Genomic DNA, 72,089 nt, shown 5'->3' on the forward strand with positions numbered 1-72,089 from the left:
CGGACCTAGGATTTTTAGCTTCTCAAAAAAAGACATTTTTAATAGGCTAATTTCTAAATTTGAATATTTTTATAATTCCTACAATTAATACTATGTCATCTAACCCTATAGTTTTATTTTCACTTTCTACTAGTTTCTCACCACACACCATTCTTGAAGAAAACTTATCCAGCCAACACAATTGTAAGAAAGTTTGGTTTATAATTTTTTTTGTATATGCTAATGTGTTGTTATATATATAAATTTATGTTACAGGTGTGGTATTATTTTGTTTTTTTTTTTTTCCTTTTATTGTGTTGTGGTTCTTCACTCTTTAATATATATAAATATATACATAAGACTTCTCAATGGTTACTATTCATAGATGTGTACTAACAATTATGATGATGTGGCAACATAGTGACTTGGTATAGCAAGTCACCAACAAGTAAATTTTTTTTTCTACATTAATTTCGAATTTAGTTTTTTTTTTTGTCATAAGTAATGTTGTTTCCAACCAATGAGAGACACTAGCTATATTTAGAAATTGACATGCATTTGAAAAATGAAAAGTTTACAATATTATATTTTCATAATAAATACACGTTTTTCATCAAGTAACCCTTCAAAAAATTTGAAAAAATCAAAATTTATTTTTAGAAATATTAATTAACTACTATAAATATGAATCGTTGATCTTAATCCAATGGTTAATATTAAAGTAATCATCCATGGGTAGTAACTATTAAGAGTGCACCCACATGTTAACGGAAATTCTTGGTTTTAATAGTTTTTTATTTTTTTAATGTTAACTTTAACGGAATATTCTTATATTTAACGGTAGTTTGTAAACATCACTTAAACTTAAATAAAATAAAATAAATAGTTAAAAAAATTTAAAATAGGATATTTTTTTAGATATATTACAATGATAATTAATTAAAAATAATAAGTAATTAAACATATTAAAATATGATATTTTTGAGATATTTTACAATAATAATTATTTAAAAACAATAAATAATTAAACAAATTTGTTGACGCAGTTCTTCGCCAACAGGTAATTAAGAGAAGAAGAGAAAGGGATTAGTGTTGAAAGTAGAACCGTCACAGATATGAAATCTTAGAGAATGAACTATGTGACTCAAGACACATTTTTTAAGTGGTTCAAAGGTTAAAATCCTTCTACTCCACTAGTCAATATTATTGATGTATTCTGGGTATTTGGTTTACAAAGTATATGGCTCTTCAGAGACTATTTTTTCCAACCCCTATCAACTCCCAGGGTCCCCATATTTATAGGAGAAGGCACCTGGAAGTTGGTAGGGAGGTCATCACGTGACATTACCATTGGTCATATCAACTCTGTAACATTTATGATTAATTCCTAAACCTGACACATAAGTGTGGTCTAATCAGTATGTAAGGAGATAATGGGCCGCACGGCCCAACCCAACTGTGGGTGTCTGAATGCACACGTTCCTGATGCGTGCCCGGAAAGTCAGGGAGATATCGGACACGTGATGTCAGATATAGGCACGTTTATCTTGCGTGTGTTGACTTTACAAAGGATCAGAGATCCACGAGCATAAGCTCGCACAACGAGCTGCTTCACTAACCCAACCTTCGGCCTGAAGGACTCCTTCCCCCAGTCTTAGGCAGCATTGGCGAATTCTTGAGGATACCTCGAGCTAAGTGGGTACGACCTGAAAAACCAGATCTCTGACCTTGGGAGGCTTACGGACTAACCTTGATTAGTCCGAGGCTCGACCTGCTAACCAGCCCGTGGGAAAACCAGGGCGTACATCTGCCCCCCAAGCTCCTGCTCGTGGTATATGACGTCATATATAGAAGACCACAGTAGGGGCTTTTAGACTTCCCTACAACCCTTCACATTCCATTTTTTGTGCAGGCGTCTAATATGTGGAACGCCGTGGGTGGTGACGGTACGTTTTACGAGAACCGCATTTAATGGCCTAGCCTATTGCCCAGCCGTCGTTTCATATTTCGAGTGGAAGGCCTCGGATCCCTCACTAGGGTCATCCAAGAGCCTTCTTCACGTGATCCTTCCCTTATATAAAAAGGGGGTGGCCATCCTACGCACGGACCACCCCTTCATTCAGAAATTTCCCCAAATCTCTTTCCTTCTTCCTTCTCTGACTCTCAGAAGAACGAAACCCTCGACTCTACTGCCACCATTTTCCTTGTTCTCGAAGCTCAGGCGCACGAGTTTCTCCAAAGCTTTGGAAGCTACTACATTGACGAGGCTCCTACCAACGCAACACTCACGCTTTCCATCCAGCCATATACTGTAAGTTTTCTGACTCTGTTCATTTTGAAAAACAAATGCCACTGTAGCTTAGGTAAAAAAAATTACTGTAGCCGCATGCAAGGGTTTTCTGGGTTGCGTGGGTAGGAGGGTGACAGCCCCTTTTAGGCTAGGGCACACTTGTTGTAGGAAATTGCCTTAGAGTATGGGTTTCAAGATGCTTCTTCAAGAACAATTTCTGGTTAGGATTTTTAGGAACTTTGGGTGCAAAACCGGGTAGCTTAGGGGATACGCTTCAAAAGCGGTTTTGCATCGTTCTGCCTGTTGGAACTTCCCCCCCAAGGAAAATTTTTACTCTGAGCCCCCTGACACACAAATTCCGAGTAACCTGGGATCTGTTGGGAGCATATGCGCGTGTTCATTGAACCGCGTGGTTCCACTCTCCACGGGCTGGCCTCAGCTCGTGTAAATAATAATTGCTTCGTCGTTCTGCTTGGGTCGCCTTTTCTAAAGTATTTTCTTTTGTTCGATAGGCGACCAGATGGCTCCAAAAAGGGTCTTGCCTCAGAAGAACGTGGGAAGCTCGATCTCCCAGCAAGAGAAAGGAAAGGCGGTGATGCCCAGCTCGCCGATCCCCCACTTTGGCCCGGCCGTGGAGAGACAAGTCGAGGTGGTCCGCGACGCATTCTTTGAGGCGGAGAGGATCGTCTCAAAGGTGACCGACCAGGCAAAGATCAATAAACTTTTCCTCACCCACAAGATCCCACTGGGGAAGGCCTCAGTCATAGCCCGACCTGCCGCGGAGGGCGAGCGGAGCTGTACGCCGCTAGACGAATCGTTCGCGGCCTGGAGCGGTGAGCACTTCAAGGCAGGGGCCTTCCTCCCCCTGGACCAGTACTTCGCCGACTTTCTGAATTACGTGGGGCTGGCCCCATTTCAGCTCCCCCCCAACTCCTACCGTCTGCTGGCGGGGTTGAGGTACTTGTTCAAGAAGCAGGAGTGGGAGGTCCCTACTCCTGCTGATATTTTATATTTCTTTTGCCTCAAAGCCAGCCCGGATCAGCGGGGGCGAGGTGACGGGTTTTACTATTTAACCTGTTTTCCTAATACGGCGGCGGTCATCGAGCTGCCAAGTCATCCAAATGACTTCAAGGACCAGTTTTTCATGTCAACTGGGTTCCGGAACTGTGAGCACCACTATTTTAATCGTCCTCGTAAGTGAACCCTAACCCTAGCTCGCCTTTTGAGTTTTGTTTAATTTTAGCTCCCCCGTACTCCATTCTGACTCTAGCCCAATCTTGCAGCCATCTACGCGAGGACCGAGAAGTCTGCGACCCTCGGGGGTCAATATGAAACACTGGCGGGCTTGCCCCCCAGTGAAAAGGACTACCGCATGCTCGTGACGGACGAGACGATGGTGTTCTGCAAACTGATTTTTCCAAATCAGACTCTGAACCTGAAGAGACCCTGGGGGCCGCCCCCAGCTCGCGCAAACAGACCTATCACCGTGGAGGAGGTCGCGGAAGAGGAGGACGATGAGGACGAAACAGCTGAAGTTCCGCTCGTGAGGAATAGAAAGAGGACCTTGGAGGTCGCTCAGGGGATGGACGAGGAGAGGATCCGAACCGGAGCAGCCGCGGGTCCTTCTGGTCAAGGTAACCCTTATTTGTTTAAGAATGTAGATAGGGCCACTGCAGACCCCCGGCTGGTTAGGTTCAACCCTAGGCAGATCGTCCATCGTCACGGGAGGGATCCGGACCTGAATACACTCCTGCTCCACTGTGTTGACCGGCTTGTGCTGGATCACCAAGAGAGCCAACCTAGGGGTACCATAGTAGTAGATAACACCCTAGCTTTTAGGTCGATCCTTTTTTAGGAGTATGGGACCAACTTATGCACATGGCCATCACTTCATAGGTGTGTCTATGCCCCGGGGTTTAGACAGTATGTAGAGGAGTCAAGCCCCGAGTCAGAACCGGACCTAGAATCCGCGCCAGTTCGTGAGATAATTGTCCTAGGCTCTTCCAGCTCGGGGGGTAGGGCTCCCTTAATATCCGTATACTTTTTTGCTTTTAACCTCTGCATGTTTGCTAACTTGTAATAACCATGTTTTTGTCTTTGGCAGAAGAGATGTCTCAGCCCGGGGGTAATTTGCGGGGTGTAGTCTTCGGCGGGAATCCCCCAGCAGGGCCAAGGTTGAAAAGGCTCTGAGAGTCCAAGAGCGCGGCCGGGGCCTCCACCAAATCCCCGGCTAAGGAGAAGGAAAAGACCCTGCCATCTCAGGTCGAGGGGGCGATCCTCCCCGTTGCCCGAGCAGGACACATGCCCCCGCCGCCCCAGCGGTCTCCACCAACCACCCAGAACGTGGTACTGGAGGTCGGGACTCCGGACGTACGCATCCCGGTCGATCCCCAGGATCTGGGAAAGATCCCAGAAGCATTCCGGGGGACGGTGTATGAGTCGGCGAGCTATGCCGTCGGCCGCTTCTACAAGCTCAAAGAGAAGGATCTCCGGGCTATCGAAGCAACGAGCCCGGTCCGAGTCATAGAGTCTTCGTTGGACATGACCCTAACGGTAATCTGCCCCACTCTTTTAAAGCTGTAACACTTACACAATGCCTTGTTTTCCCACTTAGCCAACTTATCCTTCCTTTCTTGCAGGGCATTGCTGCCGCTCATCGAGGTATCGCTAGGACCAAGGCTCAGCTCGAGGGGATGGAGGCTGAGCGCCAGGCTGCCCTTCAGGAAGCTCAGGCGGCAAAAGATGCGCTGGCGGCTTCGAAGGCCGAGCTAGAGAGCAGTCGCTCCGAGAACCAAAAACTTAAAACCTCCCTTGCCACTTCGCGAGCAGATCTCGAGGCAGCGAAGACCGAGGCCCAGACTGCCCTGGAGGCCGCCTTGGAAGCCGAGCGGGCCATCTCGGAGCAGTCTATGCAGGACCTGTTCTATCACTGCTGGGCCCATAACCCAGATGCTGACTTCTCTTTTATGCCGCCGGACCTCTGGGCTTTTTTGCTGCCGAAGCTCTAAGCCCACCTAAACAAAGAGGCACCGCCCTCGGAGACTAGGGAGGCCTCTGGCGCGGTGGAGCAAGACGAGACTGCGACCTCAAAAGGACCAGCTGACGGGGCCTAGGGCACTTCTCTGTGAGCATTTTTAATTATTTTTATTTTCTTTGTAACCTTTTCATGAGGTGTTTTCACCTCGAGACGATTTACTTGGCAATATTAACTTATATATATATTTTTTTTTATATATAAGCTTAGTTCATGCTAACCGTTATTTATATCCCGAGCCCTTTAAGAAAAAGCCACGACCAATAAACTTAAGTTAACTTCCAAGTTTTATGACCTGGTTAAAACCAGGAACTTATTTTGAAAACTTAGTTCGTGTTAACTTTTATCCATATCCCGAGCTCTTTAAGAAGAACCACGATCAATAAATTTAAGTTAACTTCTAAGTTTTATGACTCGGTTAAAACCAGGAACTTATTTTGAAAACTTAGTTCGTGTTAACTTTTATCCATATCCCGAGCTCTTTAAGAAGAACCACGATCAATAAATTTAAGTTAACTTCCAAGTTTTATGACCTGGTTAAAACCAGGAACTTATTTTGAAAACTTAGTTCGTGTTAACTTTTATCCATATCCCGAGCTCTTTAAGAAGAACCACGATCAATAAATTTAAGTTAACTTCTAAGTTTTATGACCCGGTTAAAACCAGGAACTTATTTTGAAAACTTAGTTCGTGTTAACTTTTATCCATATCCCGAGCTCTTTAAGAAGAACCACGATCAATAAATTTAAGTTAACTTCTAAGTTTTATGACCCGGTTAAAACCAGGAACTTATTTTGAAAACTAAGCTCGTGTTAACTTTTATCCATATCCGAAGCTCTTTAAGAAGAACCACGATCAATAAATTTAAGTTAACTTCTAAGTTTTATGACCCGGTTAAAACCAAGAACTTATTTTGAAAACTTAGTTCGTGCTAACCCTTACCCATAGATAAGAGTCAATACCTAAGTCGTTAAGGAGACCTAGTTATGTCCAGGTACCATATGCCCCCCAAGTAACTGGGAAAGGGTCTTTCGTGGTTACTTTTACAATCACACTTGCAAATAAAAAGAAACATTCGATTCTTATTTATACATAGAAAATGGCCCTCCAGGCCTTACAAGTGGATCATTGATAGTATTCCTTTTAAGTGGATGGCATTCCAAGTCCGCGGGATCGCCCCTCCATCAAGTCGAGCTAACTTATAAGTTCCCTCCTTGATGACTTCGACGACCTGGTATGGTCCTTCCCAGTTTGGTCCCAAAACCCCATCTTTGGGATCTTTTCCGGCCAGGAAAACTCTCCTTAGGACCAAATCGCCAACGCTAAAGACGCGTTTTTTGACCTTAGTGTTGAAGTAGCGAGTGATCTTTTGCTGATAATGGGCGGGTTGGAGTTGCGAATCCTCCCGCTTTTCATCAATCAGGTCTAGGGAATGGCACAGGAGTTCGTGGTTCCGGTCTTGGTCGTAGGATTGGACTCTATGCGACAGAACCTTAACCTCCACGGGGAGGACTGCTTCACTACCGAAGGCTAGGGAGAAAGGAGTGTGACCCGTGGGAGTTCGATGCAAGGTCCGGTATGCCCACAGGACCTGGGGGAGCTGGTCTGGCCAGACCCCTTTTGCCTCGTCTAGCCTCTTCTTGAGGCTTGTCTTTATAGTTTTGTTCACAGCCTCGACCTGGCCGTTCGCCTGGGGATAGGCCACGGACGAGAAACTTTTCACAATTCCGTGCCTTTCACAAAATTCGGTGAACAGATCGCTGTCAAATTGGGTGCCGTTGTCGGAGACGATCTTCTTAGGAAGGCCAAATCGACAAATGATGCTTTTCACCACAAAGTCGAGTACTTTCTTTGACGTTATTGTCGCCAATGGCTCTGCTTCGGCCCACTTGGTGAAGTAGTCAATGGCTACCACAGCGTAACGGACCCCGCCCTTCCCGGTGGGCAGGGCGCCCACTAGATCTATTCCCTAAACGGAAAATGGCCAAGGAGCCGAGATCATTTTTAGCTCGACCGGAGGAGCTCGGGCAACCACAGCGAATCGCTGACACTTGTCGCACCTTTTCACATACGAGACTGATTCTTTGGACAGAGTCGGCCAATAATAACCTTGCTTGAGAACCTTTAAGGCCAGGCTTTGCCCCCCAGTGTGGTCTCCGCAGAATCCTTCGTGAACTTCCTGCAGGATGGCCTTCGCTTCGCTTGGAAGAACGCACCGAAGGAGAGGTAGGGAGTGCCCACGTCGGTACAACACTCCTTCGACTAGCGTATATCTAGGAGCTTGATAAAGGACTCGTCGTGCATCGTTACACTCTTCGGGTAACCTGCCCTCGACGAGATACTCAAGAATGGGAGTCATCCAGGTCGGCCTAATATCAATCATCTCGATCTCTACCCGATCTCCCTCTATACTTGGCTTTTCCAATTCTATTGGCACCAACCCCAGGGTTTCTGCCTCTCCCGAGGTGGCGAGTTTGGCGAGAGCATCTGCGTTGGCATTCTGCTCCCGAGGTATTTGTTCGATCGAACCTCGCCCAAACGCGGACAGCTCGGCTTTTACTTTTGCCAAGTAGGCAGCCATCTTTGGTCCCCGCGCCTGATATTCTCCCAGAACTTGGTTCACCACGAGCTGGGAGTCACTGAAGCACTGGACGAAGTTCGCCTTTAGCTCGTTAACTACCCTCAGCCCAGCCAACAAGGCCTCGTACTCTGCCTCGTTGTTAGACGCCTTGAACCCGAACCTTAGCGCCGAGTGGAATCTATGTCCCTCGGGGGATATCAGGATGATTCCGGCCCCGGAGCCGTTCTCGTTAGATGAACCATCGATGAAGATCTTCCATGACGAATGTGGGGAGGCGACCTGAGGCAAGCCTTCTGATGGATTCTCCTGGAATCCTGCGCACTCCGTCACGAAGTCGGCCAAGGCCTGACTTTTTATGGCAGTTCGCGGAGTATAGAAAATCTCGAACTGACTGAGTTCGATCGCCCACTTTAGCAAACGTCCCGATGCTTCAGGCTTTTGCAACACCTGCCTTAGAGGCTGATCGGTCATGACGTGTACAGAGTGGGACTGGAAGTACGGCCTGAGCTTTCGCGAGGCCGTGATTAGGCAGAACGCCAGTTTTTCCATCAGTGGGTATCGCGACTCTGCTCCGAGGAGTCTCTTGCTGATGTAGTAGACTGGCTTTTGAACTTGGTCCTCTTCTTGCACTAGCACAGCGCTTGTTGCATCCTCAGTGACGGCCATGTACAGATAAAGAGGTTCTCCTGCCCTGGGCTTGGACAGCATGGGCGGCTCAGCCAGATGCGCCTTCAAGTCGAGGAATGCGCTTTCGCATTCTACTATCCACTCAAACTTCTTGTTTCCCCGGAGCAGGTTGTAGAAGGGCAAACACTTGTCGGTTGATTTGGAAATGAACCGGTTGAGTGCTGCCACTCTTCCTGTGAGGCCTTGGACGTCTTTCCGCGACCTGGGGGAAGGAAGCTCGAGTAGTGACCTGATTTTGTCGGGGTTTGCCTCGATTCCTCGGGTATTGACTATGAACCCCAGGAATTTCCCTGATGCGACACTGAACGTGCATTTTGAGGATTGAGCCTCATGCCGTATTCTCGTAGTATTTTAAAACATTCTTCCAGGTCGGGAACATGGTTGTCAGCAGTCTTTGATTTGACAAGCATGTCATCAACATACACCTCCATGTTCTTTCCGATCTGGTCCGCGAACATTCTGTTTACTAGCCTCTGATAAGTAGCTCTGGCATTCTTCAGACCGAATGGCATGACTTTATAGCAATAGACATTCGTTGGGGTCATGAAGCTGGTATGCTCCTGGTTCACCGGGTTCATCGCGATCTGATTGTAGCCTGAGTACGCGTCCATGAAGGACATGAGCTCGTGCCCCGCCGTGGCATCCACCAGCTGATCGATCCTTGGTAATGGAAAGCAATCCTTGGGGCAGGCTTTATTTAGGTCGGAGAAGTCAATACAGGTTCGCCAATTCCCGTTGGGCTTTGGAACCAGCACGGGATTAGCGATCCAAATTGGAAATTTGGCTTCGCGGATAAAGCTACATTTTTTGAGCCGGGCCACTTCTTCTTCAAGGGCTTCGGCTCAGGTCGTTCCTAAACGCCTCTGCTTTTGGGATTTGGCAGGAACACTTTTATCCAGGTGGAGTGTGTGCATGATGATACTCGGACTAATCCCCACCATGTCCTCGTGGGACCAGGCGAATACGTCCAAGCTATCCTTCAGAAATGCAATCAGCTCTGCCTTTCTCTTGTCGCAGAGGTTCTTCCCAAGCTTAACCGTCCGTGACGGATTTTGGTCGTCAATGTTCACCTCCTCGAGCTCTTCGATAGCCTGGAGCTCGGATCTGTCCTCGCCTACACATGGGTCAATGTCCTCATTTAGGGTGATCTTTTCCTCTTTGGAAATCCGAGGTTTTTCAATCTCAGGAGCCGCCTTGGGTCCCTGAGATTCCTCTTCGCCCTGAATGGCCATTGCCAGCTGCCCAGGTTTAGACTTTCCCTTCATGGAAATGCTGTAGCATTCCCTGGCAGCGAGCTGATCACCCTTGATGGTACTGACTCCTGTTGAAGTAGGGAACTTCATGGCGAGGTGTCAAACGGAAGTGATGGCTTCGAAAGCTATGAGCGCAGGTCGTCCCAAAATGGCGTTGTAGGCAGCGGAGCAGTCAATGACCACGAACTCAAGTAGCTTGGAGACTATCCGAGACTCTTCTCCTAGGGTGATCACCAGCTCGATCGTCCCTATCGCTGCCGATCCTTCTCCCGAAAATCCATACAGCATCATCGAGGTGGCCTTTAGCTTGGCGACAGTCAGACCCATCTTTTCTAAGGTGGATCAGAATAGAAGGTTCACCGAGCTCCCATTGTCCACCAACACTCTCCTTACTTTCCGGTTGGCGAGCTGGACTGCTATGACCAAGGGATCGTTATGAGGGAATTGGACATGGCCTGCGTCTTCCTCCATGAAAGTTATCGGTTGTTTCTCTAACCGTTGCTATTTTGACTGACGTTGCTCCGAGGCGAACTCTGCTCCGTTATGAGCCTTTAACTCATTCACATACCTCTTCTGTGCGCCTCTGCTCATGCCAGCCATATGCGGCCCTCCAGAGATGGTGGATATCTCTCCCTCGATCACGGGAGGAGGGACGTCCTGATCTACCTGAGGCCCGGGCTGACTGGCTGGGACTTCTGGAGTTGGTCGACCCGCTGGGACCCTGTTTCGTGAATATTGCGCCAAGGGGCCTGCTCGGATGAGAGTCTCGATTTCATCTTTTAGATGTCTGCAATTGTCGGTATTGTGGCCGATGTCGTTATGGAAACGGCAGAACTTCGAAGTATCTCTCTTTCCCTTGTGGTGCTTCAATGGCTCCGGCCTCTTCCAGGGGACCCGAGCAGCGTTGGCCAGGAAAATGTTTTCCCTAGACTGGGTGAGCTCGGTATATGTTGTAAACACGGGCTTGAATTTTTCCACAGACTTATTCTTCTTTTGACCGTGCTGGCTGTTTTCACCATTTCCCTTTCTTTTGCCACCACCGGGCTGGTTGTTCTGCGCGTCGCTGGGGATTGCCACCGCGATCTCCGTCTCTGCTCCAGCGGGCTTCTCGGGAACCTGGCTGGTCCCCGCGGCTGAAGCTTCAGCTTCTTCTAAGTTTATCCATTCTTGGGCTCTGTTAAGGAATTCGTTAACCGAGCCGACTCCCTTCCTTTGAATATCTTTCCACGGGTCTCCTCCGACCAGGATTCCGGTTCTCATGGCCATGAGCTTAGAGCTATCGTCAGCGTCCCGAGCTCGAGCAGCGACATTCGCAAATCTGCTCAAGTATGCTTTTAGCGTCTCACCGGGCTGCTGTCTTACGTTAGCTAGGGAGTCTGCCTGGATTCGGGCGGCCTGGGAGGCGTGGAATGCCCTTTTGAAGTCAGCTGAAAAAGTCTTCCAGGAACTGATTGACTGTCTTTTACTTTGCTTGAACCACTGCCTGGCAGGTCCGATCAGTGTGGAAGGAAAGATCAAGCAACGCAGCTTCGGGCCAATGTTATGAGCCATCATTAGGGTGTTGAACATTCCCAAATGATCCGACGGGTCCCCGTTCCCGTTGAACTTTGACAAATGGGGCATACGGAAACCAGATGGGTAGGCCGTCGCTGCTATATTGGGGGCGAAGAGTTCCATTTCGTCGCCAGAGTCATACTCGTCTTTCTCTTTTTCTGTCAGGAGCTTTCTCATCAGCTCCTCCATCTGAGTCAGGCGCTCAAGGGTTTTGTCCTGAGATCCTGGGTTATTCCGGGGCTGTTCCACAGCTCCGGACCCATTGTTCACATTAGGTGGGTTGTTGCCCCTCCTATCTTGAGATAGGTTATTTGGGACATTCCCTCCGTTACGTACTTCGGATCGGACCCCCGCCAAGCGGGCCTGCCTACCATCTTAGGTTCGATCGTCTCTGTGAGAGTTGAGGTGATCTCGGAGGTCGCCTCCTTGTGTAGTCTGGATACTTTGTGCCGAACTCAGTCGCTGACGCAGGTCTCCTCCCGAGAGATCACTCTGGTGGCTACCGGTCCAGTGGCTCCTGCTGGATAGGCTTGGAGTGCGTCTTTGGCGGTTACGACCTGACCCTTCCCCTAGCACCCTGCTGCGCCAGGAAGGCCCAGCCGACGGCGAGTCTCTCCTACTACTCCCGTAGGCTGGGACGTCCCGAATGGGCTGAGGAGATGGGTATCTGATTGGAGAAGGAGGATGCCTGACTGGGGAGGCAATCCTAGTTCCGTCCGTACGGATCAAATTTTGCGGGGGCCTTTCGGCCCTGCCAGCTTGCTAGTCCTGGGCAGGGCGAGCTGGAGGAGGTGCAGGACGGTCTTCTGGGACGGGCTGGCGCTGCTGGCCCGCCCCGGATCTCCTTCGGGAGTTTCCTCGAGCTCTCCTGGGCGCTCTCGAGGAAGGTTGAGAGCTAAGGGTTGACGTCCTCACTGAACGGCTGTATTCCTGTTGTCTGACCCCAGGCATTTCCCTGAAGTTTGCCTCTTGATGGTGCGATGAAGGGGCGGAGTTGGCTGCATGAGGCCTATCTGAACGGCTATGTCTGGACCGATTACTCCGGCGAGACTTAGGAGCCTCACCTTGCCTCTCTCCAACGTTAACGTTGGTTGTGAGAGGGGGTAGTCGGGCCAGAAAATCCTGGATCTGCTGACCGGCTGTTGCTAACTGGCTCCTCAGTTGAGCATTCTCCATCTCCACCGCAGTATAATAACACGGGTTTGGATTAGGTGGCCGGGGTGCTGAGCTACCAGTGTCATCCTGGCCCGCCGGCTGCTTTCCTGGCCTCTGCTGGACTTCAGGAATTTGTTCATCAGGGATGGCAACATGGTGGGCCTCCTGCCCATCATGAGGTTCTGTTTCGTTTCCATGCCTGGATCGAGTGGTCACCATGGTTGGGTGTTTGCGGTAGCACTAATCGAACTTGCTCTCAATGAAAGCACCAAACTGTTGACGCGGTTCTTCGCCAACAGGTAATTAAGAGAAGAAGAGAAATGGATTAGTGCTGAAAGTAGAACCGTCACAGATATGAAATCTTAGATAATGAACTATGTGACTCAAGACACGTTTTTTAAGTGGTTCAAAGGTTAAAATCCTTCTACTCCACTAGTCAATATTATTGATGTATTCTGGGTATTTGGTTTACAAAGTATATGGCTCTTCAGAGACTATTTTTTCCAACCCCTATCAACTCCCAGGGTCCCCATATTTATAGGAGAAGGCACCTGGAAGTTGGTAGGGAGGTCATCACGTGACCTTACCATTGGTCATATCAACTCTGTAACATTTATGATTAATTCCTAAACCTGACACATAAGTGTGGTCTAATCAGTATGTAAGGAGATAATGGGCCGCACGGCCCAACCCAGCCGTGGGTGTCTGAATGCGCACGTTCCTGATGCGTGCCCGGAAAGTCAGGGAGATATCGAACACGTGATGTCAGATATAGGCACGTTTATCTTGCGTGTGTTGACTTTACAAAGGATCAGAGATCCACGAGCATAAGCTCGCACAACGAGCTGCTTCACTAACCCAACCTTCGGCCTGAAGGACTCCTTCCCCCAGTCTTAGGCAGCATTGGCGAGTTCTTGAGGATACCTCGAGCTAAGTGGGTACGACCTGAAAAACTAGATCTCTGACCTGGGGAGGCTTACGGACTAACCTTGATTAGTCCGAGGCTCGACCTGCTAACCAGCCCGTGGGAAAACCAGGGCGTACAAAATTAAAATATGATATTTTTTTAGATATTTTATAATGATAATTATTTAAAAATGATAAAATCATACGTTTTATAACTTAAATAAAATTATTTAAACTTAAACTCAATTATTAGAATAATATCATATTAAATATATAATATAATCTACTGTCAATTAGCAACACGAAACTTACATTAAACATATAATATATAATCTCTTGTTGTCACTCCCAAATTCAAAATCTAGAATAAACATAAACTTAAAAAAAATTATTTAATTAAAACAAGATATTTATTTAAAATTTATATGACATTAATATAAATTTAATAAAAATAATTAATGAACTCTATAAATAAAACTACAAAAACATGCATTGCACGTTTCTTGTATCTAGAATATATATTGTAGAGTCCAAGAACTTTACTTAGCTAATTATTTAGTAGTATTATAGTATGTATAGTATTATCTTTGTTACTGTGGATTTTTGGTTCAGACCGGGAATTATTTGGACACTCATAGTAGTACTTGTAGATTTTCTAAGTTTAACCTATAGTTTAAGAATATTAATTTTAACCTAAGGTTTGATTAATATGACTGATATTGATGATGATATTTATTATATTATAAGGTTTAGATAAACCCAATAAGATAGTAACACTTGTCTTATGTATGATTATTAAGGAATTATTATTTTAATGATAAAATAAGAGAAATATAAGACTTAGTATTCACCAAAATCTGATAGGAGCATGATAATTGTCACAATTTTATTTATTTGTGAATTAGGTTGTAAATAGATTTTTCGTAACTTTAGGGTACTGTAACTTCCGATCTGTTTTTGACCCAGTTATATTAGGAATTTCGAAAAATAGTATTTCTTAAAAGTTGTAGATAATTGAATGAGCTTTCTAACGGTATAAAGAGAGTCCAAATCGGAGTTCTACAGCGTCAGATATGTTGATTTTACTGAAGGGGAGTTTAGAGTTACGAGATTTAGGGAGTTAGAAGTTAGGATTCTATTTGTTTTTATTATTTTAAAAATCAAGCTTTGAATCCTTAAATCTCTCTGAAAAATTTGAACAATTCCTAAGCCTTTAGCTGAAGGATATTCAAATATTTTCAATTAAATTTATTATTTTTATTCAAAGCTAAAAAGAAGATTTTTATTCCTAGAACTCTATAAATAGGACCTAGTACCCAGCCATTATTCACCTTTTACTCTAAGTTCAGAGGCTGCAAGATTGCTAGGAGAGTGTGAGAGAGTTAAACACCTGGGTTGGGGAATCATAAGCTTGATCACCATAAGCTTATCAAACACTTTGGGAAGTAAGGTTTTAGGGTATTTCGGTTTGAGGTGTAGATTGGTCTTACAAGTCTTTGAGGTAAACCCGAAACTTTATTTCATTTTTTCTTTCTCAAAGCCTTCTACTCAGTCCCCTAACCTCATTCTTATTTTGGTTAGGGAATCCAAGTTCTTAAGCACATAAGTTGTGGTAAGCATATTTCTCAATGGTTTAGTCTTCCTATTCATTTTCATTTCTTCTTCTTAAGACTCACTCTTTCTCATATGGTTTAGGAGTGTTCCAAAAGTCCCAACTCAGTCCATCATATCCCGGTAACTTTGGTAAGGAAAATAGGCTAGAATCTATATGTTTATGTTTATGTTTATGTTATCTTATGTGTTATGTTATGATATGTTATGAATATGTTATAAATGTGTTTGTTTGTAGGCTTGGGCTTATGCCCTATTTGACTAACAAGACCCCAAAAAGATTGTGGGCATATGCCTATTTAGCTAGTAGGACCCCACTAATCTCATGGGCATAAGCTTGTTTAGTCTATGGGACCCCAAGTAATAATGGGCATTATAATAAGTGTATTATGTGTTATGATATGTCTTTACGTTATTATGAAATTGATTTGTATGACTATGTGTTAGATTTTTCCTTGCTGGGCATTAGGCTCATTCCTTTCTGTTTATGTGCAGGAAATAAGCTTTAGAGGCGGAAAGATTCGTGACGCTTAGAGGATGTGTATCGATGGTGAATGGAGTCAAGGGGCCGAGCGTTATTCGATTCGAGGATGTAGTTTCTGTTTTATGTCTTTTTACATGTATTTTCTGCACCATTTATGTAATGTCTTTTATTTTAAATCATGTTTTGTTTTTAAAGACAACGGGATCCCATATCCTTCTTAGTATTCTATTTATTTGTAAGTAACTCTTATTTTACAAGTTACTCAATAAAATTATGGTATTTTCGTAAAAATGTAAGTTTTATGTATAGTTTCGTTAATGGTCCAAATAGTCTAGAATAGTGGGTCATTACATATATATACATAAATGTATGTTACAAGAATGTGTGCATGGTATATATTTTTTTCTTTTATTGAGTTATTGTTCTTTTTTGTTTAATATTGATCTAGATAATGCATGTACATACATGATTAATTGTTTATTATATTGTATAAATTTAATACATCAATTGATTAATTTATTTGTGTGTACATATTTTTTTTGTCATCTATAGAAATCTTTAATGAAAATATTTGCTTAAAAAATAATTACAATTTGTATAATTTAATTTCATTAGTATTATTATAATATTTGTTAATTTTATTTAGCATTAATTTTTAATTAATAAATTTTTACTTTTTAGCTAGAAATAGATGGCAACTGAGGGTATCTCCCAAACTAAATCCAACACTAAATGGGATCCAAAAACACATGAAATTTGAGTTCAATTCGCTATGGAACAAGTAAGAGCGATTAATAGAGATGGGAAACATTTAAGTAAGCAAGGTTGGAAAAATCTTATGGTAAATTTCAAAGCTTCAACCAATAGAGATTATGGTCAAAAGCAACATAGGAATCATTGGGATAATATAAAGAAAGAATGGCAGTTGTGGGATGCACTAGTGGATGGAGAGACTAAGATAGGTTAGAATGTAGAAAGACAAATGCTAGAAGCTTCAAATGAATGGTGGGAAGCAAAGTTACAAGTAGGTGATTAAATCAAGTCATATTAATTTATATTCATGCTTTAGTTTTTTTTTTCTTTCTCTAATTTTAAAATTATAACAACAGAAGTATCCAAAAGCTGCAAAATGTCTTAACGAGCTAGATAATGTTGTGTTGTTGGATGAATTATTTTGAGATGTTACAGCAACATGAGCAAGAGCATGGGCATGAACTTCTGATGAAACATCTCCTATATATATTCATTCCACTTTTGAGAATATTGATGTGGACAACATTGATCCCATGGACAGTGAAAATTCTGATGAAGTCAACCATGAGGAAATAGGACATAGCAACTATTTGGAAAAGATTCCAACAAGAAGAAAGCAATTAAAGAAAGCTAATAGGAAAAAATCTATCTCCTTTAAATTAACCAAACAACTTGATGAACTATGTGAGGTTTTTAAGAACAAGAATACATATATATTCACTGACCCTCCTGGTTGTAGTGTTCAAGAGGTTCTTTAAAAATTAGCTACACTACTAGGATGTGAACCAATGTCTCCTTTATACAAGTTGGGAATTACTTTGTTTACAAAAAAAAAGAAACACAAAGAGATTTTTGTTGCTTTGAATGAGCTCGAGTATCAAATCGAGTGGTTGAAGGATAAAAAAATGAATGAAAATTAGAGACTATTTTCTGTTTGTTTTTATTTGTTCTTTTATGTTGTGTTTCTTTGGATTGTTGTGTTTATTTTGAGGATGCATGTTTTTTTTTAAAAACAAAACTGTTGAAAAACTTTCAATATTTTAGAAGAAGTTGTGTTTCTTTGGATTGATGTGTTACTTTGTATTATTTTCATGTTATATATATCAAACTTGAATTAGCTTATGTCATAATATCTTTGTTGCAGAATGACAAGTGATTCAGATGATGACATTACTGAACAATATTTGGAACAGGCAACTTCGAACAATAAGTTGCTTGATGAAATTATCCTAGTTGTTGCAAAAACAACAGTATATTATCACCAACATTTTTTATTTAAAGAACCATGTAGAGATTCCCCTTGTTCAGGATGAAATTTTATTATGGAAATTCTTAATGGACATGATCGACGTTGCCATGAAAATTTTTCGAATGGAAAAACATGTATTTTGCAAATTATGTGATAAATTAAGAAGCTATGGTTTAACATCCACTAGATGTGTGAACTTAGAAGAAGTTTGTGGCGTCCCAAATTTGCTAATAAGGCTTAGGGCCTTGATTAGCATGTTGAGAGAGCAATAATTGATTTACTTATGTTAATATATGAATTTGATGGTTATGTGATTAGAAATGCATGTTTAGGTGAATTAAATATGCATGTGGACCCCATTTGGTTATTAGGGGCATATTTGTAATATTGGCCTGTTGAGGGCATAAATACAATATTTGTGTATATAGTGATTGATACCACAAGTGAGTGGTGATATATTTGTGATGCACGATCCGAGACGGTCCTAGGGAGCAATTTAGCTAGAAAGTCACAATGGGGCAAATACCCAGGTCGGGAGGAGCCTAGGGGTATTTTGAGAATATTATATGTGTTCGGGAATTACCGAGTAACGGGTAGTAATTTAGCAATGATTGGACATGTCAGGGTTAAACGGGGATTTATAGGAACACTCGAGGAATTAGCGGGACTTGGGAAAATGACGAAATTGCCTTTGGCAGCACTTGAGGATTTAGATGGACTTAAGGGTAATTTGAACTTTTGCCTAAGGGATAAGCCTAAGCACATGAGCTGTTGAGACATTAGAAGAAAATAGAAGGGAAATAACATCAGCTCTCAACTCTCTCTCTCTCTCTCTCACAGTCGGTTCTCACTCCCTCTCTATGGTGCTTAGGAATTTTGGAGAAATTAATCAAGCCTAGGAATTTGAAGCTAGAGGTTTGCTGAGCTTGGGGAGAATTGAAGTTTGTGGCAACTGGAATCTAGCTCAGGCCGAAGCTAACACAGAGGTAAGGGATTACAGCATGTGTTTTGTTTAACTTTCTCTGCTTTGTTAGAATTTTGGGAATTGGGACTTGGGTGATTGAATTTAGATGTTTATGAGACTTCCTGTTGGATTTTGGATGTTAATAATAGTTCTATTGTTTGGATATGAATCCTAAGCTGAATTCTAGAATTAGGGCTCGTAATTGGAGTTTTAGGGAAGTTAGCTCATAAAATTGCATGGGATTTCTGGGTTTTAAGACCCGAGTTGCGACCCTATTCATCAGGCGTCGCGGCCCGCTTGAATAATTAGGCCTGGGGGCCTCGGAAACTTGCCCAGGCGCCACAGCGCAAGGTGTAACACATCATGGCCCGTGTCCCTCAGCAGAGAGGCATTTTTCCTCTGACTTGGGGCGTACCACGGCCCTTAAGGGGGCTGGGCGGCAACTCAAATGTGGAATATTGGCTATTTTAAGGTTTTTAGCTCGAGAACTCAAATGTTAAGGCTAGGGAAGGTTTCTACTACCTAGTTTGGTAGAATCCAAGGTCCCAGAGGCTAGATTTATATTCTGAAGTTATTTAATGGATTAGAATTTGATGGATGGTTATTATGAATGCGTTGTGACTAGGTTTTCAGCGAGGCTTGGGTTAGGGGACTGTGCTCGTGATTGCGGTGCTCAGATAGCTCGAGACACAGGTAAGAAAACTATTGTACCCATAGAGCAGGGTATGGCCTTAATGTTTGTACTGCAAGGCATGACCCTAGTGATTGAATTGCAGGGTGTAGCCCTACTGTTTATGTTTAGTATATGTTTAAATATATGTTGATATTGTGCTATGTGATGTGTATTTGTGAGTGAATGACGAAGGCCGGGAACGACGAGGGCTAGGAACGGCGAAGGCCGAGAACGACAAGAAGCCGAGTACGGCAAGGGGCCGGGATCGGCGTTGAGCACGTGGAGTGCAGGTCGATAGGGCGAGACCCTCCTATGATGCTGGAGACATCCTCTCGGTGAAGACCGCGAACCCAGTTCCTGGTAAAGCGGTTGGGACAACATGATCGCTATGTGTTTAGCCTGTTGGCTGCTTTGTTATATGCTGTTGATAGATATGCATATGTTATTTGTTTTGTGTTGAGTTTTCTTGCTGGGCTTAGGGCGAAGGAAAGGTCGACCAACCATGAGTATGGAGAGCGTGGAGCGACGGGTACATGTTCGGCCTGCCTGGCTGCCACGACCAAGGTTATTTTGGGAAGATGTAATGTATTGGTTGATTTGTCGCTTAGGTCAACTGTAACTATATTTTTGAGAAGTAAGGTATTTTCTAAACAGTATTTTGGGATCCCAAATGTGTAACTCTTTACGATTTCAATGAATGACCACATTTTTTATATTAAATGTCTTAAAACGACTTTTATTCCAGTTTTCCTACACTTTTAACCTATAACCTCGATTAGTGAGCTAATGACACGTTTTTTTTAACTCACTTAGTAACGAATCTAAGGAAGTAGGGTGTTACAAAGTTGTAGGTATGTTTCTAATGATCTTAGGGCACAATCTTGGAAATCGAATGATTCAAGAACAATTTCAATGTTTAGGTGAAACTGTTAGCCAACAATTTGGGCATGTGTTTAAAAACAATGATGAAGCTTGCTACTGAAGAAATTAAACCCCATGAAAATTTGATGAAACTCTACAATACATTCAACAAAATTCAAAGCATTGGCCATACTTTAAGGTATTTAATTACAATTTTTTTGAATTCTTGTATATTATACTTAAAAATTATTTTAGTTTTTCATATTGATGTATTACTTTTTAAGATTGTATTGGAGCTATTGATGTGACTCATATTTTGCATCACTTCGAGTGGACAAGCAAATTCCATACATTGGTAGGAAAGGTATGGCTACTCAAAATGTAATGGCAACATGTGATTTTAATATGTTATCTACATTTGTGTGCCCTGGGTAGGAAGGAATTGTGCATGATACTCGTATATTTTTGGAGGCATTGAGAAATGATGGTATAAAGTTCCCTAAACCACCAAATGGTAAGTTCACCATTTTGATGTGTTATGGGTAATTTTCTAACTAAGTTTTTGAAAATGTTATTCATAATTTTCATTCTTTTCTATAGGTAAATATTATTTATTTGATGAGGGATATCCAAATAGAAAGGTTTTTTAGCACCATACAAATGAGATAGATATCATCTTACTGATTTTCGCAGTGGCCAACTAAGAAATATTAGAGAAACATTTAATTTTGTACATTCATCATTGCGTTGTGTTATTGAATGTACATTTGGAGTACGGAAGGCACGCTGGAAAATTTTGCAACATATGCCTAATTATGAATTTGACAAGCAAGTAGCTATTGTTGCCACATCAATGGCTCTGCACAATTTTATAAGGAGGGAGGCTATTGTAGATTTCCAGTTCGAATTTTATACGGATAACGAAGATTATATTCTAGATGATGAAACACCGTATACTAACATTAGCATTGATGAAAATGAAGCACTTGAAATGGGAGTAGTTTGTGACAAAATTGCTACAGAACTTATGCTTCGATAGAACAACTATATTGTTTTTCTCTTCTATTATTTTATACATTTAAATAGACTCCAATATGTAAGGGTATACATGACTTTTAAATAATTATAAGATTTTTTAACTATCCAAACACTTTAAAAATCACTTTTCATTAAAAAAATATTTATTTATATTTATCCAAATATATTAAATAAGCTCAAACTTTTACTTATCTTATGCTTCTAGCTATAAGTAGAAGCAAAAACTTTGTCAAAGAGGGCCTATATAAAAAAATTAGGGATTTTTGCCACTAATAACCCTAAAAATTAGGCTATGTAAAAGTTTTTGCAAACCGCCCAACCCGCATAAATTGCCAAAACCAAACTGAAAAAATCGACAAAAAATGCAACCCGAATAACATGACAAAAATTCAAACTGCCCTATTATTATATTGAGTGGTTTGTGAATTATACCAACCCACTCAATATAATCCGAACAAATAGATTAAGAGTTTTTTTTTCATTTATACATACATATATTACGTATATTATTACATATATTATATGTAATGTTAAATATTGTTTTTAAAATTTTAACAACGAATGTAGAATAATGTGTTAAAGTTTCAATTTAGAATAATATGTCAAAGTTTGGAAGGTGTATACTATACTTTTAGTTTGTTGAATATAATTATTTGAACATTTAAAAAAAAAACTTAAGATTGGGTTGGATGAGTTAACTCGACCAAATTGCCTAAAACATTGGACGGGGTAAACTTTTTTTTTTCTTAATTCACTACTACAAAAAAGGCTTTTTAGCGAGCCCTAAAAAAGTTTTAGGACTCCCGCGAGTCCTCTATTTCAGAGCCTTAAAAATTGAGGTTTTTTAGGAGCCTTAAAAGAATGTTTTTAGGGCTCGCATTGCGAGTCCTAAAAAGTTTTATTTTTAATTTTTAAAAAATTAATTGATAGTCAAATCTCGCACTGGAGCTTCGACGTTAATGGCGGCGCCACCACCCCATGATGGTGGTTTTGGGAAAATGATGACTGGGCATTGAAGCCCAAGTCTCGAGGAGCGTGGTGGTGGTGGTGGTTCTTCTTGGAAAGGCCTAGAATGGCCGGATTTGAACTATGATTCCTCGAACTTCCATGGATTCTTGTGAATGTTGACTTCCAATTCCGACGAACGTTGAGTTCAATCATTTAGTGGGTTTTGATGCCCAAAGCACAAGGAGTGCACTGGTGGTAGTCATTTGGGTCGGGGTGGCTCGAGGCTGTCGGAAAACACTCGGAATAGTTTAGGAAACATAGCACCAACGTGACTTCGAACGACTCTAGGCGGTAGAGGGCGGTGCGTGAGGGGGCTAGGCTCGTGGGGGTCGAAGGTCAGCGACCTTTTGCGCCCAATGAGCCGACGCGTGTCGATGGGGGACAGCGGCAAGGCGACGATTGGGGCCTTGTACTGACGCAGGCGGGAGAGAGTTTTAGAGGGAAAGAGGCGGCTAATTTTTTCTTCTTCCTTTGTGTGTGCTGATGAGAAATGATGCCTTAATATAGCCCAATTCGAAAATGATAGAATTTTTGTCATTTTTACTTAAAAGTTTTTAGGACATGCTTTGGGAGCCCTTAATACTCTTTTAGGATACCCAAAGTGAGCCCTTAAAAGTCACCACTCATATTACACTTAAATTTTCTATTCAGGTATTTTAGGACCAACATATGTTTTTAGGACACTCATTGCGAGTCCTAAAATGTGTTTTTAAGGATTCTCAATGAGTGTCATAAAAAGTCTAGGAACTTTTATTAAAGAGGGCCTATATAAAAAAATTAGGGATTTTTGCCGCTAATAATCCTAAAAATTAGGGTTGTGTAAAAGTTTTTGCAAACTGTCCAATTCGCATAAACTGCCAAAACCAAACCGAAAAAACTGATAAAAAATGCAACTCGAATAATATGACAAAAATTAAAACCGCCCTACTATTATATTGAGTGGTTTGTGAATTATACCAATTCACCCAATATAATCCGAATAAACATATTAATAGTTTTTTTTTTCATTTATACATATATATATTATATGTAATGTTAAATATCTTTTTAAAAATTTTAACAATGAATTTAGAATAATGTATTAAAGTTTCAATTTAGAATAATATGTCAAAGTTTTAGTTTGTTGAATCTAATTAAACATTTATAAAAAACTTAAGATTGGTTTAGACGAGTTAACTCGACCAAATTGCCTAAAATATTGGACGGGGTAAACTTTTTTGGGAAATTTGTATATATACCGTATGTTAATAAAAAAAATCTAAATATACGATAATTGAAATTAATTACAAATATACGGTAGTGGATGATGCCAACTAATAAATGATTTATTGGTAAATAAGGCACCCAAGCCCATTCAATAACACATGTAATTTTTCATCATAATAAATTATTAATGTTTTTAGAAACTAATAATATAATTATTAATTATTAGTATTATAAAAACGAATCTAATAATTTGAATACTATTTATTTAATAATATTATAATATGGCCAAATCTATCGCCATAAATTTGTTTGTTGGTTTGATTATTTTTAAAACGTATACTCTTTTAACTAAATTAATTAGAACAAAAAAAAATGTTTGGAAAATAAAATGTTACTCGTGAAAATCAATCCAAATAAATATAAATTTTTCTTGAACAAACAAATAAATATAGATTTTAATACTTAAAATTTGGTCATCATTAATTTACTAATTTGAAAATTCACTATCACCGTAACATACTCTTTTCTTTTATTAACATGTTTCTAACAATGATTTACAGAATTAATTTATAAGTAAAATATTCAATTTTTGTAACTATAATTTGCAAAAATGTTAGATGTTAGAACAACTAATATTAATATTATAACAAGTAGTGACAAAACTATTATAATTAATAATAAAATGGTTACATGCAATAACTAAAACTCATTAAAAAGTATAAATTTCAGTTACAAGATTGTAACAAGTAGTAACAAAACTATTATAATAAGTAAATAATTTTTACAAATTTATAAACAACAATTATAGATTGATTCATAACAAAAAAAAAAATCTATTTTTGTAACAAAAGTTTACAAAACTAATTCACAAATAAAATTATATTTTCAACTAATATTTGCATAAATAATTTACGGAAATCTACAAAAATGCACTAAAAGTAAAAAAAAAAATGAAAAATACGATGCATTACAAAATACGGAATTTTTGGATAAAAACACGGAGGGGAAAAAGTGTAAATACAGAGTGCTAAAATCGTAAATAAAAGTGGTAAAATACAATTTATGTGATCAACGTTTACAAACCTGTAAATATCTGTTACAAAATTGTAAACATCTGTTACATGTTTGTAAATAATATTTACAAAAATCAGTTTTAGAATTGAATTTTTTTGCACATAAAACTTACAAACAAATTCGTAACTAATTTTTTTTATTTTTTTAATAATAGTTTATAAATCTAGTTTCATCACTAAGAAATATATTTTTGCAACTAACATTTACGAAAATAATTTATTGTTAAGAAATCGTAACCAAAATTTACATAACAAAATTATACTTTTCCATATTGCACCAAAAATTACAGGAACCATCATATTTATACTATACAACTTAAGAATATAAATTTAAGATATTCATTATTTATAAAAGACTTTATTAAAATGAAATCTACAAAAATACATTAAAATCTAAAAAAGATATGAGAATCTATTACAAATTTGTAAACATCTATTACTAAATGGTAAACAACTTTTACATTTTTGTAACTAATATTTAGAAAATTAGTTTAAAAAGAGATTAAATTGTAACTAAAAAATTTATTTTTGTAACTAATATTTACAAAAAATATTATACAATTTTTATTAGCATAATTGTAACAAATATTTATAAATCTAATTTAAAAATATTAAAATAATAATATTGTGACGATCATTAACTATATTGTAACATATAATTATTAAACCAATAACTCATGGATATTGAATTTGAACACAATAAATAAAATATAAATTTATTTAGTTTGATCAATTTTTTTAATTATTTATCTTTTATTATTTTTATCCCATCTCTCAACATATATACTACTAATTTATTTAATGACTTATTTAAAATAAGTTTATTTTTAATAGCATCATTATATGTTTTCGTGAAGCAGTATCATAATTATTTTGTTTATATAATGCTTTGTTAAACTATTTAAACATTGGGTAAAAAGTAAAATACTAAAAAATACAAAGAGATAGAGGAAAAAAATAAAATAAAATGTAGACTACCAAAGACAAAAAAAAATGGAGAATATTAGCAAAAAGAAAAAAATAAATTTAGTTGATATATATTTATATATAAAAATAGCATATTAACAAAAATATTTATACCATCGTCAAAATCATTGTGTGGGTGATTCAACAAAAAAAAAAAAAAATTCATGGGCGGACTAAATAAGAAGTCATAATTATGTGGTAAATGAAAAATAGTTAATAGTTATACCGTAAATTTATTATTATTTTATATAAGTATATATTTAGAAATTTTTTATCAAATAATGTATAATTTGTAATTTTCTCAACTTTTTTTTTTCTTAATTTAGTCAGGTTAGAATTGAATTTTGTAACCTAAATTTTTATATCATGTTATAAAATATATTATAAACCAATCCCACCAACGAACAACCTTCTAAATTTTTTAAAAATATCCATATTTCTTTTGTAAACATTTACTAAAAAACCACAAAATATGATAAATCTTTTTCTCACATTTTTTTAAATATTAATTGGAAAAATTTAGAGGTGAAAGACACCCTCTCATCAAACTCAACATTCTCATTCTCAGTTTGTGTTTTGGTTAGTGATCCATTCCGAAGATGGACGACGAATTGGCAGAGTTGCAGAGACAATTCGAGTTCGTGCAGGAAGCAAAGTCCAGCGTCAGGTTGTCGGAGCGAAATGTCGTCGAATTGGTCCAAAAGCTTCAAGAACTCCGCATCATCGATTTCGACCTTCTCCACACTGTCTCCGGCAAAGAGTACATCACTCCTGTACGCCTCTCTCTCTCTCTCTCAACATAATTTGATCATATTCTCAATCTGTCGATACTATCTATGTCTTGATCATCAATTTGACTTTGATTACCATGGTTTTTATGTGTACATAATATAGGAGCAATTGAGGCATGAGATTGTGGCAGAAATTGATAAATTAGGGCGTGTTTCTTTGATTGATTTGGCTGATACTATTGGGGTTGATTTGTACTATGTTGAGAAACAAGCTCACCAAATTGTTTCGGAAGAACCGGGTTTAATGTTTATTCAGGGAGAAATTATATCACAATCTTATTGGGATTCTGTTGCTGAAGAAGTGAATGATAGACTTCAAGAATGTAGTCAAATTGCTTTGGCTGAGCTCGCAGCACAGTTGCAAGTGGGTTCGGAATTGATTGCTTCAATGTTGGAACCACGACTTGGGACTTTGGTAACTTTTTTGCGTATTTATTTCTTTTGACAACTTTGTTTGATTTTGCAATTTAAGTGATTTTTGAGTAATAGAAGAGGGTTGTGCTATGGGAATGTTTTTTGGGCTATGATGGGATACTTCGGTAATTCGTTTGGTTTGTTTGTTTAAATGGGTTTTTTAAGTAATAGAAATTGATTTGTTTCGTGACTATGTTTGTGCCTAGGTGAAAGGTAGGCTTGAAGGTGGGCAATTGTATACCCCTGCTTATGTTGCTCGTGTTAGTGCCATGGTTCGTGGTGCTTCTCGAGCTATCACTGTTCCGACGAATTTGTCCGTAGTCTGGACTTCTTTGCAGCAATTGCTGCAAGAGATGGATGGAACAAGTGGTGTAGCTGTTGATAGCTCATTTTTCCAATCTCTTTTTAATGGACTTCTCAAGGAAGGCGAGATTCTTGGATCACTTCGAGCTGGAGTTCATTGGACACCCACTGTATGTAGCCTAATCTAATTTTATTTATTTTGAAAACAATAGCCTAAATCACAATGGTTTTATTCCTTAAACAATGGTCTATTCTCATTTCTGTCTGTATGGTGTGTAGTATCTAAGTTCAAATTATACAAAGGGCTATTATTCGATTTTAAGTTTCTAGTTATATTCTTTGAATATATTTATAACGGGTATGGAGTTGAAATTATTATTATTATTGCATTTTAAATTCACCTTGAATGAAAAAAATTCATAAAATAAAGTTTGAAGATCACAATTTCTGATAGATTTGATGCATGTTTAAAAAGACCATCCTTTTTTTTTCTTTTGTGGCAAATGAAGATCATTTTTAATTTCCCCTCATTTACATTTGATTTATAAAGGTAGTGTGTGTTTATATATATATATGTATATATAGTAATGAAAGTTCTGGATTTGACTTTTTTTTTTTAAATCATGTATGATTGTTGGAAATCATGTCTTCATTTCATGTGTATTCGTGTTACAGGTCTTTGCAGTTGCTCAAAAGGAAGGTGTTGATTCTTTTTTCTCGCAGGTATGAAGCTCTATTTCCTTGGCTCCTTTAAACTTTATGGTTACTCTCTGTGCTTCTAAATTATATATGCAATACATACTCGATCAGATTGTTTAAATCTTGTGTTCGTTTGGGTTCTTTAATTCCTTTCTTGAAACCTCTGCGTCAGAGGCAAGCTTTACAGTTGTTAAATTGATGTCCATTTCTAGGTTGTTTGCAACTTCAGTGTTTGGCTATTGCATGTTTTTTGTTATATTTTATATTATTCTAATGGATTGTCTTGTTCTCTCAATGGGAAAAAAAAGCTCCCTTTTGTTTTCTCAATGGGAGTGGTGCTAACCTCTCTCCCTTTTGTTTCCTTATATGCCGCAGAATTCTTTCATCAGTTACGGGGTTCTTCAAAACCTTGGCATTCCCCAGCCTCCTCAATATCTGAAGGTATCTGATTGCTATCAAATCAGATGTTGGTTTTCTGGATAATTGAAGAGATAGAGTGTCTATGCAGAATATTTTTATACTTGAGGATCCTTCCTAGATTATTGTCTAATTACGTTCTTTTGGTTTTATACACAAATATAGTCCAGGTATCCTGAAGGTATAGCTTTAATTGATGTGTTCGTCCATCCCTCGTTGATTGATATGCTGGATGCTGCTACTGAGGATGCTCTTGAACGTGGTAGCTGGTGAGGGAAATACTAAAAATTTTCACTTCGGTATCCTGTTCAAATAGCTCAATTTTTCAGTTACTTTATTTTGATTATCCTATTTGAACAGATTACTGACATGAACTTCTAATCATATCAAGTAATAGGAAGAAATTATTTGCTGCATATTTTGGCTGAAAGCCTAAAACTTGTGTTATAATGTTAGTGAAATATTTAGTAATGTGAAGACTTCAAATTTCTTTCTTGTCTTATGGGATAGTTTGATGCAGGATTGATGCTCTTTCAGTATTACCGGCATCCTTTGGGTTTCAAGACGCATCCAAACTTTTGTCGCTTTGTCCTTCAGTTCAGTTAGCAGGAAAGGTGGCATTCCAGTACCGTATTCATTGTTGTTTCTTTCACGGTAAACTAGATGATTCCTATAACCTTTTGTGTGATATTTCTCTGCAGTCTAATAAGGCAGTAATCTTTGGAGAGTCCTATCTATTTAGTGATGGTTTTCTCAAGGTATTACCTCTAAAATACATGGTCTACCCGCTTTATTTGCAGTCCACTAGTTGCTTCATGTTGATCTTGCTCTATGTTTTTCTATGCAACTGATAATTCAAGGAATCTAAGATATTCTTATAATTTTTGAAGTCTGTCAGTAGAAAACACTACATAGTAATATCACATTTATATATCCCCTGTCTGATGCTTTTGATGCTGTTTTTTCTGACTAGGCTGTGTATGATCGACTGGAGAAGGATATGGAATCTTTTAGTGTTTCAGGGTCTTCTGGGGTTGTGCTGTCAAATGTTTTATCTGATACTAAAATTGGACACGATACAAGCAGGATTACAGATTCAAATGAAACTGTTAATGAGATGAGTAGTATTAAACAAACAACTGAGAAAGGATCAAAGAAGAAAAGAGGTAAATCTTCTGGGACGGCAGCAGTGAGTGCAACAGAGAATAGTGTGAATGTGCAGGAAAATCTTACATCAAAATCAAAGAAAAGTCAGAAGAAAGGCAAGGATACATCTTTGCAATTTTCAGATTCAAAAGCTTCTGTGAAGAAAGAATCAGTAAAAATAAAAGAGGAGAATAGCAACATTCCTTCAGAAGAATGGATAATGCAGAAAATCTCAGTCCTGGCTTCTGATTTTGAAGAACAAGGTTTGCTAATTTTATCTTGGAGCTGTCCATTCTAATAACAACAGAACAGGATTTTATTTCATTATCAATTGTGGCAGGTATTGATGATCCGGAGACAGTTATTAGACCTTTAGCAAACTATTTAAGACCTAAGCTAGTCGAATTTTGGAAGCAGAGAAGGAAGGCATTGTTTACAGAAAACGCAGAGAAAATGAAGAGCGTGCTCGACAATTTGCAAAAGAAACTTGATGAGGTTAGTTTACCCAGAGTTCTTTTTTATTTTGCCTGTGGTCAGTATTCTAAATGCTTTATTTTCTTTTCTCCTACATCGGTAATTAACTGAATAATTACATAGATGGAATCAAAACGTTACAGGAGAAGAAAATGTTTTATTTCTGTGTGTTTTTACAAACTAGAACTTAGGCTTATATACAGATTTACATATCAAACTATCTTTAATACAACATAAATACAATAAAAGAGAATTCCTATAGACTTTAGGAAACTGAAACATCCTTCTGTAACGTTTTGATGTTATTTTATGACTGTTAACACTCCCCTCAAGCTGGACTGTAGATATTGATGAGTCCAAGCTTGTTTACTAGGAACTCAAATACTCGCTCGGATAACCCCTTTGTGAGAATATCAACCAATTGTTGATCCGTATGAACATATTTGATGTTGACAATTCCCCCATCAATCTTCTCTTTAATAAAGTGTCGATCCACTTCCACGTATTTAGTTCTGTCATGATGTATAGGGATGTATGCAATACTGATGGTAGACTGATTATCATAGTAAAGCTGAATGGGAGCTTCATATTCAATCTGTAGTTCTCCTAACAGACATCTGATCCATATCGCTTCACATATTCCGTGGGCCATGGCTCTATACTCTGCTTCTGCACTGCTTCTTGCAACCACTGTTTGCTTTTTACTTCGCCATGTTACCACATTGCCCCATACAATTGTACAATATCCAGATGTAGATTTCCTATCATCAACTGACCCAGCTCAGTCTGCATCTGTGAATACTTCAACTTTTCTTTTAGGAGTTTTTTTTTTTAAGAAAAGACCTTTTCCTGGTGTTTGCTTTAAATACCTCAGAATTCTATATACTGCATTAAGATGTCCTTGACATGGATCATGCATGTATTGACTGACCAGACTTACTGCAAAGGCAATATCTGGTGTGGTATGAGAGAGGTAGATAAGCTTCCCTACTAGTTGCTGGTACCTTTTTTTGTCAACTGGGTTTCCTTCAAACATTTTTCCTCTCGTCTCCGAGCTCGATTGGAGTTTTGCTAGGTTTACTGCCTAGCATTCCTGTCTCATTCAAGAGATCAAGAGTGTATTTTCTTTGAGAAACAGAAATTCCCTTTTTGCTTCTAGCAAATTCCATTTCCAGAAAATACCTGAGTTCACTGAGATCCTTGACTTCGAACTCCTTTGCCAACATTTCTTTAATCCGAATCACCTCTTCAGTATGGTTGCCAGTGACAATGATATTTATAAAATGGTGAGGAGAAGAAAATGGTTTCTTTTCTGTGTATTTTTACAAACTAGAACTTAGGCTTATATACAGATTTACACATTAAACTATCTTTAATACAACATAAATACAATAAAAGATAATTCCTATAGACTTTAGGAAACGAAAACATCCTTTTGTAACGTATTGACATTATTTTCTGACTGTTAACACTCCCCCTCAAACCGGACCATAGATATTGATGAGTCCAAGCTTGTTTACTAGGAACTCAAATACTCGCTCGGATAACCCCTTTGTGAGAATATCAGCCAACTGTTGATCCGTATGAACATATTTGATGTTGACAATTCCCCCATCAATCTTCTCTTTAATAAAGTGACGATCTACTTCCACGTGTTTAGTTCTGTCATGATCTATAGGGTTGCGTGCAATACTGATGGTAGATTGATTATCACAGTAAAGCTGAATGGGAGCATCATATTCAATCTTTAGTTCTCTTAACAGGCATCTGATCCATATCGCTTCACATATTCCGTGGGCCATGGCTCTATACTCAGCTTCTGGACTGCTTCTTGCAACCACTGTTTGCTTTTTACTTCGCCATGTTACCACATTGCCCCATACAATTGTACAATATCCAGATGTAGATTTCCTATCATCAACTGACCCAGCCCAGTCTGCATCTGTGAATACTTCAACTTTTCTTTCAGGAGTTTTTATTGAAGAAAAGACATTTTCCTGGTGTTTGCTTTAAATACCTCAGAATTCTATATACTGCATTAAGATTTCCTTGACATGGATCATGCATGTATTGACTAACCAGACTTACTGCAAAGGCAATATCTGGTCTGGTATGAGAGAGGTAGATAAGCTTTCCTACTAGTTACTGGTACCTTTCTTTGTCAACTGGGTTTCCTTCAAACATTTTCCTCTTGTCTCCGAGCTCGATTGGAGTTTTGCTAGGTTTACTGCCTAGCATTCCTGTCTCATTCAAGAGATTAAGAGTGTATTTTCTTTGAGAAACAAAAATTCCCTTTTTGCATCTAGCAAATTCCATTCCCAGAAAATATCTGAGTTCACCGAGATCCTTGACTTCGAACTCCTTTGCCAACATTTCTTTAATCCGAATCACCTCTTCAGTATGGTTGCCAGTGACAATGATATCATCAACATATACAATCAGAACTGGCATTTTCCCTCTTTCTGAGTGTTTGATGAAGAGAGTATGGTCAGTCTGGCCTTGTATGTATCCAAGTCCCTTGATAACTTTCAAGAACCGATTGAACCATGCTCGAGGAGATTGTTTTAGACCGTAGAGCGATTTGTTTAGTTTGCAAACTTTGGTTGTATTGGGAGATTCTTCAAAACCCGGAGGCTGACTCATGTACACTTCTTCTTCCAGCTCACCATTTAAGAATGCATTTTTTACATCAAGTTGATGTAATTCCCAATTTAAGTTGACTGCAAACGAGAGCAATACTCTGATGGTATTGAGTTTGGCAACCGGAGCGAATGTTTCAGTGTAGTCAATTCCGCAGGTTTGAGTAAAACCCTTGGCAACTAACCGAGCTTTGTACCTCTCAATAGATCCATTTGCATTATATTTGACTGTGAACACCCACTTGCACCCTATTACTTTCTTATCTGGTGGTAACTCCACTAATCGCCAAGTACCATTCTGCTCAAGTGCTTTCATCTCTTCGAGAACTGCTGTCTTCCATTGAGGAGTACCAAGTGCTTCATTGATATTTCTGGGAATCACAACATCTGATAGACTAGTGGTAAAAGCTTTAAATAGAGATGATAATTTTGCATGAGAGATGAATTTTGAAATAGGGTGTTGGGTGCAAGATCTATTTCATTTTCTTAAAGCAATAAGAATATCTAGATCTGATTGAATGTTTGAGGGTAGAGTACCTGAATCTTTTAACTGAGGTGGTTCTATCAGTGGATTGGCCTCTTGACTGTGATGAGAATTCGTCACTTGTTTATTTCTTTCTCTTCTGGTATACACCCGAATTTCTTTCTGCATGTTTTGATTTTGAGAGTCATGAGAAGGTGGAAGATTTTCTGGTTCGGGAATGATTTCATTCACTGGAGGAAAGGACACGTCTAGGGGTAATTCTAAACCCCACGACCACTGAGCTTCTTGCTCGTGATGAATATGCTCCCCCTGAAGCAGAGTGGGAGTGAAGTATGGAGTATTTTCGAAAAAAGTTACATCGCGGGAGATGTAGATTTTCTTGGTGAGGGGACAGTAACAGCGATAGCCTTTCTGTGTAGGAGAATATCCTAGGAAAACTGTTTTTATGGCTTTAGGATCAAGTTTACTCCGGTGTTGGCAGTGCACATGGACAAAGGTGGTGCACCCAAAGACTTTTACTGGCAGAGTATTTGTGGAAATGTGAGGATAAAGAAACTGAAGAATAGAATATGGCGTTTAAATTGAAGAGGCCGACTGGGAAGGCGATTGATTAGATAAATAGCAGTGAGTACAACATCGCCCCAAAGATATTTTGGAACATTCATGTTGAACATGATAGCACGGGCTACCTCTAAGAGGTGACGATTTTTCCTTTCGGCTACTCCATTCTGCTGCAGAGTATCTACACACGAGCTCTGGTGAACAATCCCATTTTGTAGAAGATAGGGACCAAGAGTGGTATTGAAGTTTTCAGTACCGTTATCAGTACGAAGTGTCCGAATAGATGTCCGGTACTGTGTTTGGATCATTTTGTGGAAGTTTTGGAATACCTGACAGGTTTCGGATTTGTACCTAAGAAGGTACACCCAAGTAATTCGTGTATGGTCATAAATGAATGTAATAAACCAACGTTTACCGGAAGAAGTCGTGACCTTGGATGGTCCCCACATGTCACTATGAATAAGAGAGAAAGGACTAGAGGGTGTATACAGTTTGTGAGGAAATGAAACACGAGTATGTTTAGCAAGTTGGCAAATATCACATTGAAAATCCGCAACATTTTTATTTAAAAACAAAGAAGGAAACAAATGCCTTAAATATAAAAAACTTGGATGTCCAAGTTGACAATGCCACAATATAATTTTTTGAGAAGTTGCATCAAAAGATGAATTAGAAATAGAACTTGAAGTTAAACAGTGCAGGTAAGGCAACTCTTTGTTCGGGTGTTGAAAGAAATAAAGGCCGTCATGAATCCTAGCACTGCCAATCGTTCTCCCCGATGATAGATCCTGAAATTGACAAGAATCAGACATAAATTTAGCAAGACAGTGATTATCATAGGTTAATTTTTGAACAGAGATTAAATTGCATTTTAAGGAAGGAACAAAGAGAACTGATTTAAGAAATAAATCAGTAGATAATTTTATGGTGCCAATGCCTGCAATAGGTGAGTGAGTACCATCTGCAATCTTAACACTAGAGGCAGTAGAACAGGGACTATAAGAATCAAACAAATGAAGTAAACCTGTCATGTGATCAGTCGCTCCTGAATCGATGATCCATGGTGTATGGGAAGCGGAAGAGAAATTACCAGAGTGTGCAACAGAAGCACTATGAGACTCTGGACCAGATTTGGGTTTTATGGAGGATTGACCAAGGAGTGTGTATAAATGTTCGAGTTGTTCCTTACTGAATGAAAGGGCAGCAGTACCGCTATGAGTAGTGTTATTCTCAGACTGGGTTTGGTAGGCCTTTCTGTCATTTTGGTGACGGGGAGTCCAATTTGGTGGTTTGCCATGAATTTCCCAACAAGTGGAGCGAGTGTGACCATGATGTTGACAGTGATCACACCAAGGTCGATCACCCTTGCGATTAGGTCGAGGATCAGGATTTGATCTGCCAAACGGTGGTGGATCAGATTTTGAGACAAGAGCTGAACTCTCTACGGGCGATAATTCTTGAGTAGTGAGCATGACGCGATGATGTGCTTCTTCACGTCTGACCTCAGAGAAAGCTTCAGTGTCAGGAAATGGAGAACGACTCACCAAACGACCCCGAACTTCATTAAGATTACTGTTCAACCCAGTAAGAAATTCAAAGACCCGCTCTTTTTCTAATTGTTGGCGCTGAAGAGTGGTGCAAGTAGCACACCAAGGAGTGGTATCCAGATACAAATCGAGTTCCTGCCACAGGTCTTGTAAGTCTGAAAAATATTGGGTAACAGTGTGATTACCTTGCTTGATTTCTTTGAGTTTGGTACGAATTTCAAAAATCTGAGAGGCATTCCCAAGATCAGAGTACATCTTTTTTGCAGCATCCCATACTTCCTTAGCAGTTTTAAAAAATAAATACCTGCGACTGATCTTTGGATCCATTGAATTAATAAGCCATGCAAGTACAATAGAATTCTCAGCCTGCCATACCTTGTAGGTTAAGTCAGTCAATGGAGAGGCAGGAAGGTCACTGGTGAGATATCCGAGTTTTCCACGTCCACAAATGACTAACTTTACTGACTGTGCCCACTGTAAATAGTTTCTACCATCAAGTTTGTAGGCTGTAATGTGGAGAGAGCTGGTATCATGACTATAAATGGAGCCAAAGGACTGACTTTGGGCTGGATTTGAGTTAGGCCCACTAGTTTGAGAAGAGATTTCATCACTGCTTGACATGATGACACGTGGCTAGGGTTGGCTGACAAGTGGGGATGTATCAAATAAAAAATTGTTTTATGGCAGGGAAATGCGAGAGGATAAGGAAGGGTTGGCTGAATACGAATTTTATATCTCATACAATGAAGTTAGGAACACTCGGCCTTCCTGGTTATTGAACCTTTTCTTTGGAAGAGCTCGAGGAGGGCTGGATAGAGATTTCCCCTGGAGTTGCAGACCGCCTGGAGTGCCGGAGATGTCGCCGAAGATGACGCCGAAAGTTGCAGAAGCCGCTTGGAGCGCCAGAGATAAAAAAAAAGAACTGTACGGCTTTGATATCATATAAAATGGTGAGGAGAAGAAAATGGTTTCTTTTCTGTGTATTTTTACAAACTAGAACTTAGGCTTATATACAGATTTACACATTAAACTATCTTTAATACAACATAAATACAATAAAAAAGAATTCCTATAGACTTTAGGAAACGGAAACATCCTTATGTAACGAGTTGAAATTATTTTCTGACTGTTAACAATATCATCAACATATACAATAAGAATTGACATTTTCCCTCTTTTTGAGTGTTTGATGAAGAGAGTATGCTCAGTCTGACCTTGTATGTATCCAAGTCCCTTGATAACTTTCAAGTACCGATTGAACCATGCTCGAGGAGATTGTTTTAGACCGTAGAGTGATTTGTTTAGCTTGCAAACTTTGGTTGTATTGGGAGATTCTTCAAAACCCGGAGGCTGACTCATGTACACTTCTTCCTGCTCACTATTTTCGTGCTCACTATTTAAGAATGTATTTTTTACATCAAGTTGATGCAATTCCCAATTTAAGTTGACTGTAAGCGAGAGCAATACTCTGATGGTATTTTTTTTTTGAAAAAGAGACAGAGGTCAAAGGATGGCCTCTCAAATAAATTGAGAACCCTCACTTATGGCAGAGGAAAATCGTGGTAACAACATCCAAAACAAAAACAAACAATAATAACCAATCAGTGTCAGTAAAACACCCAAAGACTCACACTCAACAAAAACTAATACGACCATAAACTCCTCCACTCCCTACAAAGATCCAAGAAAGAAAAATCCTCAAAGTCTGTCGATCTATACACCCAAGTGGCAACCCAGAATTTGATTTTATCCCAAAGGTTGTCCACTGCACAAGAAACGTCTTCAAAGATTCTACTATTCCTCTCCAGCCAGATTGCCCTAAAAGTTGCCAAAACAGCGCTCTGCCACAAGCGCGCCACCCTCCGACCGCCTCCCAGATGGCAAAGGAACAGGTGAGAACAAGAAGAAGGCATACACCAAGAGATCCTGAACTCAGCCAGTGCTTTTGACCATACCTCCCTTGCAAAAAGACATTCTAGGAAAAGATGGCGAACTGATTCCATTTCATTCTTACAGCAAATGCACCAATTTGGCGAAAAATAGTGAAAAGGTCTGCGCCTTTGTAAATTATTGTGAACATTCACCTTATCCAAAAACAACAACCATCCAAACAATTTAACTTTATACAGAGCAAAACTTCTCCACAAATTCTTAGCCCAAACCAACTCTGGGCCTAAATGAGCATAGCTCAAGGAATGGAAGGCGGACTTGCAATTAAAAACTCCACTGGTGTCTGGAATCCAATTCCTTCTATCCTCCAAAATTGACGGGAAAGCCACAACCTGAAGCATGTGCAACAACTGAGCGAGATTAGACACCTCCCTATCAAACAAGTTCCTCCTGAAGCGAAAATTCCATCCTATGGCCCCCACACTCCCATCACCGTCCAAGACCGCCAAGTCTTTAATCACACAATTCTTGGCCATGGACACCAAGAATAAATCAGGGAATTGAGACTTCAAGGGATCTTCCCCAATCCAAACATCCTCCCAAAACCGAATCCGTTCCCCCTTCCCCACCTTGAAACAGACCATCCTCCTGATTCCTCATACAACGCCGCAATATCCCTTCACGGACCACGAACCACGAACCGACAATCTTCCCCCTCCTCCCGTATCCCAGTGACCATCCTCTATCCCATACCTACTCTTCACCACCTTATACAATAAAACCTTACTTTCTAAAGGAAAGCGCCATAACCATTTCATAAGAAAGGTTCTGTTCCTCTTCTCAATATTCCCAATGCCCAAACCACCATGACTTCGAGATTTGCAGACTTCTTGCCAAGAAACCAAATGATCGGCCCTCGACCGATCTGCTCCCTCCCACAGAAAATCTCTCATCAATTTCTCTATACTCCCTGCCACATTCTTAGGAATCCGGAAAAGAGACAGATAGTAAACCGAAATAGAAGACAAAATTGTTTGAATAAGAGTCAATCTTCCACCACGTGACAGAAAAGCACTTTTCCATCCATCTAGCCGCTTAACGCACTTCAACATCACTGGTTCCCAAAACACTTTGGATCTTGGTGAAGCTCCCAAAGGAAGTCCCAAATACTGAATAGCCCATTAGCCCACTTCATACCCTATCTCACTAGCCCGAAGATCCACTAACTCGTCGGGCAAATTTATCCCCAACAACTGACACTTATGCAGATTAATAGATAGCCCAGACCCCCCACTGAAGACCTTCAGGATGTCAAGGAGCACACCCAGGGACTCATCATCGTTAACAAAGAAAATCGTATCGTCCGCAAATTGAAGATGGCTAACATCAACTCCATCGCTGCCCACTGAAAATCCTCTAAAAGCCAAACTGCTCTTAGCCTTATCAATCATTCTGCCCAATACATCCACCACCAAAGTGAACAAGAAAGGGGACAAGGAATCCCCTTGACGAAGACCCCTCGAGCCCTTAAATTTACCCCTAGGACGACCATTTAAAAACACAGAGGGCACAGATGACAGGCAGCCATGCATCCACCGCCTCCAAACCTCTCCAAATCCTTTTTTTTGCAGAACAAAATCCAAGAAACCCCAATCCACACAATCATAAGCTTTTGTAAAGTCAATTTTCAAGACCCACCTCTTTCTACCCTTACTCCTGTACTCCTCTATCGCCTCATTTGCAACCAAAACAGTGTCCAGAATCTGCCTACCCTCCACCAAAGCACCCTGAGTTTCCGCTATTGTATCGGACAGAACACCTCGAAGTCTACAAGCCAACACTTTTGAGATAATTTTATACAGACTAGTGACAAGACTAATAGGCTTATAATCCTTCACATGACAATTATTAATTTTCTTAGGAATAAGGCATATGCAAGGCTCTTCCTTGAATAATTACATCCTTAAAGAACCCATGAAAGATTGTCATCAGATCGCATTTCACAGTGTCCCAATTCTTCTGATAAATTGCCATGGAGAAACCATCTGGCCTCGGAGCCTTGGACCCATCACAATCAAACACTGCTTGTCTTAACTCTTCCTCAGAAAAAGGCCGCTCAATCAAAGAAGCCAACATGGTCGGAATAGGATCCTAAGAGATCCCGTCCACCCCAATCCAATCTCTGTATACCGACGTGTACAGGGAAGAATAAAAACCCACCATTGCCTTTTCAATATCGACATCATCAACCAAAACAGTTCCATCATCTTGTTCAATCCTTGAAATGAAGTTTTTAGCTTTTTGAGCACTAAGAATATTGTGAAAAAGCTTAGAATTGGCATCCCTTCCCTAGCCCATTGACACTTTGACTTAAGCCACACTTCTCTCTTCCTCCAAGACAATCTGCTGCCATTCTTTCTTCAGCTTTGACCGTTCCTGAATAAGTTGCTCATTCCACAATGCCCCCTCCTCTATTCTATCCAAAGCAACCAACCTCCTTTCCAGCAACTCTTTAAAAGCTTTTTTTAATCCAAAGGCTTCCCGACTCCACTCATTTATTCTGTCTCTGACCCTGTCTAATTTGCTCATAAATTGATACCCAGGCCACCCTTGCCCTTTGGCCAAATCCCACCACTTCTTGAAAAGGCTAGGAAAATCCTTATGGTCCAACCGAGCATTATCAAATCTGAACGGGCTTGGCCCCCAAGAGGGAGGATTAGAGTCCAACACCACTGGACTATGATCCGACACAACACGAACCAACACTTCTTGACGAACAAAAGAATACAAGCCTGACCATACCGGAGTGTACAGGAATCTATCCAGTCTACAACAAATAGGATTTTGTCTGTAATTTGACCACGTGAAGCGACCATTCTGAAGTTTTGGGTCAATTAATTTTAATTCTCTAATCAGTGCATCAAACATCTTCATACTTCTTGTGTTAGACCCACTATTCAATTTCTCGTCAACCTTTCTGACCACATTGAAGTCACCCCCCACACACCACTTATCACCACAAATAGTACTAAAACCTGATAACTCATCCCAAAAACTATCTCTTTTTCCATACACCACTGACCCATACACACCAGTAAACCACCAAGGATCATTCCCCTCTGCCTCAATACAAACAGAAATAGAAAAATCTCCCACTAAAGAATCAGTAACAGAGACACTTCTTGTATCCCAAGCCACTAAGGTATCTTTGATGGTATTGAGTTTGGCAACCGGAGCGAATGTTTCAGTGTAGTCAATTTCGTAGGTTTGAGTAAAACCCTTGGCAACTAACCGAGCTTTGTACCTCTCAATAGATCCGTTTGCATTATATTTGACTGTGAACACCCACTTGCACCCTATTACTTTCTTATCTGGTGGTAACTCCACTAATCGCCAAGTACCATTCTGCTCAAGGGCTTTCATCTCTTCGAGAACTACCGTCTTCCATTGAGGAGTACCAAGTGCTTCATTGATATTCCTGGGAATCACAACATCTGATAGACTTGTGGTAAAAGCTTTAAATGGAGATGATAATTCTGCATAAGAGATGAATTTTGAAAAAGGGTGTTGGGTGCAAGATCTACTTCCTTTTCTTAAAGCAATAGGAATATCTAGATCTGATTGAGTGTTTGAGGGTAGAGTACCTGAATCTTTTAACTGAGGTGGTTCTATCAGTGGATCAGCCTCTTGACTGTGATGAGAATTCGTCACTTGTTTATTTCTTTCTCTTCTGGTATACACCCGAATTTCTTTCTGCATGTTTTGATTTTGAGAGTCATGAGAAGGTGGAAGATTTTCTGGTTCGGGAATGATTTCATTCACTGGAGGAAATGACATGTCTAGGGGTAATTCTAAACCCCACGACCACTGAGCTTCTTGCTCGTGATGAATATGCTCCCCATGAAGCGAAGTGGGAGTGAGGTATGGAGTATTTTCGAAAAAAGTTACATCGCGGGAGATTATATTTTCTTGGTGAGGGGACAGTAACAACGATAGCCTTTCTATGTAGGAGAATATCCTAGAAAAACTGTTTTTATGGCTTTAGGATCAAGTTTACTCCGGTGTTGAGAGTGCACATGGACAAAGGTGGTGCACCCAAAGACTTTTACTGGCAGAGTATTTGTGGAAATGCGAGGATAAACAAACTGAAGAATAGAATATGGCGTCTTAAATTGAAGAGGCCGACTGGGAAGGCGATTGATTAGATAAATAGCAGTGAGTACAGCATCGCCCCAAAGATATTTTGGAACATTCATGTTGAACATGATAGCACGAGCTACCTCTAAGAGGTGACGATTTTTCCTTTCGGCTACTCCGTTCTGCTACGGAGTATCTACACACGAGCTCTGGTGAACAATCCCATTTTGTAGAAGATAGGGACCAAGAGTGGTATTGAAGTTTTCAGTACCGTTATCGGTACGAAGTGTCCAAATAGATGTCCGGTACTGTGTTTGGATCATTTTGTGGAAGTTTTGGAATACCTGACAGGTTTCGGATTTGTGCCTAAGAAGGTACACCCAAGTAATTCGTGTATGGTCATAAATGAATGTAATAAACCAACGTTTACCGGAAGAAGTCGTGACCTTGGATGGTCCCCATATGTCACTATGAATAAGAGAGAAAGGGCTAGAGGGTGTATACAGTTTGTGAGGAAATGAAACACGAGTATGTTTAGCAAGTGGCAAATATCACATTGAAAATCCGCAACATTTTTATTTAAAAACAAAGAAGGAAACAAATGCCTTAAATATAAAAAACTTGGATGTCCAAGTCGACAATGCCACAATATAATTTTTTGAGAAGTTGCATCGAAAGATGAATTAGAAATAGAACTTGAAGTTAAACAGTGCAGGTAAGGCAACTCTTTGTTCGGGTGTTGAAAGAAATAAAGGCCGTCATGAATCCTAGCACTGCCAATTGTTCTCCCCGATGATAGATCCTGAAATTGACAAGAATCAAACATAAATTTAGCAAGACAGTGATTATCATAGGTTAATTTTTGAACAGAGATTAAGTTGCATTTTAAGGAAGGAACAAAGAGAACTGATTTAAGAAATAAATCAGTAGATAATTTTATGGTGCCAATGCCTGCAATAGGTGAGTGAGTACTATCTGCAATCTTAACACTAGAGGTAGTAGAGCAGGGACCATAAGAATCAAACAAATGAAGTAAACCTGTCATGTGACCAGTCGCCCCTGAATCGATGATCCATGGTGTATGGGAAACGGAAGAGAAATTACCAGATTGTGCAACAGAAGCACTATGAGACTCGGCACCAGATTTGGGTTTTATGGAGGATTGACCAAGGAGTGTGTATAAATGTTCGAGTTGTTCCTTACTGAATGAAAGGGCAGCAGTACCGCTATGAGTAGTGCTATTCTCAAACTGGGTTTGGTAGGCCTTTCTGTCATTTTAGCGACGGGGAGTCCAATTTGGTGGTTTGCCATGAATTTCCCAACAAGTGGAGCGAGTGTGACCATGACGTTGACAGTGATCACACCTAGGTCGATCACCCTTGCGATTAGGTCGAGGATCAGGATTTGATCTGCCAAACGGTGGTGGACCAGATTTTGAGACAAGAGCTGAACTTTCTACGGATGTTAATTCTTGAATAGTGAGCATGACGCGATGACGTGCTTCTTCGCGTCTGACCTCAGAGAAAGCTTCTTCAGTGTCAGGAAACGGAGAACGACTCACCAAACGACCTCGAACTTCATCAAGATTACTGTTCAACCCAGTAAGAAATTCAAAGATCTGCTCTTTTTCTAATTGTTGGCGCTGAAGAGTGGTGCAGGTAGCACACAAAGGAGTGGTATCCAGATACAAATCGAGTTCCTGCCACAGGTCTTGTAAGTCTGAAAAATATTGGGTAACAGTGTGATTACCTTGCTTGATTTCTTTGAGTTTGGTACGAATTTCAAAAATCTTAGACGCATTCCCAAGATCAGAGTACATCTTTTTAGCATCATCCCGTACTTCCTTAGCAGTTTTAAAAAATAAATACCTGCGACTGATCTTTGGATCCATTGAATTAATAAGCCATGCAAGGACAATAGAATTCTCAGCCTGTCATACCTTGTAGGTTGAGTCAGTCAATGGACGGGTAGGAAGGTCATCGGTGAGATATCCGAGTTTTCCACGTCCACAAATGATTAACTTTACTGACTGTGCCCACTGTAAATAGTTTCTACCATCGAGTTTGTGGGCTGTGATGTGGAGAGAGCTGGTATCATGACTATAAATGGAGCCAAATGATTGACTTTGGGCTGGATTTGGGTTAGGTCTATTGGTTTGAGAAGAGATTTCATCACTGCTTGACATGATGACACGTGGCTAGGGTTGGCTGACAAGTGGGGAGGTATCAATCAAAAATTGGTTTTCTATGCGAGAGTGATAAGGAAGTATGGGATGAATATGTAAGAGTGAATATACGACCTTGACCGAGACTGAGCCAGACAGAGATCGTCGAGGAAGGGCCGGACAAAGAGCGACGAGACTGGGCTGGACAGTCGAGCCGGACTGGATAGAGATTGCCCCTGGAGTTGCAGATCGTTTGGAGCGCCGGCGATGTCACCGGAAGTTGCAGAAGTCGCCTGGAGCGCCGAAGGTGTCGCCTAGAGCGCCGAAGTTGCAGAAGATGCCTGGAGCGCCTGGAGTGTACAAGCCGCTTGGAGCACCGAAGATGTTGCTGGAAGTTGCGATAAACGCCTGGAGTTGAAGAAGCCGCTAGGAGCTGTTCAGAGAGGATAGAAAAAAAAAAACCGTACTACTCCGATACCATATAAAATGGTGAGGAGAAGAAAATGTTTTTTTATTTATGTGTGTTTTTACAAACTAGAACTTAGGCTTATATAAAGATTTACATATCAAACTATCTTCAATACAACATAAATACAACAAAAGAGAATTCTTAGGGACTTTAGGAAATTGAAACATCCTTCTGTGTCGTTTTGATGTTATTTTCTGACTGTTAACACTTCTGTATGCTGAATTCTCTACTAACTAGTTACTTCTTTCTCTATCTATGATCTCTCCCCTTTGCAGTCCTTCTTGAACATGCAGTTGTATGAGAAAGCCTTGGATTTGTTTGAAGATGATCAATCGAGTTCTGTGAGTTTTCCTATCCTATTAGCATTTTCAGAGGAGAGGTCAAATGTGTAAAAGAAGCCTTACATTCTATTTCAACAGGTCATTTTGCACAGGCACTTGTTAAGAACAACAGCTGCAGCTATTGCAGACACACTCATCTATAACTTGGTATTGTTTGGTTGTTTGTACATTTTAGATGATCTTTTTATTTATTATGATTTTGCCACAAATAATTTAATACTACAAGTTTGTTCGATTTCAGGATATGCACACCAAATTAAAGAGTGGAGTTGAAGTTGAAGAATCTCAGAATTCAGATTCTGTTTCACTTAGTTCTGGAGAACGAATTGCCATTGTACAAATATACGAATAATCATGAACCTCAGTTACTATTATTCTATACTTATATGTGCCAGTGAGATTAGTTTCTGAAGTTGTGTTATGATAGTTTGAGGTATGCGCCTAACTTCTAGTTTCTTTTGGCATTGCAGGTGAAGAGTTTTCCTGGATCTCTATCAAATATAGCTTTTACTGTAGTTGAAGCTCTAGAAGGAAAGGTTAGTGGCTGCTTGTTGAAAGCACTGTTCTGTTAAACGAATTATTATCACGAAAACAATTATTTAAGACCTGCATTTTGATTTTAAAGGGAAATTAGAATTTAGGGTTATCAGTTTTTTTTAGTAATATACTTCCTTGCTCACTATGAATTTATGCTACAGCCATTAATATATAGTCAATTTTGAACTTAAATCTTCATTTTATTCTTTAATTTTTGTAACCCATATTGTCATTTTTTGTGCTGTTTTACTAATGTATACTGTAATCTTCTCGCTTAACAACTAAAGTAGTAACATTAGTAGTCAATCCTTGTATCATATCTTAACACTTTTTCTGTCTAGCGTATGAGTATATACTACATCCGGAAAGTAAAAAGAACAGAAAAAGTCCTTTTATTCAGTTCTTTCTGAATAAATTGAAACTTCAGAAAGTTTTCATGCACTTGCTACTTTATTTTATGACAAATCCTCAACAAAATTAAAATTTTAATGTTCTTTGTGACAGCAGCGGGTGGACACATTCATGACTGCGCTAAGAGCTCTTGCAGAAGAGAGGTACTGTTGTGTCTATTTCATCACTTGATTGTTGCTTTTATGGGACTGTGGAGCATTAGTGTTTACTCAAAATTTAGATTTCTGATTCATGTTTGTATTCCAGTGGATTAAACTTAAGAAAGCTTGACAAGAAATTGGAAAGAACACTTCTGCATTCATATCGCAAGGTATTCTCACCTGTTCAAGGCAGTATCACAATATATATGTCCAGTTATTTATATATATATATATATATATTTATAAACGTTATCACATGGTAACACTTTCGTGTCTTTGTACTATAAAATAATCATGCTGGTTAATAGTAGGTAGTTTCTCTTAGTTTTATTCATAATCTTACTAGAACATTGTTGACCCAAAGAATTAGTATTCTCGGGCACCTTGTAATCTGTTTTCAGCTTACAATTTTCCTTTTCCTTCAATTTTTCCAATCAAATAAAAGGTTTAGTTTTTTTTTGACACGAGTGTTTTACATTGAAAAAATAAAAAAAAATCCCACTGTTCATTTTGAATCCATTTCTGGATAACATGGTAGTAGAAAGAATCATGCTTGTCTCTGGACTTCAAGCAGTTTAGCTTTAACCTTGTAATTGGCCTTGTATTATTGCTTTCCTAAACTATTGCAGGAAGAGACTTGCTCTTCTTCCCACCCTTTTCCACTCAGTTCTCTTGTCTCTGATCATGATAGAAACTGTGATTTGTGTATTTGAGAATTGAGGAATAAATTAATATGTTTTTGGAGCGTTCAATGGTGCTTTGCATATATTAATATTTCTTTCTTTTTTATGTCACTTTTAGGATTTGATATCTCAAGTGTCAGCCGAAACGGATCCAGTTTCTCTTCTACCTAAAGTTGTTTCCCTGCTTTATATACAGGTCCTTGATTTTTATTTTTGTTTTTGTTGGTTTAATTAATATTTGAGACATATGTAACATCGTTTTCTAGTCAATTTACTGACATAGATTTCTTGTCTAGCTTCATCATAAAGCCCTGCAAGCTCCTGGAAGGGCAATTTCTGTTGCTATTACTCAGTTGAAGGTACATATATACTTTTCCCAAAAAAAAAAAATTATTTTGTGCTAGTTTATTCAGGAAAGCGAGGAAATCTATAAACATGCTTTCATATTTAGTATTTCTTAGCACTCTTGGCACCCTTGAAGTAATTACACAAATTAACTACATGCACAATAGAGAGTAATATTGCCAAATTAAGGTTCATAGCTAAGCTAAATGGTTGAGATAAGGCCTTTGAAGTTGTAGATCGAATCAGAGATTGAGGAGTTGACAATTTGGGAGCCTAAATGAGTTGAGTCAAAAGTAAAGAATCGCATGCAGTTATTCCGGTTATGAATGACACTAGATGGTTTTTGGTACATGCTTGTCATTTGCAAGATGTGTTTTCATAGTTTATACCACAGAAGGAAAGAGAAAAGTTGCTCCATTTTCCTGTCACGGTTTAAAAAAAACAAAAAACAGTATTACTGATTACTCATCTTAAAAACAGAAAAATTATATAAAGTAAACTTTCAGCGGAGCAAGAGATGAGTTTGTCAACTCCTTGGGTTCATCAACAATCCAAATTCTGCGCGTGCATTTTTTTTATAGCATATATTTGTGTCCAAAATAGTCCCCACTTTTGGTATAGATAACCCACTGCAAGGGCTTGTCCGTGTGTTACTTCATAAATCCATCAAAGTTATGGTTAAAGATGGTGACTTTTTATCAGGAAAAAAAATAGTATTTTCAAAGCTGTTAAATATGGAGGGCTAAGGATGTTTCAAGCTTTAGCGTTGTGATAGGTATATTCCTGTAACTCAGAATAATAATGGCAAAATAGCACTCAAAATGGAATAGAAAATTGGACTGATATTAGGGAAACCAGGAAATTCGAGAGCCTGGATCTCTCCACCAATACAAGACTTAGTTTCTGCACTCTCAGAATAACTCACTCTTCTCTCCCTTATTCTCTACTTACTGCAGTACATCACAAGTCCCTGTACCCCAATAGTACTTTATCCAAACTTACACAACTCTCTATCTAACTAATTCCCTGCTGCTTCCTTTCTTGCTGCTGACTTGGCATTCCTCTCTACTTGGGTTCGACGTGTATACACATAGGTAATAAGTGGCCTATCAATACCCCTGGCCAAAGCTTCACCTTGTCCTCAAGGTTGAAATTTGGGTACTGTTGTTGAATGACATTGAAGTCTTCCCGAGTTGCCTCAAAATGTGGTAAACTAGTCCCCTGGATTAATGCTTGTGGAGGCACCTTGTGAGTACTTGGGCGGACATCCAGCACCCTTTCAGGTTGCAATTTCCACTCCAGCTCTACCGTTAAACTTGTTGGTAAGTCGGTAGCTTGCTCATGAGGTCCCAAAGCAGCACGAAGAAGGGAGACGGGAAAAACTGGATGAATGAGAGTATCCGAGGGTAGTTTGAGTTTGTATGCAGCAGTACCAATGCGAGCTACTACTCGAAAGGGGCCAAAGAAATGTGGTGACAACTTTTCATTGCGGCGTTTGGCTAATGAACGCTGGCGGCAAGGGCGAAGCTTGACAAAGACAAGGTCCGCTACAGCAAACTGAACGTCGCGACGCTTCTGGTCAATTTGAACCTTTATTTTCTACTGAGCTTGCTACAAATTCAGCTTGAGTAACTCAAGAATTTCATCTCAATTCTGCTGATTTTGTTCTACTGCTGAAACAGGGCTCAAAACGGATCAATGGTGGATGATCACGATGGTATAATCCACGAAAAGGCGCCATGCTTGCAAACGAGTGGAAGGAGGTATTGTACCAATACTCTGCCCATGGTAACCACGTCACCCATTGTTTTGTGAGCCATTGTTGGTATTTTGAGGCAACCAAACGCTGTTCAAGCAAATACTTCAAACTTCGCTGATCCGTGCGTACTAGAAATTTTCACCCAAGCAAGGCGTCATTTTTGGATTGCAAGGACAATTGCTATCTACTCATGTTCATACACTGATTTGATACGGGCCCTTGAAGAGAGAACCCGACTAAAGTAGGTGATAGGACGCTCATTTTGCATCAAAACAACTCCTAAACCGGACCCTGAAGCATCAGCCTCTAGTACAAATGGTGAAGAAAAATTTGGTAATGCCAACACTGGGATCGAGCACATGGCTTCTTTAAGCCGACTAAATGCTGCCTGAGCTTCCGAGTTCCAATCAAAGGCATCCTTCCTTAATTGATTAGTAAGTGGTTGCGCTATGCTGCCATGTCCCTTCCCAAACTTTTTGTAATTATCAGTCAAACCTAGGAACCCCCCAAGCTCTTCTAAAGTCTTTGGAGTTGGCCACTCCGCCATGGCAGCAATTTTGCTTGGGTCAGCGGAGACACCATTGGCTGAAATGATATGGCCTAAGTACTCCAAACTTGACTGAGCAAACAAGCATTTCTTCGGGTTGACATATAATTTGTGGTGCTGAAGCTGAGCCAAAACCAACTCCAAATGGTGTATATGTTCCTCAAGTGTTGGGCTGTAAACCAAAATATTATCAAAGAAAACCAATACAAACTTGCGCAAGAAATCCCTAAATACTCATTCATGAGTGCTTGGAACGTGGTTGGCGCATTAGTCAAACCAAGGGGCATGGCCAAGAACTCATAGTGTCCTTCGTGTGTCTGAAATGCTGTATTCGGAACGTCCTTGGCGCACACTCGAATTTAATGATAACTCGATTTCAAGTCTAGCTTAGAGAAGGTTGTTGCCCGTTGCAACTCATATATGACTGGTATTGGAAACTTGTCAGCCACGGTCTCCCTATTCAAGGCCCTATAATCCACACAGAACCGTCGATTCCCATCCTTCTTTTTAACCAACAACATCGGGTGGAAAATGGACTAGTGCTCGATTGCACGATCCCTACTTGCAACATCTCGGCCAACAAACGTTCAATCTCATCTTTGTGCAGCTGCGCATATCAGTAAGGGTGCACCGAGATAGGACCTGCACCTTCGCGAAGAGTAATAGTGTTCCCATGCCCATTGTGGAGGTAGGCCTAGTGGCATATCAAAAACAGACTCGTATTGTTGTAGCAATGCCTGCACTGGTTGAGGTATATTCTGGTTATTTGAAGTAGAATCCACTAATAAGGCATTGAATTGGACCCAAAATCCTTGACCCTTCTGTTGTACTGAATGAATCAATGCCTTTAGTGAAATCTGAGATTTACATAGACTCGGATCCCCCCTGCAAGGTCACCCATGTGCCCCCAACTTCAAATTTCATGACCATAGTCTTCCAATTAACCTACATATTTCCCAAAGTCTCCAACCAATTGATGCCTAATATCACATCCACACCTCCCAACTTTAACGATAAAAAATCTGTAACCACTCCAAGTGCACCAAAATCCAGCTTCACTTGACTACAGATGCCCTCGGTCTGAACCTTACCACCTGTGCCTAACAACACACCATAGCATGTGGTCGCTGTAATCAGAATACTTGTGGCCGTGACAATATCCATGGATATGAAATTATGGGTTGCCCTACTATTAATTAGAACCGTGACTGGTTGTTGTCCAATATGACGTGCAAGCTTCATTGTGTGAGCTGACGTAATACCAACCAATGAGTTTAATGATAGAGTAGCTAATGTTTCTTCAGTCAAACTTTCCGTGGCCGAGTTTGGAGTTGGTGATGGTGAATCCAGGGGTGCTGGAGAATCATCTTCATCCATGATAAGCATCACTTGAAAAGCCTTCTGTTCACATTCGTGACCACAATGCCACTTCTTCTCACATTTGAAACATACCCCAGCCTTGCGATCTTGGTACTCTGCTTCTATCAGTCGATAGACATTAGGGCCTTTGGTTGTTTTGTTTAAACTAGATGCAAGAGGCTCGAAGATGGAGAAGATGTAATCAGAGTGATGGCGGTCATTCTCGTGGGAAACGGACTGAAGGGTGGGCGAGGTGGGTTGATAGGGCTAGGAATTGGTTTTGGGCTCACCACTGGAGGAATTGATCCAGACGAAAGCAGCTAGTGGCTCTCTTCAATGCGTTGGGCTGTGTCCATGATATAGGCTAAGCCCACGGGCTGTAATATATGCACAACTCCTTTGATCTCCTCCTTTAGCCCTTTGATGAAGCTACCCTCTAGAATATGCTCAAGAATGTTGGGTACCCGAGAGGCCAGCGCCTCCCATTTCACACGGTACTCTTTGACCGTGGTATCTTGCTGAATTGACAACAACTCCTTCGATAGCGATCCCACCGGAATAGCTCCGAACTGTAACAGTAGCAAGTTCTTCAAAGTAGCCCCCACTGAAACCAAGTAAGTGCGTCTCCTTCCAGGTCGATGATTGGCGCTTCCAACATGTGGGCTTCCGTCAATTGATTCAAAAGGAAGTAACGCTCTACGTGAAAAATCCACTCATCGAGACGACGTATCCATCCTTGGTGGTCTGTAATCACGACCAAACAATTGCGAGGGAAACACAAACGGAATTTGAGTCGGAGATGGTGTCGGAATTTGAGTTGGGGAATCCCTTGGCAGTGTCGTCGATGAACCATCCCCATCCATCGGCAGTCTTTGGCGGTCATTACTGACAGCTGTGAAATCGGTGCTCGGACGCCCCAAGGTTTGAATCAGTTGAGCCAAGTGTCCGATAGAAGTCGACCCTCTTCTCAACCCTTGGTAGCCTTTGCACATCCGATTTGAGCTTCTCCAAATCCTTGGGAAATTGCTGGAAGTCCGATTTGGGCTCTGAAAGCTCACGCTTAAAATCTGCCTACTAGGATTCAAAATGCTCGTCTACGGCTTCCATTTGCAAATCCTTCTTCGGGCCCATATCGGATCGGTGTCTCTGATACCAATTGATTGGTATATTCTTGTAACTCAGAATAATAATGGCAAAATAGCACTCAAAATGGAATAGAAAACTGGAATGATATTAGGGAAACCAGGAAATTTGAGAATAATTCACTCTTCTCTCCTTTATTCTCTACTTACTGCAGTATATCATAAGACCCTGTACCCCAATACTACTCTATCCAAACTTACACAACTCCTATATAACTAATTCTCTGCTGCTTCCTTTCTTGCTGCTGACTTGGCATTCCTCTCCACTTGCAAGAACTTACACATATGTAATAGGTGGCCTATCACGTCGTTCTGGTCCCATCCCATGCATGGGAATGAGAAGGTTATATGCATATACATTCGATAACTGTTGAGTTCTTGCAACTTACAAGCAGTCTAGTCTTCCCAATTTGCATGTATTTGTGCATTGCATACTTGTACCATGTGTAGCTCTTGGTTTCTGGTAAGGGCTTTCAGTGGATTGTCCTATGTTTTTGGACAAAACTAAAAGAAGGATGCGATATTTGCAGGATAAATTAGATGATTCAGCCTACAAGATCCTAACGGAGTACCAAGCAGCAACCGTCACCCTTTTGGCGCTAATATCTGCTTCAACTGGCGATGTGAGTAATATATATAAATATATTTTTTTTTCATTTTTATTATCAGCTTTCTTGATATTGAACAAGTTCTTTTTCTTTTCTTTTTTTGTTAATCCTTGACTTGGTACAATTCTTGATGTTATTTTGCACTTGTGTTTACAATTTCTCTTATGCCATAAGGGTTCTATGGTCAAACTAGTTTTTTGTTGATTAGAATCATCATATAATATTTTATTATTCGATGTTGTTCTTATGGGGTTCGATTCTCATGGGGCCCCGTACCTAGCAATATGCTGCTGAGTTTTTTACCTCTAAAAGATTATAAGGTATGGTGGAAACAAAAGGTTATTATGTGGTAAAGAATAAAGATAACAAGGAAGCAGTGGGCTTTTATTAGTGTTTTTATTTTTATTTAGCAAAAGTCATTATTCAATAAAATATCTCTATTTTTCAGGAAGAGGATTGTACTTCTGATAGAATTTTAAGCAAACGGGAGCTTCTGGAGAGCAAAATGCCAGCGCTGAAGGGCCTAGTTTTAAGCGCCTCTCAATCCTAAGCGCAGCACATATCATAAAGGGCCAAAAGGCCCAAAACTGTCTAATCTAATACTGAGTTTACCTTTTGAGAAAATAGCAAGAAATGCACTTCTTTTTTGGGCTCGAAGGTGCAAGTCTGTTGGGTTGATTGTTTATTCCAACCCATAAATCTAGGAGACAGTACATATGAACTATCCTGTAGATACTAGTTTCTTTAAGTTATAGTTTCCCTTTTCGAGATGTTTCTCAGCGTTAGATTTTGCTGGAACGGATTCTCCTGGCCTTTTAGTGATGTAATGGATTTAGTATTTATTTAGGGAAAGTTTCAGAATTTGTTTATATTTTCCAATAAAAAATTGAGGAAAACATACGCAACAAAATGTTATTTATTTATATATCATTATACTTTTACTATGAATAAAAGTAATCATTCCTCGACAAAGAAAGTGTGGAAAACTAGCGAAATAAACCAACATGAACAAAAAAAAAAATCCGGAAACCATCTATAGGGGCACATGTATTTTTAATATTAATAATACGAGTGTTTGAGACTTTTTTATATATATTTTTCTTTTTTAAAGGATTGAGACATTCTTTTTGTACAATTTATATGTCAATATTATTAACCACTTATGATAAGTTACATGGTTGTATGGTTAAATAAATTGCATGTGAAGATGCAATTTTTGCATAAAAGTGTTTCTAGCATTACTCTAATAACATTCCAAAAAGAAAAATACTTAAATGGTTTACTCTTTGGATGAGCTGAGCCGGAGCGGGGACTTCACCAATAGGATAGCCATGTTTGTCTTAGTTTATTACGTTTGTTAAGCTAAAAACAAGTAACATTGTAAGCAAGGGGATTTTGTACTGGCACGTGTCTACATAGACATCGATGATCATTTCCTTGGCCTATATGTATCGAAGGCCTGTTGCTGCCAGTTTCAATACAATTTAATAAATTGTATATTTATATATACTTATAATATGTTTATATTCCAGTGATAACAAGAGACTTCTTAACACCTACATTCTTCAGAGCCAAATTTAATTATTTTTAGAATGGAAAACTTATCGATAATGATGTTGGTTTTGCTGTTGGTAGCGTTACTGCAAAACTCTCAAGTCTATTCCGATGGTAGGTTTTTATTTTTGTTTTCATATTTGTTAATGGGGACGGTAGGCTTCAATTTAAACTTTTTATTTCTTTTCCCACACCATTTTCACAAGTCTCTTGTCTGATTTTTTTTTTAAACATTTTATTCGTTGTTTCAAATTATTATTTTGCCTGAGGGTGTGCAACTGATGAATTTTTTTTTTATTATTTCGTGGTGACCACAAATTTTTGTAGAGTTGAGATGTAAGTTTTTGTAAAGTTAATTATGGTCTTGAAAATGTGTGTTTTTTGAAGGTGTAGTAAAAACCTTGTTGTCTTCATTAAGGCCTCATTTCAATTACAATATTCATTAATTTGATCATTGAAAATGGATAGAGAGTAAAAGCAAAATTAGCGGTGATGCCATCCATGCATGTGATGTATTATTTTTAACTATTTCAACATCAACCTATAAAACATAAAACAGTAAGCTATATACAATAGCTAGAAGTGTATGTTAGTCAATATATATTAAATCCTGCATTAATTTATTTAGGCCCCGCAACTAAGTAGATAATCCTTACCAAAAATTTGACATGCATTCGAAAAATAATCTGAGACCATTCTTTTTACTTTTTTAACTTGGATTTATATGTAAATATATATTCATACATACTAATGAAATTGGAGAATACGTACCCAACTGAAATTTTTGGTTGGACTTGAAAATCATGGTGGTTTCAGATGAAAGTGGGCTAAACATCGACTGTGGAGCAACTATCCCACCTCCGGATCTTCTCACTTTACGTATGTGGGTAACTGACGACAAATACATTAAAACCGGAGAGAATAAGCTTCTGTTGACGCCCACCAATCTTCCTCAGATGTCTACACTTCGAAGTTTCCCCAAAGGTTCTAACAATAACTGTTACAATTTGCCATTAAAATCTCAATCCAAGTACCTTGTGCGTGCTGGTTTTTACTATGGCAACTATGACAACCTCCAAAAACCTCCAACATTCGGTCTTCAGCTCCAGTCAGGAAGTGTAAACGTGAAAGTTACAACCTCTCTCGATTTCGATCCAATTTACCATGAATTCATTATTTTCACAACAAAAAGTAACTTTGATGTATGCTTGGTTCAAACCCAAGAAGATCAGACTCCGTTCATTTCTACACTTGAAGTTACGATCATTGACCAGAAGGCATACAGGTTGATGAACGAGAACATGGCTTTGTACCTCGAGAGTAGGATCAACTATGGCGTCGATAAAAGTGTCCCGTGAGTATTTTCATTATTACCAACTTAAATAGAGTCGATGCATGGCTGTTTTATGATCATATAGTTGGAAGAGTACGTGTTTATATATATAGGACACGTTTGGAAAAGTATTGGATTAGACATTTGGTTTAATAATTAATTAGAAAAATATATATGTTACCAAAATTAATTAAACAACCTTATCAATCTCTCTCTGTTATAGTATAATTTAGTCTTATTGTATTTTTTTTAAGAAATTAATAATATTCAAATCTCTCATCATCATCATCATCATCATATATAAGATCATATTTTTATCCAAAATTCACTCATTCTTTATCGTTTTTTCTCGTATTTTCCTTAATTCAATCTAATACTAGATCTATATATGAAACAATGACTAAATTATGCTTAAATATTACTCAACTAGTTAACATTGAGGAATATGTATTTAATTTACAGAGAACGCCTTTTGTGGTATGATGAGAAGTACAACAGAATATGGAGGCCACAAGAAGATCCAAGATACCTAAGCAATCAATATGGATTTAGTATTCAACTAACATCTATGAATGAGGAGAACAGCCCTCCAGATGTTGTAATGTGTTCCTCAATCGAAGCACATAATGCCTCTGAATCCATCGTCTTACCCATCAAGTTTCGCCAAAAATCTCAAGTATCTGCTTATTTCGTACTGTATTTCGATGTAATAGCGGCATATAAACCATTCGAAGATGCTAGGACAGTTTCCATCTCCATCGATGGTCAACTAATGAACACAACTCAGCTTCCTGGATTGGGAAGTGGGGAAGTTGTGTCGATGTATCCAGTTAAGGTGACAGGTGGTATGGCCACTTTGACCATTGCCTCGGCTGGGGGAACAACCACGTCGCCACCGGCTCTCCTCAACGCCATGGAAGTGTTTTCTGTGCTTGATGTTTCCAATGTTGGAAGATCGTCTGAATCAGTTCTTGGATCTTCCTTTAGTCTTGTTCTGCTTCTTTCGATGCTTTATTGCATGGAGTGGATTGATTTTTAATCAATATTTATTTTAATTACTTACCAACAAGAAAAGGCAAAAAAAATTATGACACCAAAATATGTTACAGTCAATAATATTTTAGGGCAGTTGTTTTATTATTATGTTTTATACGTGCTAACAATTTTCTTAAATATTTATTTTATATTCTAACAATTAATTTTTAAATCTTTTTCATACTCGCATAGCAATATTTAAATAAATTATTTTTTTAGAACAAAAAGAAAACAAAACACAAAAAAATGTTTTGTGAAATACGTGAAGTGGTTGAGATTATTTTCAAAAAACAATATATATATATGGCGAATTCTTCAGTCCCTCACAGGACTCAGTCCTTCAGTGTGGGGTTCAGTTTTTTGCCAATTGTCCAAATTCTACAGGAGTAAGTCTTTTTTTCACATTTGCTTTTGACTTGCAATGACCGATTGTGTGAACCGGTTGGAAAGTTGCTGGTGATGTGGGTATAAAAAGTAGGGGCAAAAAAATAATTCCCTGTCCAAAATATATGTACAGTTGAGAACTTGATCGTAAACTTAATATGAATTTGAGAGATATTTACGATTTTGGTAACGTAAGCATTGTGCTTCCGCCAAGTGATTTATATGTTATGTTGAGTGAGACGCAACAATAACCACGTAAGTAAAACTAATATATATATATATCATCAATGATTTGAAGCGAAATGTATTTTGTTCATTGTGGTGTTGTGTTTATTGCAGTCCTTTATTATAGTTTTGTGGGATGAGGAACGAAACAGTTAGGTTGGTAGTTTTATTTCAATGGGCTATTTTGAAGTTGTTTTATAAGCATGTATGCAATGAACCAATTCAGTTATTATGAATGTCAGTTACTATGTTCTGTTGTTAATGCATTTCATGACATGGTTTAACTTACATTTTTTTTATCAATTTGAAAAGCAATCTCTTCGTAACATTTTACTAGTTGTTTTTATACGTCACCGTTTCTTTTAGGAATTTCTTTTGTTTTATAAAAAAAATCATCACTGAAATTTTCTATCATTTCCAGTTAATGTTGGCCAACTAATTTCATAGATTAACAAAGATATATAACGAGTTATAATATAACCATAATATATAAAATATTGTCCCGTAACTAATATAGTTGGTGATTCAATCATCCTAAATCACATAAATAAAACATTTGCACGTAAATAAAATAGAATAGTCATACTGAACAATTATAAAGTAGCAATTTTTATTACGGGGTAAGAGTTATGAGTTACGCACTACAACTTTCAAATTACTTATCAGCTCTTACTCGCTAACGTATCTTCCTAATATATGTATCTGAAAATTTAAAAAAAAAATGGTTTTAAAGGCCTCAAAAATCATAATTTACTTGGCAATTCACTCATTCCATCTCTTATAGTGATGCATTTATAATACATATCTGAGATGATCAATCCTTAACGTATAATACTGGCGTAAGATCATGGATCCTCAAAATTACCATATGAGAGGATCAACTAATTATTGTAGTACTTATTCTCTTCGGTCAAACAACATATATTACAGATGTTACCCAATGTAAAACGAATTAATATATTACAAAGGTTAAGTGTAGTGATTGACTTACATGAATCGTCTTTGTTGAGTTGAAAATGGAAATGGTGACAGTTGTTGGGACTCTTACATGAAGTGGTGGATGATATATAGACACCATATATATACATATACCTACAAATATAGATTTTTATTCTTTAATGTGTAAAAGGTAGTACATACTTTTTTTTAATGGTACATGTCATCTAGTAATCAACATTCATTTAGAAACCATAGGAGTTGAGAAATACTAAGAGTAATCGGCCATACAGGGTATTAGTCGGTGTTACACAATACATACGAAGTCAAATGGAGAAGACTTGTTAAAACTGAAACCATAACATTTAATATATACATAGAGGATAATTTGCATTACACATGCAAGAGCCCCTTACACATTGATCAAAAAGCCTTAATCATAGAAGGGGTACACAAAAGAGAAGAGTTTCCAAAAGTACAATCCAAAAGACCGTATTATAGCAAAGTGACTTGTAAAGCCATTAAAACTTGAAAAGATACATATTCAGTGATTCCATTGATAGTAAGTGTAGACCAAACTGAGTACATATAACAAAATAGATATTTATTGATTAGGGGGCTTCTGAGTTTGGACGTATAGTGGGTACATGTTGATATAGCCACTCCGGAGCTCATCGATCGCGGCTGCCACAACTTCCATTTCCTTTCTCCAGGCCATCTCTGTTGCAACCAACTTCTCTTTCAGCTCTAATACCACCATCTTGATGGGCTGTAGGTCAGACTTAAGGAGAGTGTTTTGGATGTTGGACGCATTGTATCTCCTCTCCCATTCGTTCCGCTCGGTGGCCAGCCTGACGTTGTCATGCACAATTCGGTTAATGTATTACATTTGCTCAAGATGATTGTCATCAAACGACGGGAAGTTAACGATGTTATTCATTGGGAAAGGCGTGGAGTCCATTTTAGAGAGAAAAAGAGGATAGACAAGTATACATGTAGGGTGGTGGAGATTGAATTGAGGTCAACATAATCCATACACACATATATATACATATAGAAAACACAAGTATGGAGGAGTGGATCAAGTAAGTGTAAGGTGAGGTCTTCCTGTAAATGGTGGAGTAGTTAATGCACTGTCACTTATCAAAAATAGGGTTGCACATCAGTCAAAATTACATAAAGTATGCTATTATTAGAAACATAAGGAAGCAGTCACGTATTACGTGGGGAGAATTAGAATTTGTGTTTAAGCACGTCATGGTCACGTGAGTTGTGAGTGGTATTACGTGGGAGGACCTTTGGGAGCACAGTACCTGAGAAAAATAAGAATGGAGACAAAATTAACTTCCATTTTGACGTTTTTTTCATGTATTTTGACTTCCATTTTGACGGAATTGCTATTATAATTTCTCTCAAACAAAAATTCAAACATGAGGTGGTCACCATTATATATGATCGGGCACTGAATACTCGAGTGCACCATTACAAAAAAAAATGAAGCCAAACAAAATTTGTTGCCTAAATAGCTAATGCACAAAACATATTGAGTAAATGTGCTATAAGAACTTACCCGAAGAACTCGACACAAAAATGCAGGGATTTATGCTTTACATCAGAAAAGTGGGCACTCGGTCCTTCAAACTCACGGCAAACAACATCGCATGTAGAATCAAACACCTCCAAACCATGCCGGAAAAAATTATCAAGCTCAATCGAAATCCCCACTACTCCAAACAAAAAAATCTACCCCGAATTCGTCAGGGAGAAAAATGGACTAAATGGGAGGGAATTTTCCTTCCAAACAGTTATTGTTTGGGTTCGGAGGGACTTTTCCTTTTGAAAGGAGAAAAATGGCCTAAACAGGCGAAGACACGAATCAAACAAAAAAAAAGGCGACCGGTTACTAAGGGGTGACTAAGGGCATAACGGTACTTTGACACCCAATAAACTCAGCAACTAAATTTGACCATCCATTTTCTAAAACAATAAATCCAAAGGCTCAAAATCAACACAGGACTAAGTCCTTCAAAACAAACCGAAGGATTGAAGAATTTCCCTATATATATATATTTTGACTAATTATGATAATTTTTATTAGAGAAAATAAAAAAAATACAATAGTTCGAATTGGTACTAAGTCTCTAACCAACCATATGCATGTTATCAAATACAAGTAAAATAATCTAAATTACACTTGGACTGTTCACATACAAGTAATGAATAAATTAAAAAAAAAAGAGTAAATCTGGATGAATTTCTTGACAACTAATTGAGCATCCCTAGTATATATTTATAATCGAATCATCATCTTATATTTGAAAATTAATAACAATCCTCAGCATCTTTGTATACCTGAAAACAGAGAAACCAAAATTAGAAACTCAAAGTAAATTGAAAGACTGATTTTTTTTTTCTAGATTTTTTCTACCCATAAATAAAAACTTCAACATTACATTCACTCACCACTAGAATAGAGAAACAAGTCAAAGAAAAAAACTCATATGAGCTGGGTCGATCTTCGTAGCATCAAAAATGGCAAGTGAGGGGAATCGTCATGTTTCCTAGTTCGTCGACGATGGAGTCTTCGTTTGCTGTGGGTGGGTTTGGTCGGTTTCTTGCGGGCCCACGTTTACTTTCTCATTTTTAAAAATCATTTTAACTTTTTATTTCTTTTATTTTGTTTTTATTTCTTTTATTATGTATTTAATTCTTTTAATTTATTTAAAAATACTAAATAATAAACAAAATGATAAAAAAAAATTACAAAAGACATATTTGTCTTATTGAAAATATGTTTGACTGAAATCAAGTTTAAGAGACTATTTTTACTATTTTACGATACATGGGTTTTTTTTTTTTGAATTTTTGGAAACTGAAGGTCCATTCTAGTATTTTTGACAAAACAGAGGGGAACAATTTTGCATAAACTCATCTTTAAATTAGATAGATATGTTTGCTCCTGTTATGTGACGTCACATGGGTGATGCCAAGGCGGATCCTCCTCTGGATCCGTCTGCGTCTAGAGGCTGACCATTTAATTGTAGAATAATAGCGCCAATAACAAAAAAGTGTGGCATCAATAAATGGTTATCGAGATGGAACTAGGTAAACCATTACCGCTAGAGTGAGATGTACAAGGAAATCAGTGACTACACACCATTTTTTCAGAAAGTTTGACTTACTTATTTGACAATACGTTGATCCTGAGTAACATAAATAGGATAAAGTACCAGAGAAAGTTAGAGATTGAATCTCTTGATACGATTTTTCATCAATTAAGAATTAAGAAATTATAAAAGGAAATTAAGCTTGATCTAAACATAAATAATAAACACACATTTTTTATATGATTCAACAGTTAAATCTACATAGTTTACGAGTCAATATTATTGCTGTAATTTCTCAAAAGAATTGTTTGATACAATTTCTCTAGAGTTTCAATATATAATTTTTTTCATCATTTTTCTTGTCAATTCCCTCTCTATTTATAGGAAGAAAATGGACGGGTTTGGGTAACTTATAAAAATGGGTAACTACCCTTTATTACATAAATTACATTAATTGCTTGATTGATTACATTTACTATGCAAAATCGCAATAATCCCTTTATGGGTATAAATCCTGGATCTTCAGGGATTTGTATATGCGCCTCTAGCTTATCAGTCACGTTTTGAAGTCTTACTGCGCAAGCTCAAACATTCCAGAATAGCTCGATTTACTTATCAGGTCACACGAGCTAAGTTTAGGAAATCTAAGGATCTACCTAAATGATCTCCTCATTTCCTTAACGACATATTCTTGGACCAACCTAAACATCTGGAAGTCAACACCATGCACCTGGAGCTAAAAAGGCTTCATTTAATGTTGCACAACTGTACCATGAACTAGACACATCATCTCGTGTTTTTAAGGTACAACATTTGCCTCCTAAGCCTCTGCTCGTGCTTGACATCACCCTCGTCTCTGACAGGCAGAGTGGAGGCTTTTTCACTTCTCCTTGGTAAATGTGCTCACTTACCCTCTCGAATACTTTGACACATGTCACATCCCTATAGGAGTCTGTTCGAGTTCCCAAGTACTGGTGACAGTTGTCTTTTCACCTTTTTGCCGCCATTTCGCCTATTTAACCATGATCCTTCGATCTAAAATTTTCTTGATCGGACGGTCCTTGATTTCCCATGAGCTCTTTCTATATATACCCCCTTTTTCTCTTCATATCATTCTCACCAATTCAACTCTCTTAAAAAAAAAATTGCATTCTAACCTTTCTCTCTGGTTTCTCATAAACACTTTTGCAATCGACTCTCTTGATTCGACGAAAGAAATTTTCCCTTATTCAGTCTCGTTCAAGATCATCTACACCAACTATAAGTTTCGTTGATCCCTGTTACTATATATATATATATATATTTATTGAGATGTCTAGTGTGTTTACATTATTTTTCTTGCATTCTTTCCTTTTGAGAATAACGTCCCTGAATACTCGTAGAACTAAGAAGCATGCCTACAGTTATAGTAGAATCAGGGAATGGTGAAAAACACAATAGGTAACTTTAGGTCTATTTTCTTGTTCAAGTGTTCTTGACAAGAACAGATTATGAATTTTTGGGTTCATTTTCGGGGCTGGTATTTCAATACTAGGTAGCTTGTAGGTTACGCGATTCGAGCAATTTTCTGCATTAAAACAGCTTTTTAAATCCTAATTTCTGACATGTGATTTTCTGAGGTAATCCGTACTTCCTGAGGACAGAGAACATGTATTAGGGGCACACGTAAATCCAATTAGTTAGGTTCCAGTCATACCTCAGCTCGAGGAGGAGAATTTAGCACGTAGATCCTAGTTCCCCATCTCGAGCTTACAAGGTTGAGTTTTCCATTAACTCTCTCCTGGTTCTCAACCTTGACTAGTTTGTTTGAACCTTTACTTAGCCAATCCCTAGATCCATATCCTTAGGTCATTTTCTAACAATTAACATTGCTCTCTACCAAGGCGAACTAATTTATATTTTAGAATTGAGTTAACATGAACCATCCAACCCAAAAAGTAGTTGGTTCTTCTTCCAGAAAGCAACCCGTTGTGAGCATGCCCATTCCTCACTTTGGACCAATTTGACTAAGTTTATTATTCGTGCAACCATTTACAAGAGGTCTGAGGCTTCTGAGGTCCAGAAATCTCATTACTCCCAACTCGTTGCTCTTCCAGATGAAGAGAAAGATTGGCAAGCTATTATGATAGATGCCAATATGAGACTCTGTAAATTAATAGAAGAAGGCTAGAATTTAGCCTTCCATCATCGAGGTAATTCTAGGAAAAGGACCCTTCACATAATTGAGGAGATCAAGGAGGCTGAGGAGGTCGTCCCACTAGTCCATAGGTGCCCTGCCCAAAACACCGATCCAACTCATGCTCAATCCGGGGCAAATGCCAACACTTCTGGCCAAGGTAACCCTTGCCATAATATTAACTGAGCAACTGCCTACCTTTTGCTAGGTCGACATGATCCGTAGCAAATCATGACAAGAAACATAGATCCGGATAGTAATGTCACCCTCCAAGAGTGCATGGATTTAGTGCCCCGTTACGATTTTAGCTTTCCTCCTGAGACTATTCTGGTAGATAACACCTTTAGTTTTAGGAGTGGGAAGTTCCAGTATGGCACCTATGTACGTTCTGATACCGCACTATCCTCTAGCACCTTATTCCCATTTCTAGTGCACAGAGAATACGATCTGAGCTCAGATGATGAGCCCGTACCTAAAAATGCTCCTCATGTGCATCCTCCAGACTAAGTTATCCTTGACCTTACTAGCTCTAATCTAGTTAGCCTAATCCCTATTTAGGAGCCAATATTGATAGACTTCTCTCGGAGGGTAGGAATATTAACTTTTCTCTTGTTTTAACAACTTTTATTAAGCTTTCATAACTCCTCATTTGTTATATACAGAAGAGAATATGAGCGAACTGACATCTACTTTCACCTCCTCCGTCCTGGATATAAAGAGAGCTTGGGTTACCATGAAGGCCACCAGTTCTAGGGTCGGGGGTTCCTTTGCCGGGAAACAAGGCAAAAAGGGCGAGGTAGCTGTCCCTAGACTTGATGCGAAGCCTGTAGCTAAAAGCAAGGAGCCCATGATTAATAGTGAGCTTGCTCCTCCCCTAGCTCCTCTCGTTCTTCCTCTAGTTCCTCCAGCCTCTCTTCTGGATCCACACCTGGAGATATTTCGTGAATGCCGCTAGGATCATGTGCGAGCTCTTTTCGGCGATCTAGTCAGGCATGTTGATTAACTGGCTGAACGCGAGCTTGAAAGGATTGAGAATTTAGCTACCACAGACGTATTCAACCAAGCTGCCAGGATGCACCTTGTAACGCCTTACTAATCCGGGACCGTTACATCATGTGTTTAAAATAGTACTTAACTCGTTAAACGAGTCATTTGGACTAAAAAATGTTATTAAAGTTAAATAAAGGTTAAAATGCTACAAAAATTGATCAAATGATTTAAACTTTTTCATTAAAGTTTTAAAAGTTTACATGGGATCCCAAAATGTTTAACAAAATATAATTACAACTAGTGTTCTCAAAAGAAGTCGACCTAAGCGAAAAAAATAGACTTTTAACCTCAGTCCATCATGTAACGACCTAAAACATACAAGACCAAAAACATGCAGAAATTTAAACTTTTATTTTAAATCATTGTATCGAATATATATATATATATAAACTTTAAGAAACGAATGTGTGCGCATACTTTTAGTTTAGCAAATAGAATTACAACTACTCTTTCACAGAGTTATAGCAAAACAAATGTCATAAAAAAAATAACAAGCTCCTAGCTTTTTCTTTTCAAAATGGTTTTCTATCAAAAACCTCCCCAGGTCGGGCCACATGTACATATCTACAAGCAGACTCCGGCGCTCACTACTCCACTTTGCTTTTGCACTTACCTACAACATGAAACAACTAGGTAAGCAAAAACGCTTAGTAAGAATAGACTTACACATAAGTATACTAAACCCAATAACGGTTTGACCTAAGGTAGTTATCGCTACCAGTCATTAAGGTAATGGATAAATTCCAAGCCTATCATAAAATTCTCAATAATGGCCATAACAGAAAATCAAGCACATTGGTTGCGCCCAACAACCAATATTCATACATATCATAATAACCTGCACTCAGAAAATCCCAGAGATTCAAGATATATAACCATATCCGAAATAAATACTCTGGTTGTTTCTAACAACCAAGTTCACACATATCACAAAAACTTGCACTCAAAAAATTCCCAGAACATTCAAGATATATAACACATATTATAACTAATCAATAGATTAACAGCAAAGGATCCGGGCCTCAACCCGGTTCCAACATTTATGCCCTGGCTCCAACTCGGACTATATTACCATTGTCCTGGCTCCAACCCGGACTATACTTTTACCATGTCCTAGCTCTAACCTGGACTATATTACCATTGTCCTGGCTCCAACCTGGACTATATTCTTTTACCACGTCTTGGCTCCAACCTGGACTATATTTTTAACATATCGGGCTCCTACCCGGACTTTAGCTTACCATGTCCTGGCTTCAACTCGGGCTATATTGCGCTAGGGTTCTAGCTCTAACCCGAACCTACTTACCATTTAGCCCCAGAATGCAAAAGCATTGCAAGAGTAGGCATTAAGCATACCCTAGTCTTAATGACCCAAACAAAACTAGTGTAATCTACTACTACAAGCACACACTAGTATATTCATGTTGTAGCCAAGAAAGAGAAAGGTTAACTTACTTGGAGTCGTTAGTTCACAACTGGATCTTTAACATCGCTATTCATTTTCCTTTTTCGCAGTTACTATAATTAATACAATGCACTCGAATTAAACTATGTCATACTCTTATAGTTAATATTCTATGATAGCTAAATGCAATAAAGTTCTCTTAGAGACTCTATATTATAGCCTCTTATACACCTTATAGTGTATAAGGCCGAATTTAGTTTCAGTCTTTACAATATCATGAGAAAATCGACCTCACTACAACACGCTCTCCGTGCTGTGCATCTTAATATTATTTAACTAAAGAACCCTCTTATCGGATAACTCGTATTTTTGTTTTAGGAAAAAGAAGTTCTACTCAACTCATAACTTTAGAAAAATACCAACTTGTCGTCCTCTTACGAAAGTTTACTGTTTTCTATCATTTACCAAAATACCGCTTTTTGTCCCTTTAAAAATAATATCTGACAATGTTACCCATTTCTCTTAAAGGTTCTACAAAACTCAAACTCCCATTTTTACTATTTTTATCCATAACCTAGGATCTCAGGTTATGTTATTTTTGAAAGGAAGGGAAATTGGGCCCTTAACTTATAAAATGGTAAAAATCAACTTTTAAGTTAAATCAAGCTGATTTGGGGTTGATTAAATCTCCAAATCCTTAGTTATCTTTGCAAAGAATTATTTCTTTTAATTTCCAAAACTTTAATGTTATTATATGTTTTAAAGTGATAAAGTCTCGTTTTTAAGCTTTTTCCCTAAATTGAGTTTTTAACAAAAACTCTTAAACTATCATTCACGTATTCTGTGTCATAAGGACGGGAACTAGGCAAAAGTCTCACATCAAAACTTGTTTTACGTTAGGAGAACTAACCTCCTGAAAATAATTTTTTGTTAAGGTTTGAAATTACTACTTTTCCGATTTTAGGGTACACTTAGAAAACTTATTTCTTTTAAACCATGCGACAGTTTTCTCTAAAATTTTACAGGGGTCTTCATACATATCTTAACTAATCTCCTTAAAAATTTCATAAATTTTGGGATGGAGAAACACATTCAAATATTTAAAGCAATCTGGGCAGTGCTTGCTGCCTAGAAGTTTTTCCCAGATTTTAAGGTAACTTTGAAAATTTATTTATCTTACGCCCTAACCCAGTTCTTTCTGAAATTTTACAGAGATATTTATACATGTCTAAATTAGTTTTATTAAAAATTTCATATTTTTTGGAGTAATAAAACTCATCAAAATATTTAAATCAATCTGGGCAGTGCTTGCTGCCCAAAAGTTTTGTTTCCAGATTTTAGGGAAAACTTTAAAAAATCATATCTCTTATACCATAACACATCTTCCTCTAAAAATTTATAGTGACCCTTATAAAGGTTTAAAATAACATCCTAAGAAATTTCATTGCTTTTTTATTAGGAGAAGCTATTCAAAAGTCAAAATAATCTGGGCAGTGCATTCTACCCAGAAATTTTCTAGATTTACATCAAAATGCCAAAAAATGCATAACTTGGGTTTAAAAATACATTTTTATGATTTTCCAAAGCGTATCATAAATTACTCACAAAGAAATATGCAAATACACAAATTATTTTTACAAACAGAGGCAGTAGAGTGCAATCTGACCAGTTAGAATCCAGACCACTAATTTTGGCAGCATGCATTTTTACACAACTTAACAACCATAAGCATTTCTAGCATAACCCTAGCCATATGCATGCATGAAAATCATCAAATCAAACAATCTCAACCTTAAGCATAAAATAAATTCCAAAACTATTAAAATAACTTATACAACCAGATCTACAAATATTAACACAAAACTCAAAGAATAACCATAGATTTCTACCTTTTGATAGTTCTAGCTTGGAGATGTGTTTTCCTTAACTTCTCAAAACTCCCCCTTGTGCTCTACACTAACCGAGCCCCAAAGTCCCACATGAATATTTTTGAGAAAGAGTTAGGGTAGAAAGATTTAGATGAGGGACAAAACATGCAAACTACCAAGATCTCTTACCTTGCTTTTACTTGATCACGAAGTGCTCAATCTTTGAGATCCAACTAGTACAAGCTTCTCTTGAACCATAGAACACAAGATCAATGCCATGAATGTCTATTAGATCACATGCATGCATAATAAACCCTTAGGGTTTTGGGTTTGAAGAGAAAAAGAGAAGAAAATATGAAGGAGGTTTCGAAACTTACACTAGACAAAGTTTCTCTTGAGCTTCTCCGTTCTTCAATGGAGGAATGAGTGTAGTTGGATTATAGAGAAATAAGTTGCAGCAATGGAGGAGAAAATAGAGGTGTATTCGGTTTTGGAGAGAGGGAGAGTGTTTTTCTTTTGTTGTTGGAGAAATGATTGGTTTTGGCTTGTGTAAGAAGGTAAGAGGTTTTTTCCATCCTTTAGCTTTTGGGGTAAGTAACCTAGCTTATGAGAGCCCTAGGGTCTACCCCTACCCTTGCTACCCACCTCTCTCTCTCTCTCTTTCCTTGGAAATTGCTTTTATTCCCTTGCTTATTTTACCTCACATATAAGGAATCCAAGGGCCCTTTGAGAATTTTGTGCTCTAAATTTTCCTTAACTTTTAAACTATAGTTTTTAAATCTCCAAGCATAATTAAATTGGCTTTTCTATCTCAGAGAATTGATTAATTGGCTCCATTCTTTAGGGTGCTTTTCCTCTTCATGCGCCGGTTCATTCTCTTCTATTTCTCCCTCCTCTTGGGGTCGGTATGCAAACTCGACTATAAAATCTGCAAGTACCTACTCGTTGATTGAGGTCCTTGGGGGTGTAAGTGATGTCGAACTGACTCAATTCAATCGACCATTTTAACAACCTTCCCGAAGTCTCTGGCTTGTGCAAGACTTAACGCAGGGGGGTGTTTGTGAGCACCTCAATAGCATGAGCATGAAAATAGGGCCTCAACTTTCGAGAAGCCACTATTAAGGCATATGCTAACTTCTCTATTTCTGGGTACCGAGCTTCTACGCTATTAACCATTTGCTCACATAGTACATGGGCTGTTGGTGCTTCTTTTCCCCCTTGACCAAGGCGGCGCTTATGGCATACTCTGATACAGCTAGATACAAATACAACTTTCCCCTTTTTTCTGGCTTGCCCAGAATGGGTTGTTTTCCAAGGTGTTCCTTTAGCTTGGTGAAGGCATCCTGGCATTCATCATCCCAAGTGAACTTTTTGTTCCCTTTTAGGATGTTGAAGAAAGGGAGGCATTTGTCAGTAGACCTGGAGATGAACCTATTGAGGGCTGCTACTCTCCCCGTTAAGCACTGCACCTCCTTTTTGCTTTGATTAGTGGTGAAAAATACACAGTTATTGATTTTAAAAGTCAAAATAAATTAAGTTTTAATTAGTATTTTCATGGAATTAATATGATTTATTTTATAAATGAAAATATTTGATTATGATTTAATTTATTGTTATTTTGTAGGAATTAAAGTTGTATTCATTTGCCTCATTGTGGAATCGACCGCCCGATCTATACTACAACCACCGCTAAGTGGAAGTCACGTTTGGGCGTTAAACAAATTTTGGCGCCATTGCCGGGGAGGTAATAGTGAAAAAAAAAGTTTTTCAATAAATTTTGTAAAGAGGTAAGTAATTCTATCATTTTCTTTTTGTGTATATTTCTCTAGATTTTTTTTAATTTATCTTATTTACTCTTACAAAAAAAAAAATAAAAAAATCACTATCATTATTTTTTTTATTATTATTGTTCATTTTTAATTGGTTTTTCATTTTTTGTTATTGTTGAGCAAAAAGAAAAAAAAATATTGTTATCCTTTATTTTCTAGGATTTGTTAGTTTTATTCTTAGTTTCTTTTATTGTTATTTTTCTTTTGTTAGTTTTCTTTTTCTCTCTTTGTATTTATTATTGTTGTAAGAACAAAAAATTATTAAAAAAATAAATAAATAAAAATAAAAAGCTTATTGTTGGTGAGTATTTAGTTTTTATTTTTATTTTTGATAGATTACTTTATTTTATTTCTTTATTTTAACTATTAAAAAAAAACTAAAAAATAAATAAATAAATTTGTTGTTTATCTTTTACTCGTTTAGTTTTCATTTTTTTTTATTTTAATTATTTGTGTTTATGATTTGTTACATTTTTTTTCTCTCTTAATTTTGTGCTTTTTTTATGTGGTAATATGATTAATTTAGTTTTGTTGTTTACTTAGTTAGATTTTCTTCTATCTTTGAACAAAAAATATTTCTATCTTATTTCTTGTGTTTAGATAATTTTTTTTATTTCTAGGTTTTTCTCTTTGTTTATTTATTTATTTATTTTTGTTTTTAGTTTTTTTTTTAGGTTTTCAATCCTTAAAAAAAAAAATCATAAAATACAAAAAAAAACAAAAATAATAAAAACAAAGCTTGTTTTGTTAACATAAGAAATTTTTGCTTAAAGACCAATTTGAGTAAAGTTCCATCCATGCTTACTTAGTAACCTCAGGGAGTTCTAGTAAGTGTTGGTTGTAAGAGGACCGTTTTTATGAATTGTGACCCCTCCACAATTATCTAGCAACCTCGGGGAGTTCTAGATAAAGTGTGGGTTTTAAGTGGGACCGTTCTAAAAACCTCAAATCGACCTGGAAACAAGTAAAAAAAAGAAATTAATAAAAAAAAACAATGAATGATGAGGAGAAGAAACGTTTCGAGCTGTATTTTCCAATGTATTATCCTTCAGTTAGAAACAATCATAATTCTAGTGCTACTGAGGGTACTAGCCATTTTAGGAGTGCATGCACACTTAGTGTAAGAGAATACCGAGAACTTGAGGTCTTAGAAACTAAGTTTGAAAGAGAAAGTTACGAGGTTCCCGAGATAGATTATGATGAACGTTATTGTGACTTTTTGAAATAGTCAACCATAAGAATCATAATTCTAGTTGGACCAACCCCGTAGATTTTAGTTGGAAGCCTGAGTACAACTACCATGCACCGCCTCACCTGAATTTCGAGGAAAATTTTCCTAACTTCCCACATGAGCCTCCATATAATGTCTGCACTAATACGAATTCTTTATAGGACACTTTACACGCATTTATAGAGGAGCAAAAAGAATTGAATAGACAGTTTGTGGAAGATTTTAGGGAAACTAGTACTCAACTTTCAGCATTGACCAATGCTATTATTTCACATAATTTAAGTCAATTCTCGTCCCAACCTGAGGCCATAACACCATCCCCTACTCCCAGTTCTAAACCCGATGAGGATGATGCTATTACCATTTGGAGTGAAACTCTTTCCCATACCACAATTCTTCCAACCACTCCAACGAAAAATGAGAGCTATCATACTGATGTGATAGACTTAATCATTGATGAAATCATACACATATTTGCAATGACACATTCACCAAATTTCCTCCACGATTTTGAACCCGAACATTTTCTTTATCCTGAAAATGTTACTAGCGCTTCTATTTTTGAGACGCATGATAAAAGAAAATTCATTTTCGATACAGGATAGTACGCAAATATGCAGTTGGTAGACTTACCTGGGAGCGATGCTTTTGTCTACCAAAGACTGATCAGGTTTTATCTTTCTTTTTAGTATGCTTTATTTTAATTTGTGTCTTTATTTTATCTTGCGAATTTTACTTTTTGGGGTTTTGTTGTTGTGTTGTTGGTTATCACATTCCCTTTTTCTCGCACAATGAGCTTCACGTTAGACATTGAGGACAATGTCTCATTTAAAGTTGGGGGTAGTATACATATTCATGCGTTGAAATATATTTTCATTACCATTTTGAAATTTTGAGTTAAATTTTTGCAAAATTCATGACAACAAAATCTTGGTGAGATAGTTTTTACTATTTTTGCTATTAGGAAGTAATTTTTTAGAGTAATTTCATGCACAACCAAACATTGAAAAAAAACTTTCACACATTCAAGTGAGAAAAATCCTAAAGTTTAAAGCTTTTAATTTTTGTGAGATGTGAGAATGAGAAAACAACTTTGAAAACTTCTATTGATCATTTGAGTTGGTAAAATTAATTTTTGGGGTTTAAAATATGACATTTACTAGAGGGATAATTTTTGTTTTAAATAGTCTTTGTTGTATTTGATTGTAATTTTCCTTTTAATTTCTTATAATTTTATTTTATTCCTATGTTGTCTCTTGTAAAAAAAAATATATATATATAAAAAAATAAAAGAAAAAAATATATATAAAAAAAAGAAAATGAAGAAATAAAAAAAATGAATGAAAAAAAAGAAGAAAAATAAAAGAACAAGAGCAACATTTTTCATCGTCATCTTTTGTAGTTTTGTTGAAAAAAAAAATTGTCAAATAAAAAAAAAATCGACACTACTATATTTGTTTTCAATTCATGTCATAAAAAACAGAAAAAGAAAAAGAAAAAAGAGTTTGTGTATTTTATTTTTGTTTTGTTCTTTATTTTGGCTCTTAATATCATTTTGTAAAATCCCGAAAGTTCTTATGTCATTTAGATTCCAATTAATTGATTAACCTATCTTTTGATCAATATTCGTTAACATTGTTTGTCCTAAAGCGATAACATCCATTTTTTAGTGTTAATTGATAAATTTCCAACTCCAAGAGTGTCAACCATCTCCCATAAAAATACCTTCAATACCTTTGTGATGATTTGGAGTTGAGACTTTATTCTTTGGTGATTTTTCAATATTGTTTGTGTTGTAAATTTTGGAAAGAACGATATGATTTGGTGTACACACAAAGCTCCTGAATTACAACTTTGATAGTTTTAAATAGCATTTTCTAAATTCTCACTAAACATTTTGTTAAATGATTTTGCATAATTTGGTTCACTAATTCATCTTGGTAATAATTTTTATCTGCTTGAATCGCTAGGGACTAGCAATAAGCTAGTTGGGGGTTGTGATTAGTGGTGAAAAATACACATTTATTGATTTTAATAGTCAAAATAAATTAAGTTTTAATTAGTATTTTCATGGAATTAATATGATTTATTTTATAAATGAAAATATTTGATTATGATTTAATTTATTGTTATTTTGTAGGAATTAAAGTTGTATTTTGGCACTTTGAAATGAAGAGAAAAGAAAACAATTTAAAACTGAAAAAGAAAGATAAAGAAAATGGCATTTTTAAGAATTGTTGCTCAGGCCCAAATCTGAAGGCCATTCCCAGCCCGAGCCGAGCCACGTCGAGCCGAGTCGCCGAGCCAAGCCGAGCGAGCCTACCATCTACCACGCCTCCTAGCCGACACCTGTCCAGCAGCCTCCCTTCACCCTCTCACGCCCAGCTAAAGCTTCCCCAACTCCAAAGCCCAGACCTCCTCAGCATCCCTGCTCTTTTCAATGCCCCAGCAGACCAAGCAAAGGCCCAATTCAGCTGAAGCTCCTCCCAGCCAGCGCCTATGTGGCGCACTCCCATTGGCTGGGGGAGGGTCAATGGACCAGCTGCACAAGCCACCTTCTAGCCCAACTTTTGATGCACTTTGGGCCATGAACCTTCTATTTTGAGCTTTTAATCTCATTTTTT

The 72,089-nt window shown here is 38.2% G+C and overlaps 2 protein-coding genes across 3 annotated transcripts; both read left to right on the forward strand.

The window, feature by feature from the left end:
- Positions 1-25,838: 25,838 nt before the first annotated feature.
- LOC133788455 (E3 UFM1-protein ligase 1 homolog) lies at positions 25,839-52,195 on the forward strand. Of its 2 annotated transcripts, none has more exons than XM_062225943.1 (20): positions 25,839-26,098; positions 26,220-26,531; positions 26,737-27,003; positions 27,509-27,556; positions 27,908-27,973; positions 28,115-28,218; positions 28,470-28,563; positions 28,651-28,707; positions 28,923-29,358; positions 29,436-29,590; positions 43,736-43,801; positions 43,880-43,948; positions 44,043-44,135; positions 44,272-44,337; positions 44,843-44,892; positions 44,996-45,059; positions 45,691-45,768; positions 45,869-45,931; positions 51,255-51,347; positions 51,781-52,195. In XM_062225943.1, the coding sequence occupies exons 1-20, from the start codon at positions 25,925-25,927 to the stop codon at positions 51,880-51,882; spliced, it is 2,457 nt and encodes an 818-aa protein (XP_062081927.1). In that variant the 5' UTR covers positions 25,839-25,924; the 3' UTR covers positions 51,883-52,195. The 2 variants fall into 2 exon arrangements, with proteins under 2 accessions (XP_062081927.1, XP_062081928.1); XM_062225944.1 differs by having other exon boundaries at positions 44,846-44,892.
- A 164-nt stretch (positions 52,196-52,359) lies between these two features.
- Positions 52,360-55,358, forward strand: LOC133788457 (uncharacterized protein At1g24485-like). Its single transcript, XM_062225945.1, has 2 exons — positions 52,360-54,240; positions 54,682-55,358. Exons 1-2 carry the CDS (start codon positions 53,690-53,692, stop codon positions 55,256-55,258), a joined length of 1,128 nt encoding a protein of 375 aa, XP_062081929.1. The 5' UTR covers positions 52,360-53,689; the 3' UTR covers positions 55,259-55,358.
- The last annotated feature ends 16,731 nt before the right edge of the window (positions 55,359-72,089 follow it).

This window comes from Humulus lupulus, chromosome 7 (assembly GCF_963169125.1).
Source record: "Humulus lupulus chromosome 7, drHumLupu1.1, whole genome shotgun sequence".
Lineage (NCBI taxonomy): Eukaryota > Viridiplantae > Streptophyta > Magnoliopsida > Rosales > Cannabaceae > Humulus > Humulus lupulus.

Excerpts from the sequence above, each read along its gene's own strand:
- LOC133788455 (XM_062225943.1), top strand. The coding sequence starts at position 25,925 with ATGGACGACGAATTGGCAGAGTTGCAGAGACAATTCGAGTTCGTGCAG. Across the intron at positions 27,004-27,508 it reads GAGTTCATTGGACACCCACT|GTCTTTGCAGTTGCTCAAAA; the intron begins GTATGTAGCCTA and ends TTCGTGTTACAG. Across the intron at positions 29,591-43,735 it reads TGCAAAAGAAACTTGATGAG|TCCTTCTTGAACATGCAGTT; the intron begins GTTAGTTTACCC and ends TCCCCTTTGCAG.
- LOC133788457 (XM_062225945.1), top strand. The coding sequence starts at position 53,690 with ATGGTGGTTTCAGATGAAAGTGGGCTAAACATCGACTGTGGAGCAACT. Across the intron at positions 54,241-54,681 it reads GGCGTCGATAAAAGTGTCCC|AGAACGCCTTTTGTGGTATG; the intron begins GTGAGTATTTTC and ends TTTAATTTACAG.